This window comes from Microcebus murinus, chromosome 23, assembly GCF_040939455.1.
Source record: "Microcebus murinus isolate Inina chromosome 23, M.murinus_Inina_mat1.0, whole genome shotgun sequence".
NCBI lineage: Eukaryota > Metazoa > Chordata > Mammalia > Primates > Cheirogaleidae > Microcebus > Microcebus murinus.
In genome coordinates, this window is record NC_134126.1 from 27394321 (window position 1) to 27465746 (window position 71426).

Here is a 71426-nt window from a genome sequence, read left to right on the forward strand (position 1 = left end):
TGAATCGGTTAGAGTTCAGCCAGGAGATGGAACCCACTTATTTCAATAGAAAGAGTTTAATGTATGTTAATAGGTACAAAGATCTTAACTAGGTAACTGCATCAGTCAGGAATCTCCAGGGAAACAAAACCAGAATATTTCTCTCTCTATAAACAGATTTATGCCAAGGACTTGACTTGTCCAATCGTGGGGGCTAGCAAGTCTGAAACCTGTAGGGCAGATTGGCAGGCTGGAAACTACTGGGCAAGAGCTAATATGGCAGTCTTGAGGCAGAATTTCTTCTTCCTCCAGGAAACCTCAGTTTTTGCTCTAAAATTCTTCCAACCGACTGGCTGAGGCCCACTTCCGCTATTGAGGATAACTTCCTTCACTTAAAGTCAACTTAGTGTAGACGTTCACCACATCTACAACATACCTTCTCAACGACACCCGATTAGTGTTTGATTAAATAAGCAGCCACTAGAGCCAAACCAAAGTGACACAGAAAACTGTCATAGTAATTAAAGGAGTTAACATTCTTAAATATCATAAAGGTTGCAATGCTGAGATCTGAGGCGGCAAAGGAAAACGGTTGAAAATATTAAAAATTAGAAACTTAGTAGAGAGGCCCAGAGATACTGAAACTCAGTTCTCTTGAGTAGGAGGCACTGCTCAGCCAGTGCTGGTTGTTTAAGTTCCCAGGAGGGGACGCAGGGAACTAGGACCCACATCTCTGCAGAAGGGACATTGGCTAAGATGATGCTGTTGTCCCCAAGAGAAACAAGATGAAGTTGATTGGCCAGGCGCGGTGGCTCACACCTGCAATCCTACCACTCTGGGATGCCAAGGCGGGAGGATCACTTCAGGTCAGGAGTTTAAGACCAGCCTGAGCAAGCGCGAGACCTTGTCTCTAATAAAATTAGAAAAAATTAGCCAGGCAACAAAAATAATTAGCCGGGCATGGTGGTGCATGCCTGTAGTCCCAGCTACTCGGGAGGCTGAGGCAGGAGGATCGCTTGAGCCCAGGAGTTGGAGGGTGCTGTGAGCTAGGCTGATGCCACGGCACTCTAGCCCAGGCAACAAAGTGAAACTCTGTCTCAACAACAACAACAACAACAAAAGTGAAATTGATTCTGAAAGTGTTAGAAGAACTGAGAATTAGATTCAGCTGCTTCCAGAAGAAGACAATGCTCGTGTCATGATGTAGAAGATTTTGTGAGGTAATACAAGAACCGCAGCGCACAGGAAACCCTCAGGATGTGTAAGGAAGGGAGACAACCCCTGGTTCCTCTTCCAGCTTTGAGGTCTCCATCTAGTTTCCCTCTTGGCAGAGCAACTGGAAAAGCAGAAAAGTGGTCTTCAGGACCCCAGCTCCAGGGCCCCACAGCAGACGACAGAAGGGTGGGTTTAGAACCGAGAGGCAATCACTTAGCGGCTAATCTAGTCCACCGCTTCAGCTGTTCAGCATCCCTAACACGGCTCCACAAAAATTTGAACTTTGATATAGCTACCAAAAAAATTGTTTCCTCCTAGCACCATGCAACTATTTCTGCATGTAAACCAAGACAGTGTCACTTCCTCCCCAAATACAGAATTGTAAAGTCCCAAGTCCACCTCTGAGCAGTGTTAATTACTTCTCAAATGGAATCGTAGTTCCATCTGGATATGTTTCCTAAAAAACAAATTGTGAATGAACGTCCAACAAAACTTGTATAAAATAATGTGAGTAAGGGGAAGAGAAGAAAATAGTTAATACATACGTACACACACACACACACACACACGTGCGCATAACAACCAAGTAATTTCACATGAGACGTAATTGCTATTTCTAACTTCCTTCTTCCACTACCCATTTCATGTTTCCTTTGCCTTCATCTAGTGGCTCAGATGGTTGGGGTTTTTTATATAGGGGGTGATCAATCTTGCCTGAAGTATCTGAATCATCGGTGGTTATGCCTTTAGCTAGGGAGTGAGGAAGTTGTTGTCTTCTGTTCATCTTTGCAATTGGACATGAAAATCCTAAAGGGTTCCCCAGAAAAATCTCCCTGGGTTCCAGATATAGTCCTCCCCGCCCCCATGCAGTGGCAGCAACCCCATTTCCCTTTGGTGACCAAGATCAATCATCCTCACCACAGAGCCACCCTCTTCTTTGCCTGCTGGGTCCGTAGCACGAGGAGCTCAGCGTGGCCCAAGGGCAGTCTCATCTTCCAAGTCAATGGGACATTGATGTAGTTCCTGGTAGAGGCATTTGTTCCTTAGGAATCAAGGCTTCAAAACAGCAGAATTCACAGTTGCAGGGATGGAAAGCAAACATTCTGCGAGTGGGTTATGAGATTTAATGGTGAGAAGAGTCAGCCCACCTTCCCCCTCTGTTTCCCAGACCCATGCAGTCTGGCTGTGGGAAACACAGAACCATATAGTTGTTTAGGATTCAGAGTGTAATCTGCACCCTTTGAGGTAGATCCCCATCCTTTCAGAGTGCAATCTCCCAGCTGCCACCGTAACCGATTCTTCAGTAGACGGCTGAATTCTTCTTTTAGGCTGGGTGATGGGGTACACGGTTGTACCAGTTAATTGCATGGGAGTAAACCCTTTGCTGCACTTCTTTTGAAGGGACTTTCTTGATCAGAAGCAATGTTGTGTGGAGTATTTTGTAATCACAGATGGAGGTGCTGCCAGATCTTTTCTTGGCAGGAAAGGAACTCTAAACCCAGAACAACATCTCCCTCAGTGAGGAATACTGCTTGCATTCCTCCATGCTGAGAGGGTTGCAGTGTAATCAACCTGTCTCTGGGGGCTTGCAGGGCCCTTTAGGGGGTGGTGCCATATCAGGGGCTTAGTTTAGTTGGCAAGTTAGGCATTCAGCAGGGTTGTAGTCAAAAAAGCCTGGATTAGGGCAAGTCGTCGGTGAGTCCACGCAGAGTCTCCACCCTGATGTTATACACAGGCCTAGTGAGCAAACACTGGAATAGCTGGAGAAAGATGCTAGCTGCCATCCACAGGGTGGGTCATCTGTCCTCCTTCAATCAAGAGTCTGAAACGGATTTAGGTCTGGAAATTTAGACAAGAGACAATTCAAGTTTTTTGGTCGCCAGACTTTTTATATAGATCAAGCAATATTTTTGTAAATTGTCTATTGTTTCATTCCTAGGTGCACCAGGATTGATTAGTCCCACTGAAAAATCCCTAAGTTTCAAGACAGCTTGATTACCTCTATGTCTCTTCTGGTTTTTATGGCATAGGTAGTTCCATTGGCTCTGGTGGTCAAGTTGTAGCATTTGACCTCTGCTCTATAGGAATCCTATTCTTCCCATTGAAATCAGGTAGTCCAACTCAATGGAGGTGTCCTTCACCATCATACCTGGCTTGCATGAGACAGCTACCACGGAGTTTTTCACAGATGCAAGCGCTACCTTCAGCAATGCATTTCTCAATGTCTTAATGAAGGGATGGTCCTCTGGGCTGCCTGGAAGATGTACCTGGGTAGTAAACGTGCAAATCTCATATGATAAAGTCACCATTATTCTTTTCTCCCTAAGTCTTAGGTACCTTTCCCTATATATAGCTCATCAGAGGTGGTCTGGCATTCCATCATTACTAAACATAAGCCACCATTGAGTCCAAGGTTCGGTTAGCCAGCCAAGAAAGTTTTCCAGTTGCAAGAGCTAACACATTAAACCCAGGACATCCCATAAATACACCCAGTAAATTCAGTCTGATCCAGTGCTATATTCCATCCTCCTTGGTCTGACACTCATAGAATCTACTCCCACACGTTTCCCAGATTTCCGCCAATATTAGTTAGTAAAATCTTGCACTCCTTTTAGCATCTAAGCTATTTCCCCCCAAGTCAGACTTTGGACTTAGCCCCCAACCCCCAGAGAAAGCTGAGACCTGACCCTCATTATGAATCCAGTGACAATAAAGTGAGGTTGGGATGGGTCTTGAGAAGAAAGAACATCCACTCCCTTGACGGCAACTGCCCAGGTGAAGTTGTTTTAAGGTTTTCAAGAATATGAGTGGGATGGTTGATCCTGAGGATTGCTAAGCCACAGCATGCAGCGTACTGATTAAACTTGGGAAGGTCCTGTCAACCTCCTTATAAATGAGGGACACTATCTTGCAAGTCATTTAATGGAAATATGTCCTTCTCATCACCTCCAGCCCCACCTCTAAGCTGCCTATTTCTTGTCTGAAGCAGGTTTCATTAGTTGCCGGGGGACTGTTATGGTGCCATCTAGTGGCAATGGCCAACCAACCTGATGTTCTCACAGGCTGCTTTACTGACAGGTGAAGAGGGCAGATTCACCTTTTCTGGTGATTTTCCCAAAACTAGACAGATGCCCAGAGGTTGGGATGGGTGCATTGCAGGCTTTCTCAGAGACTGGTTGAAAGATAAAAATCATCTTTTCAAGTCCCTACCAGAGCTGCAGGCTGGGCAGAGGAATGTTCTCCTTAGTTAGCCAATAGTCGAGTCTCCCCTTGAGGCTGAGCTCAGGTGAGGACCTGCGGGAGAAGCCAGTGGGAAAACCCACAGACAGCATCTTCTGCCACTTGTGCCCACCCGTGCCCGACACCAAGTATAGCCAAGAGTACAGATTGCAAAGCCTATCACGTATGGGGATCTCACGTGGAGATGTGGGGATTGTGAATTATTATCACTTCCTTTCAGACAAGAGCACCATCTTAAGATACTGGACCAGCTTGGTCACACAGGTGCTAAACGGCAGAGCCCCGCCCAGATCCTCAGCCCAGGGATGCCGCGTCTGCGTCTCATCCCTGTTGATAGGGGACGTCCTTATCAACACAGGGAAAGGTTGCGTTCCACGAATGGAGAGCAGCTTTGCTCACTCCCCATAAGCAAGACCAACCCCTGGGTTCTTGAAAAGTAGTGCAAGTTTATTTCCAGAACTTTCTGCCTTCCTTCTCTGTCATACTCATGATGCCCCACCCAGGTCGTCCCTTCTTGGCCAGCACCTCCAGCCCCTGCAGCCTCTTTGCTACATCTGTCTGTCCCCTTCTTTATCGGGCCACAAGGTGTCCTTGTTGTCCACAGACCGAATGGGCTGGGAGCCTTTTCTTGGGAATTCTGCTAAGACTCGTGTTAGCTGCCAGCGCACGTACGTACCACCAAGCCCCTCCAAGGTGGACGCTTTGTTCCTATGGCAACAGTTTCTGGAGCACCTCTGAATTTGAACCTACTGCCAGTCCTCTGGTCCTGGGAATTCACAGGTTCTCCTAACCCTCCTCCCTCACCCCATCTATTCTGTCTCAGTTCCAGATCTCTGCTCACTTAGTCTTTTCTTACCCCTACACACACACACACACACACACACACACACACACACACACACACACAATGTCCTTCGTACTGCTCCCTCATGCACCAAATTGTATCCTTCCTTCAGGGCCACAGTCTCTCCACAAGCACAGCTGATTCTACTGTAAGAGCTCCTGCATCACCTCAGTCCACATCAATTTTTAAGGCACTAAATCAGGAACAGAATGCATTATATATTGGATTTGCTCGTTTATTTTTTTAAATCTTCCTCTTGCTCCATTTTTTTTTTTTTTTTTTTTTTTTTGGAGACAGTGTCTCACTCTGTTGCCCGGGCTAGAGTGCCATGGCATCAGCCTAGCTCACAGCAACCTCAAACTCCTGGCCTCAAGCAATCTTCCTGCCTCAGCCTCCCAAGTAGCTGGGACTACAGGCATGCGCCACCATGCCCGGCTAATTTTTATATATATATTTTTAGTTGGCCAATTACTTTCTTTCTATTTCTTTAGTAGAGATGGGATCTTGCTCTTGCTCAGGCTGGTCTCGAACTCCTGACCTCAAGCAATCCTCCCGCCTTGGCCTCCCACAGTGCTAGGGTTACAGGCGTGCTTGCTCCATTTTTTTAACATCATAGTTCACCTCTCTAATAGAAGAAAAAGTTTGCCATCACCTTAGAAATTATAGTTAAATCAATCCCCAAGGCTTCTTCCTATACATATGTATTCCCATGTATAGTTACCTCATTTCAATGTTCCTTCTCACCCTCCCCGTGCAAATATAAATTGCATACCATTTCTGTGGCATGCACTGTGCTAAGGCCTAGAATTCAGGGGTGAGCAAAATAAATATGGTCCCTGCTTTCATGGGGCTCACATTTGGGGTGGGGGGGGCAGACAAACCTAACACAAGTAAACACCCATAAATGTATAATTACAAATTGTGATTAGTGGTTTGAGATAAGAGTGCCAAGAAAAATAGAGTGATGATTTACCCAGGTATAGAATTCTTGGGACACAACTTTTTTCCTCTACAGTTTGAAAGACTGTTTCGTCAACACCCCCTGACACTACAGGCCAGATCCTCCAAACCGAAAATAAACAAAGAAACAACAGACTTAAATAGGGCTCTAGAACAGATGGGCCTCACAGACGTTTACAGAACATTCTACCCAAAACCACTGAATAGACATTCTTCTCGTCAGCTCATGGGATATTCTCTAAGACTGATCACATCCTAGGCCACAAAACATGTCTCAAACAAATTTTGAAAAATAGAAATTATACCATGTAGGCCAAGCGTGGTGGCTCATGCCAGTAATCCTGGCACTCTGGGAAGCCAAGGCGGGAGGATCACTTGAGATCAGGAGTTGGAGATGAGCCTAAGCAAGAGCAAGATCCCATCTCTACTAAAAAATAGAAAAAATTAGCTGGGCATGGTGGCATATGCCTGTAGTCCCAGCTACTTGGGAGGCTGAGGCAGGAGGATTGCCTGAGCCCAGGAGTTTGAGGTTGCTGTGAGCTAGGCTGATGGCATGACACTCTAACCCAGGCAACAGAGTGAGACTCTGTCTGAAAAGAAAAGAAAAGAAAAAAAAAGAAAAGAAAAGAAAAGAAAAGAAACGAAGAGAAGAGAAGAGAAGAGAAAAGGAAAGGAAAGAAAAGAAAAAGAAATTATATCATGCATCTTCTCAGACCACAGTGGAATAAAATTAGAAATCAACACCAACAGAAACTCTCATCTGCACACAAGTCATGGAAACTAAACAACCTATTGCTGAATGATTATTGGGTCAAGGAGGAAGTTAAAATGGAAATCAAAAGATTCTTTGAACTAAATGATAAAGGTGACACAAATTATCAAAATCTGTGGGATACAGCTAAAAAAAATGTTTACAACCTATAGTACCCACAAAAAGTAATTTCCTGAAGAGACAAAAGAGCTCATAAATGCCTATTAAAAGTAATAAAATTTTAACAGAAAACAATGGACAAAGTGGCTGAGAAGAATTTACAGAAACACAAGCTGCTATGGACATATTTTAAGAAGCTACTAGATCTAATAAGTTATGAAAAAAACACAAATTCAAATGACTTTTATTCAAATCAGCAAAGAACACTTCAATAATTAGCAATGATGGTTAGAATATGGCAAAAGTCAAAGTCACACCTCATATATAATTAACGGAAATATATGAGCATTCTAGAAAGAAATTTTGTAATGTATAGCCAAGATATTAAAATTTTTTTTTTTTTTTTTTTTTTTTTTGAGACAGAGTCTCGCTTTGTTGCCCAGGCTAGAGTGAGTGCCGTGGCGTCAGCCTAGCTCACAGCAACCTCAAACTCCTGGGCTCGAGTGATCCTTCTGCCTCAGCCTCCCGGGTAGCTGGGACTACAGGCATGCGCCACCATGCCCGGCTAATTTTTTATATATATATCAGTTGGCCAATTAATTTCTTTCTATTTATAGTAGAGACGGGGTCTCGCTCTTGCTCAGGCTGGTTTCGAACTCCTGACCTTGAGCAATCCGCCCGCCTCGGCCTCCCAAGAGCTAGGATTACAGGCGTGAGCCACAGCGCCCGGCCGATATTAAAATTTTTATAGTCTCTGACCAGTAATATACCTCTGTAAATTATTAGAAACTTAGTCAAAGACTATATATGAAAAATTTACTGTGGCGTTATTTATTCCATTGCCATCAAATAGCCAATAATGCAACATAATTTTAAATATACATCTATTTTTCATAGATATATGCAAGAAAGAGAAAGAAAGAAAATATATCTATTTTTGTGCTTGTTTTCTCTCTTGTATGGGATCATAGTTTTTGTTTCTCACACCTTGTGTGAGAGATTGTATTACTTTTACAATCAGGAAAAAAACACAGATTTTAAAAATCAACTTGATTGAGGCATGATTGCCATGCAATAAACTACACACAATCTAAGTATAGAATTTAGTGAGTTATGACAAATATCCTAATGTAACTGTCATGTAACACTTACCACAATCAAAATATAGAATATTTGTAGTCAAATCTCTCCACCATTCTCACCATCCCCAGCCACCAATGGGTAGCATTCTGCCACTACATAGACCAGTTTAGACTTTTCTAAAATGTCAAGTAAATAGACTTATACAATACGTAGTCTTTTGTTTATCAACATAATGTTTTTGAGATTTAAACATGATGATGCATATGTCAATAGCTGAGAAGTATTGATTTTAAAATACATGACAATTTGTTTATCTAATCAACTCATGATAGAGATTTGGGTTTTTTCCGGCTTGGGGTTATTATAAATAAAGCTTCTAATTACATTTGTGTAAAAGCTTTTCTGTGAACTTATGCTTTACGTTTTTTTTGTTTTTTTTTTTTAGGTTATGTACCATGGAGTAAAATTTCTGGGTAGGATTGTAAGTGAATATTTAACTTTATAAAAAATTACCAAACTGTGTTCCAATGTAATTATATCAATTTACTTTCCCAATGGCAATGTATGAGAGTTTCAGATGTTCTACATTCTCGCCGACACTTGATGTCAGTCGTTTCAATTTTAGCCATCCTAGTGGTGAGGGGTGGGATCTCTTAATTTTTATTTTCCCAGTCATGGCTGGTATTAGGCCTCTTTTCATATGCTTATTGACCATCGGTTTATCATTTTGTTTGGAAACAATCTGCTCAAATCTTTTCCTCATTTGTACCTGGTATATTCAAAATCTTATTATTGAATTATAAGCATTCATTATATATTCTAAATAAAAGTCCTCTGTCAGATTAAAAAAAAAAAAAAAGAAAAGGCTGTTTCATTGTCTTTTAGCATTTCATTTTGAGTTATGGGATAGAAATCTGAGACATGCTTGACTTCTTTTTCCTCCCTGAATATTTATTTACAGGGCTTTTGTAATCTTTTAGATGTAAAAGTTCCATCTGGATAGGTCTCTGAGAGTAGTCCTTTTATTAGTCTGCCCAACATAATGTTATTTAGCCTACCCAGCATTCATCCCCCTTTCTTCTGGAATTGGCAGCCCCATTCTCCTCTGGGAAGCTGTGTCCCCCTTACTTGCAATCCATGTGGGCACTGGATAGAGTTAACCCACCCCCGCATTGCAGGCACGTTAAAGATGAGTCAAATGCTCACCACGAGGGGGCTAAGCAACAGAAGACACGTGACTGCTAGCCTATGAAGAATGTCAAATTATCCCTCCGGCGAATGCTTAAGGCCAAATAGCTTTAGTAAATTGCAGATGTCTGTAAGTAGATAGAGATTCTTAAAGCAGTATGTGCTGCCAGTGAAATTCATGCAACCACCCTTCTCAGGCAAACAGATTGATTCAAGGGTGAGCATGTGACCCAAGTCAAGCCCATCCAAGTCAGTGAGGATTAACCCAAGGTTAATGGCATGAGCTTTAGAAAGGAAGAGCTCGTTCTTTCCACTGGAGTTGGTAAACTGGAATAATGTAAGTCTGGGGAAACTGAGCCACCCTGCGTGAACAACCCACCCAAGAACGAAGCCAACCCAAAGGAAAGCAAGAGCTTTCTAAAGAGACGGCGGGTTTCTAGTGAACCCCTGGGCTTCATTATGTGAGCCAACAGATTCCTTTCTCATTTAAGCCAGTTTGAGCCGGGACCCTAACACAACCCAGACTCCTGATTAATGCAGTGAGCACATTCAATTTTTAAAATAAGATTTTGCTTAAAGCTGACACATCTTCTCTAGATGGCTTTTGCTCCAAATGATTCTGTTAATTGTTTTCAGAAACTCCTATTATTTGTGGGTTGGCTCTTTGCTATCTGTCTTTCACGTTGATTCTATTCTTTCATTTTCATTTCTTTATCTCATGCTTTTGTGTTCTAAGAAGTTTATCTTCAGTTTGTCTTTTACTCATTTAGCTTCCTGTGGTGTCCGTTTGCAAACTACGGCTTCCATTTTAGAGTTTAATTCAATAACCATATTTTCCAGCCTAATACAATTTCTCTTCCACTTGGATTGTTTCCTTCTACAACAGCTTGCTCTAGACACACAGATGTAAATTATTTTAGCATATGGTATTTTTTGATAAATAAACCAAAAAAAAATGGAGTTGTCATTCATTTTCCAAATCAATTATATTCCTGATCATATTGTTTAACTCCTCTTAGCTCACTTTGTCTTTATTGCCTCTGTTACCAGATAGATATATAGATATAGATATATGTATATCAAGACCTAGAATAATGCCTGCACAAGTTGGCACTCAAAGACTATTTATTGGGCCTGGTGTGGTGGTTCACGCCTATAATCCTGGCACTCAGGGAAGCCGAGGTAGGAGGATCGCTCAAGGTCAGGAGTTTCGAAACCAGCCTGAGGAAGAGCGAGACCCCCAGTCTCGACTAAAAATAGAAACAAATTAATTGACTAACTAAAAATATATAGAAAAAATTAGCCAGGCACGGTGGTGCATGCCTGTAGTCCCAGCTACTCGGGAGGCTGAGGCAGGAGGATCGCTTGAGCCCAGGAGTTTGAGGTTGCCGTGAGCTAGGCTGACGCCACGGCACTCTGGCCCAGGCAACAGAGTGAGACTCTGTCTCAAAAAACAAAAAACAAAAACAAAAACTATTTATTGGACATGTGAATGGATGAGTTCCATTCTTAATTTGCTCAGAGTCTCCTTGAAAAGGTAAAACTAGCACGAAGATAAATAACAACCCAAGGCAGCGAATGGAGAGCTATCAGAGATACACGCGTGGGCAGGGGGAGAGCGCTTAGTGCTTGAATGATCAGAACAGTGTCCACAGAGGATCCAAAGACTGAGCGGGACTCCGAAGAAGGGCTGTGAGTTAGAAAGGAAGGGATCTGGTGGATCCTTCCTCTAAAGAACAGTCCTCAGCGACCCTTCCGCCCACGCAGTCAGCGCATATTCAATCTCTCAGAGGTACAGCCGCTGCTCCCATATCCTAAGGAAATCTCAGGGTCCAAACAGAGAATATTATTAGATTGAAAAATCCCAGCCCATCTCCTACTACTCTCCGCCCCCCAAAAAAGGCACAAAAGGCAGTTGAGGAAACAGGTTGAGGCAGTTTGCTCTCTTGTGTCCCTGTTTGATCCCTGGGTCACTTAAAGCACCAAATCTCCTCCTTACTGGGTTTTTATTGCGCCTGGAAAGGCAATGACATCAATAAAAGTTTGTTGTTGAAAATAAAAGACGCAGCCTATGACTCACGATCCGTATTTGGGGAGACTTCATACCCCCTGATTTCTTCCGTGTCTAGTCACTTTCAGCCTCTCACTACCCAGATCATTCCAGTGCACCCACCCTGGGGTTATCCCCAGGCAGGGAAACTAAGAAGGTGCAAAAAACAGATGAAAAGCAAGAAAACAACAATTCTAAAAGGTTGACATTGACGCCAGAGGATGTCTGCGTTGGAAAGGACCGAAAGGTCCATTAACCCCACCTCTCCCAGCACGGGAGCCCTCTTTGCCGTGCCTTGGACGGGCATCATCCGACTCTGCTTCATGACTTCCAAGGCCTGGGAGCCACATCCTGCAGTTGTCATCTGCAAACTCGATGGGCCCACAAGCCACACTTCAATGTCCTTGAAGCCCTTCTGGATTTCACACAGCCAGATACATTCCTTGTGGTGTGCTACGAGAAGCGTGAGGGAAAGCTTCCCTGAGCCTCCTCCCGTGCTATGGTGAGAAGAGAAGGCAGGGAAGGAGACCAAGATGGGGCGAAGAGAGAAAGGGTGGCCTGGTATTGCAGTCTTCAGGCCGGAATGATTTTCCCTCTCACCTTAGTGGCGTGGTTTCCAAGTGCTGTTTCCTAGAGCAATGCCACACTGGTGGTTGCAGAATTCCCGGGGAGCTTTGTACAGATTCCCAGACTCCATCCCTGAAAGTTGAATTCAGTACCTCTGGGGTGAGACCTGGGCATCTCTGTTTTGTTTTGTTTTTAAAAGCTGCAGATCATTTTGAAGTGTATCCAGGTTCAAATGCACTTCCTTATAGAGCTCTGGACTAGGTCATCCCATCCCTGGTGATTAAAAACGCTTGTGCAAGCAGATCACTCTTAGGTCCTCTGGCAGTTTTCTGTAAGCATATTTTTGGGCCGTTAAAGGCAGCTCAATTAATCCCTGGGGAAATAACGCTTTCCTGCTGTCCCCAAACCTAGCCATGTCCTAGCAGCGGTCCCCAACCTTTTGGGCACCACAGGGACCGGTTTCACGGAAGACAAGTTTTCCACGACAGGGGTGGGGTGGGGCGGGGTGTTGTGGGGGAGGGGAGGGTGGTGCGGAGCTCAGGCAGTGATGGGCGAGGCCCGTTTCCTAACAGGCCAGGGGCCAACACCAGGCCACCGCCCAGGAGTTGGGGACAGCAGCAGCCCTGGAGGATCACCTGAGGTCTGTGTCTGGGCCTCTCATTCTCAGCACAGCTTCCAGCTCGCTCTCTTTGTTGTGGGCCAGCCGAGATGCTGACAGGAACAAAAATGACTTGTTTTTGAGAGTAAAGATACAAGCTATGACTCAGATGACGCACATGTCCACAGAAGGAGACTCTCACATCCGACCCACCTTCTTCCGTCCACAAAGAGTCACGTTGCTACTCTAACCACATCACTAATTCCGAAAGATGGGGACTCCTACACACGGCCTCCAGGTCAATGCCTCCGATCGGGGAAGGGAGCTGGAAGGCACCCAGCCCCAGACTCCCGGCACCCCAAGTTCTATTGGCAGCGGCAGCCAAAGCCCAGGGCGTACCTGCACCGCGGAAGGCAGTGTTCGCGGTTCTCGGACTCTCTGGCTGCCGACTCTTGGGCCAGGAGATCCGCCTTTTGAGCAAGCAAGCCCAGGTGATTCTGAGCAAGGCTGGGGCTTGCACTCTGCCCATTCGAGACCGAATCTCTAAAAAGAAAAGGGATCTGGCAAAGGGAACGCCTTCCCTCCCAGGGCCATCGCTGCATCTGTTCTTGAGACCTTGGCCAGGTCCCTTGTTGCTTTCACGTTCCCTTCACCTTCCTGTCCCCCTGTCTTCCTTAAGAGACCTTCTCATCTGCCAGAAGATCGGTCCTTTTTATGAGGCTAGCGGTTAACCTTGCTGGGGAATCTAGTCTTGTTTCATGTTTTTTTTGGTATGAAATCTAATTATTTATTTATTTAAGTTCAGAGTATTGCACAGGGACACAAACACTTTGGTGACATGCATTGCCTTTGCACTTCCCGAGTCAGAGCTACAAGCGTGCCCAGCCCCCAGACAGCGTGCACCACCCCTATAAGGTGTGACTTTGCCCGTCCCCTCCGTCCGCTCCCAGAGGACCCAGTTTTATACCTTGGGGCAGAGATGACAGTGAGGAGACAGGACGAGTGGGCAGAACTGCACGGGAAGGGACAAGACAGCGTGGCCATAGGAGTCCAGGCTTGGAACCTCCCTATGGCAGAAGATAAATAAAGAATGAGAAACCCACACCGCTGTTATGTCACTGAGAATTGAATTATTAAGCTGTGACTCACCCGCTCGGCTCTTTCCCAATTCGCTTGGGTTGTGGAATCAGAAGACCTGGATTTACGTCATGGCTCCGTCGCTTATTGGCTGGGTGCTCACGGGCACACCGTTGAACTCTCTGACATTGATTTCCCTTATCTGTGAAATGGGTAGTGACGGGGCCGCTGTCAGTTTTGATGAGGTGACAGGTTAAAGTGCCTAGCGCAGGTTTTGGCACATGGAAGGCATTCAAAAAAAAAAAAAACCCACCCTAGACATGATTAATAATATAACCCCATAACGTATACTTTCCAGGCTCGCCTCCTCTTGCTACACTTTGCTCACTCTAGGCAGCAGGCAACACCGATTACTTACTCTTCTCCACGGCCCCGAAAAGCCACAGGCTTTGGAGTCTAACAGAGCTGATGTAACCTCATCTCCGTCACCAACTCACGGGCTGTGTGACCTTCCCAAGCCTCGGTCCCCTTCTCTGTGAATAACAGCCACCACCCTAACATTTTGCCCAGGCCCAGCACAGCAATGCACAAGAGCCCAGGGCCCTGCTCAGAGCCTAATGGGTTCCAGCCGCCCCTCTCCCTCCTTCCCTGCAGCCCTCTGTGTTTGCCCAAGCCCTGCCCCAAGTGTTTCTTGCTCCTGAAGTGCCCCTTCCCCTTTTTCCGCTTGCTGGAATTCTTCCCGAAGCTGTCTTCACCCTACCCTGACCCCAGCAGAAAAGATGCCCAGATAAACCCTCCCCCCTTCACTAACAAATAGAGTATTTACTGAGAGTCTGCTGTGTGCCAGGCACTGTTGCTGGTGCCCGGGGATACAGAGATGATTAAGGTCTTCTGTCTACCTTAACAAAAGGGCAAATAACCGTCCGCCAAGGAGGGGAGAGTAATAACAGAAGTGACTCAAAAGTGCGGGGACAGCACAGAAGAGGGAGCTCTTGGTTGTGACTCAGGTGGGTTGCAGAGACAGGGACCTTTGACTGGAAGGATGAGTGATGTCTGACAGGCAGAGAAGAGGGCAAAAGCTGCCAGGACTGGCCCAGAGCTGCAAACATTGGAAACAGGCAGGCGGGCCAGCAGGGCTGGAGGCTGGCCAGGAGGGAGAGGGCATGGGGACCCGCCAGACAGGAGGGAGGGGTGCAGGTGTGAACGGTCTTGGCTCTGGCCAGGGAAAGGTCCAGGAAGTTGACTCCATTCGGTCCGGACCCAGGCACATGAGGAGAGCAGACCTGCCATCCCCTAAGGAACATTCTAGAACAGGCGTAATCTCTGGAATCCTTCATCTCCAGTCCCCATCATAACATTGGCCAAAAGGTCATGGGCTACAGGCTTATAATCTGGAAGACTTGGGGATGTGGCAACACACTTCTGCCGGCTTTTTTTTTTTTTTTTTTTTAGCTACAAATGGACAGCTTTTCTTTTGATTTCTTAAATCCAATTGCAAAATTTAGAAAATCCCATGCCCCTCGTGAGGGAGTGAAAGTTAGAAGACCTGGTGCTTTCTGAGGAAGATTGCAATTTGGGAGTGAAAATTTCACCAGCGTCTCACACTCCAGACATTTCTCTCCATGAGCCAGAGGTCAGTAACCACGGGGCAGGAGCAAAGCCTTCTCCTAGGGCCTTCTAGAATGTATTCCTGGCCACAGGCTGTTGCCGGTCTCCAGGCTCTGCCCAGCCGGCATCATTGCCCCAGACCCCGGGCCGCTGGCTGTGGATACTCACCCATTGCTGCTGGGCTTAGCACACAAAACCAGGAAGGGCCACGGCCAACCTTCCCTTCCCTCCCTTTGCCGCCATGTTTCCTGTGCTCTGGACACCCCGAGTGTCTCACCTTCCTCCAGATGCAGCGGACCTTCCACAGGGCCTGAAATCCCCTTCCAGATTAATCGCTCGATCTGGAAGGGTCCGATCACCATCACTCCTATCTCCTTTCCCCTGCTCCCCAACCCCCCCAAACACCGGCACACTCACACACCCAACTCTCCCTGGCAAACTCCTACTCACCCTTCAGGCTCAGTCACATGCCACTCTTCGCAGCAAAACCTCCCCTAGCCATCCCCTTCTCCCGCAGGTGGCAAATGTCTCTCCCTGAGGTCTTACGGCACTTCTCCCCCCCTCCTTACGGACACTGTCCTGTTGCATGGCAACACGCCTGACCCTCCATCGGTGACCTACCCCCAGAGAAACTGAGCTCTTCCAGGCAGCACTGGAGACTCCCACACGTCAATCCTGAGTGCCCGGCGTGCAGTGGATTCCAGCAAACCCTGTCCCCGATGGATGGTCTTCACCACTGAACTGGAAGCTCAGAGAGGTAAGGACTTTCCTTGCCCTGCTTGGCAGCCAGGACTGTTCCTGAGATGCAGAAGGTCCTCGATACAAATCGATTGAATTAATTGAATTTAATCCACTCAGGACAATTCAATGAAATGAAAGACTTGGCCAAGTTCTTGAAAACTGATTTATTTGGAGATTACCTATGACTTTGGGTGTTAAGTACATGTCCAATTTTTTTTTTCTTTGCACAAGCTGTGAGATAAGTGAAGATAAATAAACCAGCTTATAGGTAGGTGGGAGAAGGGATAAGATGTTTACAAAGACAATACTAACACAAGGTAGAAAGTAATGCATGCCAAGAAGAGGGACAGAGACAGGGGACTCAGGAGGAAGGGGACTTCTTCCATAGCATCGATCGGTCAGAGGGTCTTCGTGGAGGACGCACCATTTGACCTGGGGCACCATTTATGATGTGTTCCCACCTTGACTCTCGAAGCCACCTGACCCTGGTCCCCTGATTGCAGGGTGGACACCTGACCTAAGCTGAGCTGTTAGTCCGTCTCCCAGGAATTTGGACTTGGGACTTCAGAGCACGGGTCAGCCTCGGCTGGCCCCTGGAATTAAAGACAGTAGCCTTGAGAGCTGGGTAGCTGTGGTCTCCTGCAAGCTGCCCAGAAGTGCAGAGAGAGCTGGTCCAGGGAGAAAGCAGGATGCAAGGACATCAAGAAAAGTCGGAAAGTAACCAGGCATGTGTCCTGCAGCAGCTTCTGTTCGTGGATATTTTGAGATACCCTGGGCTCCTTACAATACGACCCCCTTTCCGCTTCAGGTAGCTGATTTTATCATTGCAGCTAACAACCTTGGGGAAGACTGAGCAGGTGTGAAGAAATGGGCGTGACCAGGGTGGGAGCTGATGGGGAAAGGGCGTGAGGGCAGGGTTTATTGGTCTTCCTTTCCACCCTACACTCCGCCTCTCACCTTCGATTTCTCCAATCTGAAGACCCCTCCATTCCCCCTCGAGCTGGCCAGCAGCCTAGCAGTGAGGGACCTCCCGACTCAGGCAACGGCAGTCCTGGCAGTCTTCCAGACCCTTGAAATCAACCAGGCATCTCTGGTCCCAGGGAACGGTCCTACATCCGAAGTCCCCAGAACGGAAGCGACTCACCGCAGGGGACAGAGCCCAGGGGTGTTTGCACACACGCATGTGGATGGCGCGGAACACACAGCTCCGCAGGCTTCCTCTGCACATCTTCTTGGAATCACGTCGGGCTTTGCAAGCACTTCTCTGCGGAGGAAAATCATAGACAGTCATCGCCACAGAAAAACTATGCTAAGCTCTCTCCTGCTGGTGGCTTTGAGGTCTGCAAAAGTGCACACATGGCAACCTCTTTACAAAAACTCAGCCCAGCTGCTCTGAATCGAATCACGCCCTCAGTCAAGGCTCGCTCGCAGGAGCCGGACCGGTGGCGTTTCTCAGCGGGGCGTGGGACTCTGACATGTGTCACATCAGGTCAGGGGAGGGGGCAGCCAGATTTTATGGGGCCCCGAGGCATGCACAGGAGGGAGAACTCTCTTTAACAAAAAAACATGTATATAACATTACTAATATAAAATTAGGTTCCGGGGCTTTGGAAAGAGCCAATGCACGTAAGACACCCTGAGGCTTTAGTGTTATTAGCTTCACAGGAAATCGACTTGGGGTGGGGGGATGGGAGCCTGAACTTAAGCTTCACTTTCCTTTTCCCTGTCCTTGTCACTTCTGTACAAATTGAAGCCCCCAAAGACTGTGGTCCCACAACAGGACCATGTCCCCCGCAGAGGGGATGCCTGGGCTGGAGTGGCCCCTGCAGAGCAGAGGGAACAAGCCTGGATGAAACACCAGGCCAGGCAAGGAACATGAGCTCTGCAGCTTGGAAGCAGGAACGTGAGCCACTCCCCTAATCCAGGAGTTGCCCAACTCGATCCCGTTATTTCTACCTCTCATAGATCATCCTCCTTTCTGGACGCCCTCTAAGTCACACAACCCCTTCCTTTGGAGGGGGCAGGAGGGAGACTCAGCCACCCTTCATCCTGATCCTGCAGGACCGCTGCAGGGTCTGAGACATTACGAAATGCAGCTAGGAAGGGGAGCGTGGAGCCAGGCTGCCTGGGTTTGGAGCCCAGCTCTCTTCCCCTTAGCTAGGTGGCCTTGTGCAAGTTATTTCAGCCTTCTCTTTGACTTTCAGTTTCCTCTCTGCAAAATTGAGCAAAAGTGATGAGATGGGTCTCATAGGGTTGTTGTGAACCAACAGGAAAAATGTCTGACACCATAGATAGGGCTTGCGAGATTGACTCTCATAGGCCATAACTTGCCCGAACTTCCGGCCAACAGCTGTTGGTTTTTAAGGCTCTGGTCTCACCACCCTCACGCAGAACAAGCCCTCTCGTTGGAGAAGTCTCTTCCCTCTCCTTGAGGATCTCAAAGCATTTCTGAGATATGCTACCTTGAAGCAGCAGACAAGGAACTTGAGAGGCAATTTCCCCCATTTTACAGCCGGCCAAGGTAAGGCCCAGGGGCTTCTAAGCAGGGGGCCAAAGCTTGAGAGAAAAGCAAAGGCGTGTGTACAAGTGGAGCCCTTTGGTGCTGTTCTCTGGACTGGGAAGAGGTAGAGCTGCCCCTTTGGGACACTTCGACTCTGCCTGGGAACCTGTTAAGAAGGAAGGGCGGGCGACAATTGGTCCAGGGAAAGTCACCTGTCTCCGTGGCCTATACCAGGTATGTTCTGCTTCCTCCTTCAACTTCAGTTTGGCACAACCAGACACAGAAGGTTCTGGTTTCTCTGAGCAAGGACTGGCTGCCAGGAGGGCTGTCGCCTGATCTATTCATAGCTCTGCCACCAGATAGCTCTGAGATTCTTCTTCTCTCTGTAAAATCAAGGACTGGGCTGATTGACTTCTACGGTCCGTAAACTTATTCAGAAATTGGTTCATCTTAGAGTCATTTGGAGAAAGAGCCAGAAGCCAGTGTCCCTGAATGTCGCACTTCCCACCAAGCGTGACGCCTCCTCTAGGCTCCCAGCATGTCCCAGAAAGCCCTGACCCCTGAGGGGACCCAGCGTGAAGTGGCCAGCTGCCAGCACGCTTTGGCCACGGAAGCTCCAGTGTTTGCGGGTGACCCCAGAGGGTCAGGAGGAGACATCGGGAAGCATGGTTGGGTCTTACACAAGAGAAAAAAAAAAAAAATCAGGGAACTGAGCTGCTTCAATTTGGAGAGCAGTTTTTCAAGTAATATTATTTTTTAGGCAAATGAACATAGACGCCTGCCTGTTGCCAATACAGGAATTCACAGACTTTTTCCTGTTTTCCAGGAAAAATAATGAGGGGCTCAGGCTCAAACTACAGTGGCGGAAATTTAGACATCTGCAAGACTACCTGAGCCCTCTGAGGTGGGCGGTGTGGAAATGGGTCAGTGTGGAAACCCCTCGGTCCTCTGACGTCCACGCGTTCTGCTTAGGAGGATGTGTGACAAGACCTCCACCTCACCCCACCCTCCACCATGGAGTCCCTTCCTGCCTGCGAATTCTAGAATTGTGCACGGGTTGAGCAAGAAAGTACAAAGGAGGACTGACTTGGCAAAATCCCACGGGGCCCTGGTGAAAGGAACAGGTTTGGCAATGAATGTGTCACAGCGTGACCCCAGACAAGTGACTTAATTTGATCGTGCAAAATTCGAGGATGTTCACATCCTGTCCAGAACAGAGTCTCCACACTGCCGGGGGGGGGGGGGTAGAGCCCTGACCCCTCGAGGCTGACCACAGCAAAGGAGTCAGGGAAGGTTCTTCTTCCTCCAAGTCATCCTCCAGCCTCACCCTCGGCACAAGGGCTCTGTGCCCTGGGTCGTCAGGCAATGCCACCCGCCTCCTGGGCTCTGAAGAGCCCCGGTTTGTAGCCCGAACTGGACAAAGGGTGAGGGTCCAGACAAAGGTGATGGCAGCATTGTCTTCAGGGCCTCCTAGAGTGATGTTTGAAGTTGCCAGACTAACAGAGATGACGAAGGACACTTTGAAACACAGCCATGCGTTGCTTTAATGATGGGGACACGTTCTGAGAAATGCATCATTAGCTCTCAGCCTTGTACAGACATTACAGAGTGTACCTACACAAATTTAGATGGTACAGGCTACTACACAGCTAGCCGTAGGGTACAGCCTAGTGCTCCTAGGCTACAAACCTGGACAGCATGTTGCTGAATACTAAATACTGAATACTGCAGGCAGCTGTAACACAATAGTAAGTATTTGTGTATCTAAACATATCTAAACATATAAAATGTGCCAGGCATGGTGGCTCACACCTGTAATCCTACCACTCTGGGAGGCCAAGGTGGGAGGATGGCTTGAGCTCAGGAGTTCAAGACCAGCCTGAGCAAGAGCGAGATCCGGTCTCTTCTAAAAATAGAAAAAAATTAGGCAGGCATGATGGCGCGCACCTGTAGTCCCAGCTACTCTGGAGGCTGAGGCAGGAGAATCGCTTGAGCCCAGGAGTATGAGGTTGCTGTGAGCTTTGATGACACCACTACATTCTACCTCGGGTGACAGAGTGAGACTCTGCTAAAAAAAAAAAAAAAAAAAAAAAAGTCATATAAAATGTATAGTAAAAAAAATACAGTATTATAATCTAACAGGACCAACTGTCATATATGCAGTCTATCTAATATACGGAAATGTCATTACACAGTGCATGATTGTAACCCTCCTGGAGCTCACAGAGAAAAACAATAGTAAGTAAAAATAACATAGCACAAGCCACCCACCTAGTAACTATTAACAATTGTAACAATTAACAATTGTGATTGTTAATTCTATGTGTCAACTTGACTGAATCACAGGCTGCCCAGATGTTTCGTTAAGCATTATTTCTGGGTGTGCCTGGGAGAGTGTTTCTGAAAAAGATTAGCATTTGAATCTGTGGACCGAGTAAAGGAAATTGCCCTGCCCAATGTGGGCGGGCACCATCCACTCTTTTGTCTCATAGGACAAAAAAGTGGAGGAAAGGAGAATTCACCCTCTCTGTCTGACTGCTTGAGCTGAAACATTCATCTTCGCCAGCCGGGGCACTCTTGTTCCCAGGCACCAGATCTGAGCTGCAGTCTTTGAACACCATCGACTCTCTGGCTCTCAGGCCTTTGAACACCATCAGCTTTCTGGGGCCACCAGTTTGCAGATAGCAGACTGTGGGACTTCTTGGCCTCCACAATTGCTTGAGCCAATACTTTATAATAAATTATATATGTATATGTATACATATGTAGAGAGATGCATATATACATATATTCTCTTGGCTATGAGTCTCTGGAAAACCCTAATACAAGAATGAGCTGAATTAATCAAAAGTTTCTTGGAGAAGGTGAGTTTTAAGGCTGTAAACAGAAAGAATAAAGAGTTGTCCGGGTGCGCTGGGGCACGCCTGTAATCCTAGCACTATGGGAGGCTGTGGCAGGAGGATTACTTGATGCCAGGAGTTTGAGGTTGTAGAGAGCTATGATGACAATACCGCACTCTAACCTAGGTGACAATAAGACACTGTCTCAAAAAGAGAGAGAGAGAAGGGAGACATTGATTCAAACACAATTGATAGAATGAGAGTGAATTCCATGTGTAGAGGCTGTATAAGCTCACAGCAAGTTACTCCCAAGCCCTGAGTCTCTCTCCCCTTCCAGAGAAGAAGGTAGACTGGTCTAGACCGGTCTAGAAAGGTGCTACAGCTTAGAGATGACACGTCCATCCCCCTTAACAACAGACCGCTGCCAGGCTGAACCATGCCAGCCTTGGCAGTCAGGTGTTACCCTAGTTCTCAGGTTCTTCAGCTGGCCCTCGTGTCTGCCTCTAGACTGGCCCCTACATCTGAGCCTTTTGCACAGAGAGAGAGAAGAAAGCCCCAAGAGATGCCTGGCCCAGAGCAGAACAGCCAGGATTGCTTTAACTGGCCCGGGGAGATGGTGGAGGGGTGTGGGAGACCTTGAGTGATCTGCAGAGCACGATGAAATTTGGGGGCCCCTTCGTCCTGCCCTGAAGGAGGCACTCATGGGCCTTTGCCCCGAGATTTCCATATTTTCCATCCCACAGCACTTTTGCCAATTCAAATGGCTGCGATGGGCAGAAATGGGTCTGGAAAGTGGGGAGTGTGCCAGGATTGCAGCTTGACAAAGCACAGGGCTTGGTACAAGTCATGAAACATGGTCCAGGGAAATCCCCACAGTGAAGTGCCCCATCTGGTTTCCCCATCACTTTGGGTAACTTTCCATTGCCACACACCCACCCCTACCCAAACCCCAGGCCTCTTCTAAAGAAGCTATTGCTCACCTAGTGACCTGTCAGGCATGAGAATCAGAAGCAATAGTGAGCCCAGTTCCTGAACTGGAGAAACTACACTCTGTGTGAGAAGATGGAAAACTTATACCAATGAGACAAGCAGGGAGGACCCAAGAGCGCACACGATGGCCCAGGGACAAACGGCAGTGCAGGAGGGCGAGGGGGTGGGGAGGGGGTCGATGTGAGCTGGAGCCGTGGGAAGAGGCTTCGAGGAGGATAGACAGCCAGTGCACAGCTGCACGGGAATTGGTGAACATGGGGGAGGGGAGGTCGGGGAGCAGGGGACAGACACTGGAGTACAGGATCTGACAGACCCTAGAGAGAAATGGAGTGAAACAAACCGCCACTTATTGAGTGCCTACTGTATGCTGCACACTTTCCATCTGTTGCTTCATTTTATTCTCCCAACAAGAGTAGTACTATCTGCCAGGCTCGGTGGCTCACGCCTGTAATCCTAGCACTCTGGGAGGCAGAGGAAGGAGGATCACTCGAGGTCAGGAGTTTGAGACCAGCCTGAGCAAAAGCGAGACCCCCATCTCTACTAAAAAAAAAAAAAAAAAATAGGAAAGGAATTAGCCAGACAACTAAAAATATATAGAAAAAATCAGCCGGGCATGGTGGTGCGTGCCTGTAGTCCCAGGTACTCAGGAGGCTGAGGCAGAAGGATCACCTGAGCCCAGGAGTTTGAGGTTGTTGTGAGCTAGGCTGACACCATGGCATCTAGCCCAGGCAACAGAGTAAAACTCTGTCTCAAAAAAAAAAAAAAAAAAAAAGTGATACTATCTTTATTTCCATCTTGCCAATGGGGAAACCAAAAGATTTATATGAATTTAGACTTGCCCTGTTGGCCAATGAGAAGTCTCTGCCAGTGGCCAAACTGGGGAATAACTTGATAGTAATGGTGACAGAGTAAGATGGGCCTGGCCATGGTGTCCAGGGTGCTGGAGAACATTGTCCATCAACCACGTGAAGGGCCATGACACAGAAGTCCCTCGATGACTTTGGAGCATTGAATGCTAATTTCTGACGCGGGGGTTCGCCCTCTTGACTCGGGTGCACTAATCCTGGCCTTCGCGCCAAGGGCCGCTGCCCACACCTGCTGCCAGCCCCGTCCCTGCTGTCCTCCCCTCGGTGCTCAGCCTCTGTCTTGTGAACAGCACCCTCCTCCCTAGCCTGCCACGGGGTGCTACAATTAATCACCACCAACTGTTACGGAGGTGTGATCATAACAGCCAACACACTGTGGCTATGACTAACGGAGCAGTGTTAGAGGTTCAGAAAGCATTAATAATTATTACAATTAAGTTTTCCTGCCTTGTGTTCTTTGTTTCTATTTTCTGAGGTTCCGGGCATGCGGTGGAGGGTGAAAGGAAGGCCCAGGCTTTCCGGAACGGAGGGGGCGTGCCGTTCAGTCCCGCCGCCCACCTGGCCTGCGGTGGGCCAGGGGGCTGCCGGCTTGGGGTCCCAGCCGACCCTCCAGGCAGCACCTGGTTGGAGGTCTGAGCAATACGGGGGGTGGCCGGGGGTGAGTCAGGCCAGATGGGGGATCGGAGGCGTCTGCCAGAGCTCGACTGCCGGGGCGTGCTGCCGGGGAATCCCTCAAGGGAACCGAGGACCACGCTGACCCAATCCGGCTTGCAGGAAAGCCCTGTCTTGCTACATGACCCCTGATTCATGGCCTTCCCCTCCTGGGGCCTGCCTCACGTGCCGCCCCTGAAGCAGCCATCACCAGTTGCCTCAGCTATTTTTAAAATAGTCACCCATCAAAGTCCCCCAGAGGACAAACTCCACCTGAGACGAAGAGACTGGTGCCCGAAACCATAAAAGTCATGGGCGCTGGCCTAGGCAGCATCGGCCCCAGGTGGGGACTCCCAAGGACAGGGCTGGGCAGCCCTGCTGATCGGCAGGACCTACTTGGGCAGCCACAAACACAGTCACGCTCACAAACGCAAACCCTAACTCCAGTTGAGCCCGAAAGCCCTTCATTCTACTGCGATTAAAATGCAGACCATTCCTGGGGCAGGGGAACTAAGATTTATTCGGTATTTTCTATGTGCTGGGCACCAGGAAGTACGTCATTTCAGCTAATAGTGTGCCCATCGGTTCCCCTATAATTCTGATAAAGGACAGCAGAGGGTGGCCTCTGCAGGCACAACGCCTGGGGTTCAAATCCTGGTTCTGCCCCTCATTAGCTGTGTGAGATTGGATCGGACACATCCCCTCTCTGAACCCAGATTCCCCCCGGCTACATGATGGGCTTATAAGGAGTCCTTAGAGGTACACAGACAGATACCAGCATTGTTGCGGGGATTACAGGAGCTAATATACAGATAGCATTTAGAATGGAGCCTGATGCATTCCAACGGTTAGCTCTTGTTTTGATTTTATTGTTTATTCTGAAGAATACATGATACTTCTATCAGGCTCAGTCCTAGAAACAGCCCCTGAAAATGGAGGGGACAGGAAGGTGCCAAACCCCAAAGTTGGCAACCAGAGCATCACGATTTCTTCTCTGCCCAATTTGTCCTAGGGCATCCCCGTCTGAGAGCACCGTAACTGCTGAGCAAATGTGGCCTTGGACTCCGGGAGAGGCGCCCACCCAGGTTGGGATTAGGGAAGGAGAAGCTGGTCTAAGGAATTCCGACCTGCTGCCTCGCTCAGGAATACCCAGCCATACTCACTCAGGAAGTGGAGGGGCAGTGGGCTTGCTTGTATATTATTCCCAGGGTAGACTTTTTTTTTGCTGTTCCCCGGGCTTCCTCAAAAGCTTAGAACAAAAAGAAGGCAGCCCACACTCAGCCTTCAGAAGCCACAGATATTATTGCCAGGATGTGGCAATTCTGGAGAAGTGGGCATCTGCCCTTGTGTGGCACCGCTCATCTTTCACGCTGGGCAGATGAGACGATAAATCCAAACAGCTTGGGAAGGCCCGGGGCGCCCCCTCCCCCAACCCACAAATGCACACAGACACACACAAAGACACAGCAGGAATGTTCCAGTTTACTTAGATACCCTGTCTGGGCTATTGCCCGTTAAAATCGTAGGCGTTTTCCTGGGAGGGTGAGAGATTACGGTTGCCACCTGCTTTTAGAAGTGTTCGGTTGGCCAGTTACCTTTCAGAAAACGGGGCTTTTGCGAGGGGAGGCGAAGCTAGCACCTAGTTAGGGCGAAGCTTTTGAGGCTCTTGGCGAAGGAAACCACACTGAGGCTTTGGAAGCCAACGTACTGGTGAGAGGGCACTGGAGACCCCGACGTGGGGCGCAGGAGGGCAAGAGAGCCAAAGTCAACACCGAGGGCCCCTCCCCGGTCTCACCTAGCAGTGGGGTCACTGGGAATTTGCCCAGCCCCATCCTGATAATGAGCAAATTATGTCCATGGGTTAGTCCTCTCTATCCAGTCCTCCAGCAGCCCCCGGAAACACTCTGCTCCTTACCAGGGAGGAAGTGGAAGAGGCCGCTCTGACAGTCTGGTTGGAATCTGAGTATTAGAGAATGTAACAGGCACTGCTCATCTTTCGTGTCTTGATCACCACGTGAAATCGTATTAACCTGACCAGCCCTGGGAAAGGGCCCCCTCCCCCCCCATCCAAAAATGCCTTGCGCACACAAGCACTACCCAAAAGAGAACGACTTAGCAAAAAGGAATGAACAAAGACATCAAATGTCATCTATCAAGTCATCCTCAACCTTCTGGAATCTCCACCAAGAGAAACCCCTACGGAATCAAGGCTCCTGTCTTCTCTCCTGCCAGCACTGCCTTAAGGCCGGGGCACGTGCTAAGGGGATTCTGGAGATGGCAAAACCCCTAACACCTTTCCAGCCCCTCCACCTGCGTCTGCCCCAGCTGACCTTGTCTCGGCAGAAGTGGGTGGGGGGCGGATGGGGCGAGGGGATGAGGTGTCAGAGGCCGGGACAAGCTCGTAAACCCCCAGACACCTGCCAGAGCCCTAAACCTGCGTCAGAGTCTGCCTCCATCGACAGCAAAGAAACCAAGGGTGCTACAACCAAATCACAGTAGCCGGAGTGGAAACTATAGCTCTGACACGGGCTGTCGGCTCTGGGGAAAATTCTGCCGATGAACCATATTGAGACTCAACCTTGTTTATTTTCTACAGTTGCCTAGCTTGGGTTTTTAATTTTTTCCCCCCTTTTCTTTTTCTATCTGCGAGGCAGTGGGTATTTTCCTTGTCCTGCAGTGGAGGGGTCTGCTGTTTCGTGACCTTGGCCACAGCCAGAGAAAGAGGCTGAGAGCCACGGAGCTCAGGTTTTCTTCTGTGATGCTGAGAAGACGGCACAATGAGAGAAGCACACCCTCGTGACATCTTGAAATCTTTAAAAAAATTCCTGGGGGCACATTGATCATCCCAGCAGGGTGATACGGGTAAAGGAATGAACCGATTAGCAACAGACCAAAGTTCTAATTCCTACTCTGTCACTCGGGCAAGTCCTTGAAAGGCTCTAGATGTCAGTTTCCTCATCTGTAAAAAGATGGGGGGTAATGCAGAAATAAACTATAAAATAAATTCCAAAACTCCTTCCGGCTTGAATAACTCTAAGCATTTGACTTGGAGCTGAGTCTTAACTCTACACATCCTGGCTGTCGGACTTTGGGAAGATAACCTCTCCAACCTCGCCGAGCCTCAGTTTCCCCATCTGTAAAAGTGTGACAAGAACCCCCAACTTGCCTACCTCCTCAGGTGGCAAAGAGGATCAATGACACTTTGTCAACCCTGGAGCTCCAAACACATGGAGTGTATGTGCACAATCTCCACCTACCCGGGCAAACGTGGATGGAAGAGAGTGTGGATGATCTGGAACTCCTGGCACGCCAAGAAGTCAGCAACAGGTTTCTAGTGAAGCAGGAGAGGGTTTTATTGGACCAAAGAAAACTTTCTGACCACCAGGACCATGTAACCTTTTTCTGAAAGGCTTTATGAAATGACCTTTAGTCACCTCTTAAAGGCAGGGGGATAGACCAAATGACTCCTAGTGCCCTTCTAGAGCAAGAACTTTTTTTTTTTTTTTTTTAGGTTTCTCATGTAGGGGAAAGAATTGACACAGCTGATAGACCTTTGGATGGAACTGCACCATTCCAATCTCTAAGGCTTACTGGAATCTGGGGGTAGCGTCCTGGCGGCTGTGAGTTCATGGACAATGTTTTCCAAAGCGGCATTTTGGGAGGATGGGTGGAGTAGGGAGCAGACGAGGTAAAAATGCAGAAGAGTAGCTCCGTAGTTTCCCAGGGAAGTTTGTTGAGCAAGTCTAGCTACTCAGAACTCTTACTCCGATAAAAAGTTACTGGTACAGTTACTTTTTTTTTTTTTTGAGACAGAGTCTCACTTTGTTGCCCAGGCTAGAGTGAGTGCCATGGCGTCAGCCTAGCTCACAGCAACCTCAAACTCCTGGCTCAAGCAATCCTCCTGCCTCAGCCTCCCGAGTAGCTGGGACTACAGGCATGCACCACCATGCCTGGCTAATTTTTTCTATGTATATTAATTGGCCAATTAATTTCTTTCTATTTATAGTAGAGATAGGGTCTCGTTCTTGCTCAGGCTGGTTTCAAACTCCTGACCTCGAGCAATCCACCCGCCTTGGCCTCCCAGAGTGCTAGGATTACAGGTGTGAGCCACCGCGCCCGGCCTGGTACAGTTACTTTAAAGGCTTAAGTTTTGGGGTCAAATCTGGGTTCACTTTTCTACCTCAACCTCTAATGGTAAGACGTAGAGTGAGTCATTTGAGCCTTATTTTATTCTTCTGTAAAGTAGAATCAGTAACTGGATAGAATCTTAAGGTTGTTATAAAATCTATAATGAAATGATATAAATAAAGTGTCTGGCACATAGTAAGAGATCAAAGAGTGATGAAGGAAAGCCAGGCAAGACAGGCAGTGGTCTGGCGTCAGCAGAGGGCCCAGGGCTGGGTTCAGGGTGTGTCGGGTCCACGGCACACAGCGGGCACCCAAGAGAGCTGGCATCAGTTAGTCACAGAGGGGCTGAAAAGAGTCACACACACACACATCAGCACACACTCACACTCCCAACAGATAAGATTGCTCAAGTCATCTCTGGGATTGAGAAGATGAATAAGAGGTCTGCAGACCAGTGTGTTTCCCCAGCCATGTCACAAGGAAGGAAGGTCCACAGGGTCCCCGGGAACCCTAGGCGGAGGGGGATTTTAGAAGGAAGCTTGCTGGAAAGCACAGATGCCCCTGGCTGTGGACGTGGCTGGTGGAAAGAAAAGCGAGGTCTGAGGGGCTGCACCCCGGGGCACAGGGCAAAGGAGAATGCAGCCCAGGGAAAGGCTGTGAGGTTTGGTGGCTTGTGGCATGACTGGGCAGAGAAAACCCCGGGACCTACTCCTGCTGCTGGTTCTGGGAAAGCCACCAGGGCCTCTCTCCTTGAGTCAAGGACAAGACCACAGAGGGGCCAGCTCTTTCAAGTGTCTGGCTCTTTTGTGGCCTTGAAGTCTTTCCACCTATTAGCAAGCCTCTTTGATCACCTGCAATGGAGGAGAAAGAACTGAGTAGTGCCCCCACTTCACAGGGACAGAAACCAAAGCTCACCGAAGGTGGAAGGTATCTCCATAGCCACGCAGAAGAAAGACGAAACCCCAAGCAAGCCTCCTTTTCCTGGGCCTGGGTCTTTACCATCTGAGAATCTGAAACCCATACCCTAGCTAAAATAAGCCAAGGAGCCACACCAAGCTAGCTTGTGTCTCCTCTCTATCCCTAGCATGTACAAAACATAGGTTCATGCCTCTAGGACAAAATACACACGAGACACACACACACACGCGCACACACACGCACACACGCACACACCTGTGCACGTGCACCCATGTTGTGCCCTTCACAACTCTAGGTAGTGGGCATGAAGTGCTGCCGGGTGTGGTCATAAGCTCCAGAGGATGCTTTTCTTAATGAAATATCACTGGGGTCAGGTTGGCAAAGGAAGCCTCACGGAGGAAGCGGCGCTGAATTGGTTGGAAGGATTCTGTCGGATGAACAGCGGGGCGGTCACTGCAGCCCAGTGAAGCCACGTGGGAAGGTGAGGAGGGAGGGGAGGACAGGGCCTGTCTGACATCAGGGAGAGCCCTCTTGTTTCAGCCAGAGACCTTGCACAGAGAGTCTATAAAGGGACAGAAGGCTGCAAAGGCATTTGGGGCCCGCCAAGCTGGGCCGGCTGGGCTCTGTTCTGAACACATGGGGCAGCCATCGAAGGTTCGTGAGAATGGCAATCTGGGGAGAAAATTAGTGCGTCGGAAAGTTGACCCTGGCTTGGTGGCCTGGGAAAATCTAAAATGACTTCAAGAGTGCGTTCTGTTCCCCGGGTGACTTGTAGGGTGGAGTGGGCGGTGCATGTTCAGTGTTAACTTGGTTGCCCTCAGAATGTCAAGGGTGGTGACCACCAGCTACAACTGAACCTCCAGGTGACCCTTAGCTGGGCCAGGGCGGGACGTGCAGGGGACCAGAGGTGGGATCACCATGACCAGCTCAGCATCGTTCGCACCATTCCCACAGACCCAGGTCTTGGCGACGGTGGCCCCAGAGCCTCAACCCCAATTTTCCCACCACTGCAGCCCACACAGGAACAAGCTCTGGCCCCAGGAGGTCTGCAGCAACCCAGCTGCTCCTCTCCAGTTTACCCTAAAGCCCGCCGATCTTACATGAAATGAAACAGAAGCCCCAGCTGTGGTCACCGAGGCCAGAAGCTCTTGTGTCCCGCTCCAGCCCATGTGCCCCCCCACCAAGGGCCCCGCAACCCCCACCTACACAGAACCGACCCGGCCTGGTGCTGACTCCTCCTCCACTTGCACCAACTTTTGGATGTTCAGAGTCATTTCAGGAGGCCCAGAAGGGAAAGCGAAATTGTGGTGGCAACAACAGTCATAGCTGTTCTGATAACAGTGGCCCTAGCAGTGGCCGTGGTCACAGTGTAGTTACAACTGCTGCAGTGTAAGCAACAGATCATCAAGTAATAGTCTTTCGCCATGTGCCAGGCGAAAATGACAAGCATTTATCCCACTTTCTTCTCATAAGCAGGAGGTGGATATTATTTATCGTTTCCATCTTATGGATATGATAGGGTTTCCTTGGGGCGGTAGACATGGGGTTCTGGATTCTGATGGCGGAGCTTCAGCGGGGCCAGCTTGCCCATGACAGCCTCTAAGGATGTCTACTGCCCCTCCTCTTCCACTGCCCCAGCCTCTCCCCTGGCACCACCTCTCCCTAACACAGCTGAGATCTTGCAACCCCTTCGATCAGGCACACGCTTATGTGCATCAGTGCTGGGACCCTTTAGCTTCTGCACAGATATCTGTAAGTCACTTTTTTGGAACCTGGAACATCTCTGTAGAAACTGCTCTTGCAAATGCTGATTCATTCCTAGCCTACGATGCAGCTGGGTTGCACCATAAATAGCACCAACCTCAGTGCAGGTTCTTGGGAGTTGGGGTCTATGAGATTTACAAAGGAAAGTTTCCTTCTTCCACTGGACATATGACCAGCCTTAGGCAACATTGGAAATAGACAGAGTTGTCTTGGGTCACCTCCTGTCACACTCTACTCCCTCTCCCTGGGACACTGTTCTGGAGGTCCCTTGCCACTTTCCCTTCTGAGGGGTTCTAGGCCCTCCATCAAAACCCCCACCTTCTGGTTGGGCGCAGTGGCTCACGCTTGTAATCTTAGCACTCTGGGAGGCCGAGGCAGGTGGATTGCTCGAGGTCAGGAATTCGAAACCAGCCTGAGCAAGAGAGAGACCCCGTCTCTACTAAAAATAGAAAGAAATTGATTGGCCAACTAATATATGGAAAAAATTAGCCGGGCATGGTGGCACATGCCTGTAGTCCCAACTACTCGGGAGGCTGAGGCAGGAGGATTGCTTGAGCCCAGGAGTCTGAGGTTTCTGTGAGCTAGGCTGATGCCACGGCACTCACTCTAGCCTGGGCAACAAAGCGAGACTCTGTCTCAAAAAAAAAAAAAAAAATCACCTTTTGTCCTGCTTGCCAGAAAGCTCCTGGATGACTTGCTCTCTGCCCACCTATCCCAGCTTCCTGTCCAGCCCCACATGGAGCTCAGCCTCGGGGCTCAGCATGGCCAAGGGTCTCCTGCTCCTTTGTCACTGCTTCTTTCTCACCTCTCTATTTGACCTCCTGGCTCTCTAAAAGTTACTGGTTCGTTCTTTTCTTTTTCTTTCTTTCCTTCTTTTTCTTTCTTTCCTTCTTTTTCTTTCTTTCTTTCTTTCTTTCTTTCTTTCTTTCTTTCTTTCTTTCTTTCTTTCTTTCTTTCCTTTCTTTCTTTCTTTCCTTTCTTTCTTTCTGTCTTTCTTTTCTTTCCTTCTTTCTTTTGTAAAGCCTAGTCTTAAACCCGTGGCCTCAAGCAATCTTCCCAAAGTGCTGGGATTATAGGCATGAGCCACCACGCCCAGCCATTACTGGCTATTTCATAAAGGCTTTCTCAGAAACAGGGTTAAGGAAGACGCAATCGTTGCCATTCACGTCTATGGGGAGCAGGCAGTTCTGAACCGGGAGTGGCATGTGCATTCCTTTGCACTCTCTCTATGGGTTTGTTCTGAGGGACTCCAGTCTGCCTGCGCTGCCTGGAGCTTCCCTCGCGGGTCCACGGATCTACGGATCCAGAGCACGCGTGCAGCGCGTGTTCGTACACGTGGCTCTCACCACGGTGGCCAGATATCCTGTTTGGGGGGCTGTTCATGCCTCTCTGCCTTCTCTCCTCTCCCCTGCGGGATTCGATGGAGGGGCTGGGGGACTGTGATGTTTCAAAGCCTAGATAGCAGCTGGCACCTCAAACCGGCCCCAAGGGGCTCCCCCCAGGGACTCCAGCAGCCCGTGGGCGCCTCCCCCAAGGGAACCTGAGCCCCGCACCGAGAGCACTTCCTCCTCGGCACAGGCCTGCCTGAGAGCAGACATCAGAACAACACAGACATTTTACTGCTCGGTGCAGATACTCTCTTGAGAACGCAAAGGTCCTTCCGAAAGAGATGCGAAGCACTTTCTAGGGCTTTCCAGTAATATTCTTTCCTCCCTGAGACAGTCAATATGAGAAATCCACTTCCGGAAAGTGATCACCTCCCTTCCACGCCCCCGCCAACCCCGGGCCCATGCTCTTGAGGAAAAGGCAGCATCACGTCCTCCCTGCCGGGCCGAGGCCCCTCTCATTTCCACTGCTCTCAGCAGGCCTGACTCACAACGAAACTGCAACCTCAAAGCGCTGGGGGCCAGGATGGCGAGAAGGAAATACAGGTGAACACACGCAAAAGCTGCCCGAGGGAGAGGTTTTGTTTCGCTTGCAGAATGGCACTTCCAGGCTGGCCAGACGCTGTGTACGCACTGAACGAGGCTGGAGGGGCCTGGTCTTGGGCCGACCTGGTGCATTTGACCACGAGGGAAGCCATGCATCAGAAACACGCGTGCATGCTCCCTCCCGCCAGGTGGAGGAGACAGGGCAGCGTGGGGGAGGGGGCAGGGGGGATTGCAAAATTCTAGGAGGTCGAACTTGGAAATTGTCTTCGAAAAATAACTTAATGATGCAGAAATCAACGCCTAGGGATGAAAAGGAACGTGTTCAGGGTCTCATGAGAGAAAGTCCAGGGCTGGAAACTCTGTGTCTTTAATACCCGAGTCAGAGATGGACTTTTCTGTCCCCCCGGTTATATCGTCAGAATATTGGTGTCGGAAGCCATTCTGCTCCGAGTCTTCGGGTGCATGAAAAGACACGCCCAGCTCTAGCAGCTGAGTGTTCCCATGGGAAACGTCAACCACAGCATCTCACATGTGCCCCATCTAGGGCACCTGAAAGTCACGATTTCTTTCAGTCCTGAAACACCACCAGGGTGCCAATTATCACCCCCCTGTTGTATGTAGAGACTGCAGCACAGAAAAAGCTCAGAAACTTGCTCAAGGTCACACGGATAGGAAGGGGAAGAGCTGGGTTGCAAAACCAGTCTGACTCCTGAGTGCACACTCTTAACTACCAAGCACTGCTGCGAAGACAAGCACAAAGGCAAAACGCACGTTGGACTTCCAGTAGCAGAGCACTTGGACCCAGGGTATGGTAGAGGGTGGGGCATCCAACATGGGGAAGGCAGGTCCCACCTTTCCGTCAGAGGTATAGGCAGTCGGCCACATAAGCGAGGCTCAAGTACACAACCTCAGCCGATCTTCTGGGAGACTCATCAGTTGACTTCTTGACACCAGTTTGTATCCCCCCCACTGCTGGAGGCTCCTGACCGCAAGGTGCCTGCTAGGGACAGTCTCAGATCACCCAAAAGCCAAGGCACAAATGGATTCCCGTCAATCATTGAAAAGAATACTATTTTTTTTAAGTATTACTTTTAAGATTAAAGAGTAATACTCATCAAAAGAAGTATCAGAACCTTGTTGGGCTTCCTTAAACTTTTATAGTTTAGTGGAGTGTTGTTTTGAGCTATATTTGAGGGTTGAAGCATCTTAGGGCCTTGGAAGTTCTTAGACTAACTCTGGGGGGAGGGGGAAGAGTTTCTGTTTCCACTCGCTCAATGGTGGAGACAGCTACAGATGGTCTCCCACAGTTGGATGAGCAACCAGGCATCGAGATTTCACTGGAGCCCACGATGTCTGACTCAGTTTCTGAAAGGTTGCCCGCCTAATACAGCGACTTCTAAATCACCCAGAGCAATGAAACCCCAGCTGCTGCTTGTGCCAGTCAAGTTTGCATGGGGGGAGAAGAGAATGGCAAGCCAATGACATTGATTTGATTGGATAAACGCTGGCCAGGTGGGCTTGAGAAGTGTCTGTTTTTATCTCCAAGGTTCTTCTAAAAACCTGAGAAAGTGGAGTTCTTAAACTGCCCCTTAGAATTGAGGGAGAAAGAGAAAGAGGGGAATAAAAGGTGGAAGCGGAAAGGAGAGCCCAAGATATGCCTGCAATGCGCCCCTCTCAGACCGCACCCAGCCCTAGAACCCGCTCCCAGGCCTGGGGGCCCTTGGAGAACGGGGTTTACAGGCATGGGTAGGGCCCTGGCAAACCGGCCCCTAAGCTCCTGTGGGTTCTGACTTGAAACCACAAGCACTGCGTGTGAAGCACTTCGGCTTCCATGACACACGAGAGGCTCACAGGAGCCCGGCGGACCACACTGGCTATTTGGAAACTGCGAATAGAGAAGACAGCAGTGGGCCTCTCCCTTATCCACCCAGGCCAGGTGCCCCCCGGGGATACCCCCACACCTTTCTCTAAGGCCGCACTTGGACCATTCTCCTCCACTCGACTTCACCTTGACGTTCCTTTGAAACACTTAAGCCATCGGTTCTCAAAGGGTGGTCCGAGGAACCCTGGGAGGTCTTCTCTTTTCCAACCACGTGTCTGTGTGGAGCTGGGTTTTCGTCCCACGCTCCAACCGAAAACACTACGTCCCAGGGGACAGAATGTGGGAGCAAAGGGGAGAACCAGCTTCTTCTATCAAGCCAGATAGTTAAGGAGATCTGAAAAAAATTGTAAAACCGTGTCTCTCTTCTCACTCAATGTGTTTCAGTTTAGAAATTAGTTGCCTTGTTTAAAAATATGTTTTTATGTTAACATGACATGGGTTTAATTATCGCTTATGACTTTAAAATGATGTAATTGGTAGATTTTTAAAACATGTCTCACTCAGTTTTACTTTCTAATGTGATCAATATTGGTTGATGTAACTCACATTAGTAAAAGCTCTTTGGGGGTCCTCAGTGATTTTTAAGAGTCTAAAGGGGTTCGTTTGTGAATGGCTGACTTAGGAAAACTAGAACGCAGTTGCTCATGTGCCCGCTCTCTTTCCCGTCTTCCTTCGTTTGTGACCCAAGATTGGCACGTGCGGATGACACGGTCACAGTAGGAGAAGCGTGAATCCGGGATGGGAGGGGGCCCCCGGATCTTCACGGGTAATGCAGAGGTGCATGCAAAGCACACGAAACACACGCCAGAATCCCGTGGAGTATGGGGGAGGGTTCAGAGTCAGCAGCACAGTTGAGAAAGATCAGAATCGCAGGATGAAAGGAAATCCTCGACTCTCCTGTCTTTAATAAGGTTTCTCGGAGGGGTTGGTGCTTTGGGGGCCTGCCAGACTGTGCTTTTTCAGAGGCACAACACAGCAGAAACACTTTTCTGTCTGAAAATATTCTCAGGCTTGAAATATTTCCCCCAAATATCCAAGCAGCCCTCGCTACCCTCCCCCGTTCCGAGACACAAGTCTAAGCACCCAGCGAGTGCTCACTGGATTGATGGGTGGATGCTCTTCTAGGACTTTCAACTCTGCTCACCACCACGCCCCCACAAGCTGCACACGCCTCAGACAACTGCCCCCAACTGCCGGTGCAGGCCCAGAGACTTCAGAGCGATCTAGTATTTATCTGAGTGAAGGAATCAGGTACTGATTTGAGAAAGAGAATTGGTCCCAGGTTCCACCTATGCCATTAACTATCTCTAGTGCCTGGGAAAGTCACTTTCTTTGTTAAATTTCAGTTTGCCCACCTGTAAAATAAGATGTATGGATTAAGTAATGTCTAAGGCCCCTCCTTTTCTGACATTCTATGCATAGGACATTTTTCCAACAACCGTGGGGGGTTTAGCTAACATCTGCCTGGAAGAGCATTGGTTAGTAATCAGATCATTTCAAAGAAAAATGCTGGAAAAGCTATAAAGGGAATAGGCGTATAGTTTGCGAGGAAAACTGTTTCCTCAAATGAATAGATGATCTGCTGTCTATGAGATAGAAGATCAACAGACATGTAACCCCTTAAGGGCTACAAAGAGTTTAGCAAATACACGCTCAGTCTCTCAGTCAGCCAACAAATGTTTAGCAAGAATCTAACTGGGCAAACACTGATGGTCAAAAATAGGGATGAGCCTTGCCCTTGAGGTGGTTACAGTCTAGCGGGAGGGACAGGGTTCGATCGGATGGTCATACAGCCACATGGATAATTACAAGCTGACACAGGTACTGTACAGGAAAGGAGCAAGGTATTCTGAGAAGGTACTCCCAGACGACCTGACCTAAACTGGGAATCATGAACAGCTCATTTGAAGAAGTAATATCTGAGCCAAGAGCTAGAGGATGAAGAGAAGGGAGAACTACATGTGCAAAGGCCCTGTGGTAGGAGAGAGAGCATGGATCATTAGAAGAAGAAGAAAAGAAGAGGAAGAGGAAGAGGAAGAGGAGGAGGAGGAAGAAGAAGAAGAAGAAGAAGGAGAAGGAGAAGGAGAAGGAGAAGGAGAAGAAGAAGAAGAAGAAGAAGAAGAAGAAGAAGAAGAAGAAGAAGAAGAAGAAGAAGGCCACTGAGGCTGGAGAGCAGAGGGAAGTGGAGAGTGCGAGTTAAAGAGTTAAAGCTGAAGAGACTGGCAGAGTGAGATGACAAAGTGACTTGTAGACAGTATAAAGAATACAGGCCCTTATTTTACCAAGAGAGGGAAAGTGGGAAGCCATTGAAGGATTCAAGCAGCAGGTGGGTCATGATCACACTGGTGTTCGGAAATGGCCGCTCTGGCTGCCGCGTGGAGAACTGTTTAGGGAATGGGTATTAGAACCATTGCCAACCAGCCATTTATTTTGGAGTCCAGAGAAGAAGATGATAGCTGGGATCAGACGGCCGTTGCTGGTGATGACGGAAATGGAAAGAGGTGAGCGGATGAGAGGAATGTTAGTGAAAAAACCCTGGAGGATCTGGTGATAGATTGGACATGGGTTGGCGAGAAAGAGGGAGACACCAACCCATTCTTTCCAGAGTTAAGTGGTGGTTCTGTTCACTGAGTTCGGGTGCACTGCATGGAGGTGAAACCAGAGAGAGAAGACGGTGATTCTAGTCTCAGATATAGAATACGCTACAAAAATTGGGGGTGGGGCAGTGCAAAATGAAAATGTGAGGCCTCCTGCTCCACAATTACTGAGAACCTCAAGACAGGGGCAGCAGAGAAAGGGCAGGACTCTTCTAGTTGTGGGACCCTGTGGGACTGGCGGAGTCGCTCACCTACAAAGCCGGCTCTGCTCAGAGATGCCGGGTTTGAGGTGCCAGCCATGCAGAGGAGACTTGAGTAAAACTCAGTCCCATCAAAGGGACAGTTCTGGAGCTGAGAGAATCCACCTGTGCCCCACTCTCCGGAGCCCACTGGTTCCCCTAGGGGACCATGCAGACGGAATAGAACCAGCTCTCTCTGCTATATACCCTGGGCGGCCAGGTCTCCGACACCTGGCAGCCTGGTCCCTGATAAGCCAGCTTCTCAAATGAGAAGTACCAGACCACAGTGCTCATCCTCTAAGGAAAATCCAAACTGCTTGCTTGGTGCTGCAGTTGCACAAAGGGGAATTCCACGCTGGCCGATCCCCTTCCGCCGCTGACTGTGGTTTGCAATGTCTGCGGGCCACGGTCCTCGGGAGGGCACCCGATGCAGTTTGCATAACCCCGGCTCGAGTGAACCTAAGGACCAGCCCCACCTCCCGCTCCTCCTCAGCCTCTGACCCACCAGGCCTTTATTCTGGAGCACCCCAGTCGCAAGGTCAATGTCAAGAGACCCCAGACAAGGACAGCGCCCACAGACCCCCGTCCCCCCGGACCCCCACCCGGCCATGCTTTGGGTGTGTGCTGCACGTGGCTCTATTGCAGCACAGCACTGAGGAAGCCTCTGTCCAGGGAGCTGGGGAGGGTTATTCAAGGGAATGCTAGAAATTTCAAGCTGGGGAAGCTACTTTGCACACTAGATGTCCTAGATAAGAAGAAATGAAACTCCCGCTATCAGCCTCAAAACAATTGCTACGAATGGCAAGTGGGAGCCAAGCCCCATGGGGATTCTTCACCAGGATAGTTGCCAAGCTTTCGCCACCTTCCCTGCCTGTGTCACCGACCTGCCCGCTCCCTCCCGCCAGACCCGATTGCCAGGCAGGCTGGCTGGACCCGAGTCTGAGTCTCCGAAGCCCAGATTTCTGAGCCTTCCCTTGCAGCTCCAGAGCAGCCCCCAGGACTCCCAGCCCATCCCCACGCTTGGGTCCAAGCTGCTAAGTGGCAGCAAGGCACAGGGCCGCTCTGCCAAGGAGGCTGCCATCTTGCCGAGCGCAAGAGTGGCTGGGAGGTGGATTTCTTACAAGATCTTGTACACTGTAGCTAGGACCCTCCAGCTCTCTCCGTGTGCATGCACACCCACGCCTCTCCCCGCACGCCGGGAGATCTTGTCTCTGCAGCTGAAGTGATGAAACTTACTGGGTGAAACTTTCCTTAAAGATTATTAGGATCTCCTGACCCAGGGTGCCTTCAGGCCTTTGGACTTTACCACCTCCCTTCTCTCTGATGCCTGGCAATGAAGTCCAAGAGAACAGGACGGCAGAAAAAGCAGGTCCCAGAGGACATATGAGATTTCATATCAGCCCTGCAACTGCCTGCCTCTGGACTTCTTGTCGGGTGAGACAAAATATATGTGTATATATACATAATCCCCCCCTACTTTTTTTTTTTTTGAGACAGAGTCTCGCTTTGTCGCCCAGGCTAGAGTGAGTGCCGTGGCGTCAGTCTAGCTCACAGCAACCTCAAACTCCTGGGCTCAAGCGATCCTCCTGCCTCAGCCTCCCGAGTAGCTGTATAATCCCCCTTTTTAAGAGATATGTTTAGTCAGGTTTTTTTTTTTCTATTTATAGCTGAATATAGAAATTAGGGAATATTTTGGAGCAGGGGCAAAGGAGGAGAGGTATTTCCCCTCCCAAAACCATCCTCTGACTTCCCAGTGAAAAGTAATTTGAATTCAATTTAATAAGCATTTATTAGATGCCTGCTATGCATTTGGACTTGAGGGCAAACTGGACTCAGGCCATTTGCCCCCAAGAAGCTGAGAGTCTCATGAGGGGCATCTGTGTCCTCTTGAAATTCACACGACACCCCACCCATTCATAGGAGCTGGCTTCCTCACTTCCTTCCCTGCACGGGCTCTTCCCTTGCACCGAAACCCAAACTCAAATCTACTAACATGTGACGTCTGGCATTTATGTCTCAGATGTGGCCTGTCGGTTTGGGACTTTTCCCAGTGGAACTTAATGAGTGTTCAGGTGAACAAATGTCCTTCAGACCTTGAGACACGGGAGCCTTCTTTGTTGCTCTTGTTGTTTTGTCAGTCTGAGGGCACAGGCTCTTCACCTCGCCCAAATGTTCAGATGTGCCCCTTGACGTCAATACTACTCAATATGTTGATAGACATGATCTCCAAGCCAGGACTTGTGTCAAGGAACTTGTGTATGGTTCTCTCTGACTATTTAGATTCTGAAATTTTGACATTAGAGTGGACAGTGATTTCAAATCAATGGGGAAAGGGTCAACTATTCCACAAATGGCTTGAGAAAAAATTGGCTATACATGTCAAAACAAAGAAGTCAGATCCTGATTCTAACCTTAACTCTATTTAATGGGTTATGGAATAGAGAATGACATAATAGCTTCTACAGGCCTCCCTTCTTCCTGCCACTGTATGTATATTTACATACGTATATCAAATTATAAGAAGAAAATGTAAGCGATGCTGCCTGCTTCCCTAAGTTACTCTCTCTCTCCTTCTTTTTTTTTTGAGGCAGAGTCTCACTCTGTTGCCCAGGCTAGAGTGAGTGCCGTGGCATCAGCCTAGCTCACAGCAACCTCCAACTCCAGGGCTCAAGCGATCCTCCTGCCTCAGCCTCCTGAGTAGCTGGGACTACAGGCATGCGCCACCATGCCTGGCTAATTTTTTCTATGTATATTAGTTGGCCAATTAATTTCTTTCTATTTTTAGTAGAGATGGGATCTCACTCTTGCTCAGGCTGGTTTCGAACTCCTGACCTCGAGCAATCTGCCCGCCTGGGCCTCCCAGAGTGCTAGGATTACAGGTGTGAGCCACCACGCCCAGCCCTCTCTCTCCTTCTGAGTGTTTACCTGTGCCCAGACCAGCCTCCTTAGTGTGGCCCCTCCAGGCTCACATGGCACTCCGCTGTGCCCATCCCAATATAGCTGGCACCTTCCCTGGGCGGGACTCAGTGCTAGGTACCAGGGACAGAAAGATTAGTAGAGCCCATGGCTCCCTAGGCAAGACAAGGTGTGTACATGGATGGCAGCAAGGTAGGGCTGTAGATTTCCTAGTGAGGCAAGCATAGGGCAGGGTGGGACACAAAGACAGGAGAGGTTCATGCTGCCTGGGTCAGGAAGGACCTCACAGCCTCATGTGGGGTTCAGACACCCCGGCTGCCTGGTCTGCCATGCTGAGTCTACACCTGGAACACCCCACTCAGACAGGGGGTCAGCCCAGAGGACTAAAATAGTCACAGCCAACAAAACCCCAAGAGCCAAGAAGCCAGGAGAAGGGTAAAAGGAATAAGGAAACTCAGTTCCTGGTCCCTTTCTCTCTGCTTCCTGGTGGCAGAACTCAGAAAAATACTCCTGAGCCCAGCATAAATCTGGTAGGAAGGCCAAGCGTGGTGGCTCGTGCTTGTAATCCCAGCACTTTGGGAGGCTGAGGTGGGAGGATCACTTGAGGCCAGGAGTTTAAGACCAGCCTGAGCAATATAGTGAAACCCCATCTCTACTAAAAATAGAAAAATTAGCCAGGCATGGTGGCATGTGCCTATAGTCCCAGCTACTTGGGAAGCTGAGGCAGGAGGATCGCCTGAGCCCAGGAGGTTGAAGTTGCAGCGAGCTATGATGATGCTGCTGCACTCTAGCCTGGGTGACAGAGTGAGACCCTGTCTCAAAACATAAATAAATAAAAAATTTAAAGATTTAAATTTTTTTTAAAAATGTGTTTGAAATCTGTCAGGCGCAGAAATTCCTGAGTTAGCTCCCTTCCAGTTTCTAGAAAGCTCTTTCTCCCTTCATGATTCTTAGCTTTCTGCATTGACACTCCCCAAAGGGCTGGGAGGAGAGGCCACGGTCCCCTGATCCTGACCCACAAGTCACCGAAGCAGAGACATCACCCTTCCCTCCCACTCACTCCAGACTGGCTGGGCTCTGGGGCATTTGCCCCACCTGCCCCGGCTCAGTGACCTTCCCCACTGGGACAGGCTTGGGACCCAGTGCCATCGGCAATGACCCAGTGCTGATGCTGGAAGGTGAGGAAGTAGCAGAAATATTGGGGCTGCCCTCTACCTGGGTCCACTTGTCACTTAAACCCAAAGCCCCCCGGCAAGGAGGAGGGCAGGTGCTGCTGCCCCCTCGGACAGATGGAGCACAGACACAGGGAGGGTGAGTGACTCGCCCTGGGTACAGAGGGACAGTGCTCCTCCCAGGTACTGTCTGGACTGGGGCAGTGGGAGGAGCCCCTGAGGAAGGGGGAGGCTGAAGCACAATCAAAGGACCCCAGAGACTTTCTAGATGCCTGAAGAAGTCCTGACATCACTGCCCTCATGCTCCCCCAACCAAAGGTACGGCAACACTCCTCATCCCAGCCACACCTGGCCACCTTGCACAGACACACACACACACACACACACACGTGCAAATCCACAACAGGACTACGGAGGCCGCGTTGGGAAAGGGGAGCAGGGATGGGTAAGAGGAAAGAAAGGGACCTGCTGTCCAGCCCTAGTGGAATCCTGACTTATGCTCCTTGATATTTCTACTTGTGCCTCCCCACCTTTTAGACTTTAGACTCCAGCTACAGAAGCTTATAACTAAAAGAACCCCAAGGACTATTCATTCCATCTTTCAATCCACACACTCCGGACAGTGCAGAGTAGGGTAAGGGAACCAAACTGGCACCCAGGCAGCCTTGTGCGGGTTCCTGGACATCTCCGAGCCTCAGTGTGCCCGCTATAAAGTGGAGGTGATGAGGGTCACAGTAAGGACGCCCTTCCTAGCCTGTGACAAGCTTTCGGAAGGTGTGGATGATTCCTACTAACTTACCCCAAGTTCTGGGACGTGGGCAAGTCTCTGGTTTCTCAGCAAAACCAGAGAAGGAACCTGGAGCACAGCCCGGAACCCTGCCTGTCTCCTAGGAAGCCAGTCTCATCAAGGGTCAGCCTTTGAGCATAAAATGTGAGAACCATTAGTAGAGGGGAGTTTTGAAGATATTTAGCCCACCCCCTCATTTTTACTTGGGGAAACTGAGGCCCAGAGAACTAAGGTGACTTCCTAAGTTAGCAGGGAGAAGTCTTAGGTATCCAACCCAGGTTGGGGGGATCCCAATTATTTCTCAATCCCAGTGTATTCTGGAATGGCCAGTTTGTCCACGTCACTGTGACCTAGGAATACGTGAATGGAACCCACAGCTGTAGGCCTCCACGCACAGAACAGCTGTTCTCCCCAGGAAATCACTTTTTTTTTTATTGAGAGGCTTAAATTAATTTTAGAAAAAAGAGAGGTGCCGTGTGCTAAAAATAGCCTAATGCAGAGTTCATCTTCTAGTCCTTTTGCTTACAATGCAAAAATTAAAAACTTTAGATTCAACAAATGAAAATTGGACGTCTAAGGAAGGGAGGAGGAGCTTTGATCAGAAAAAACCTTTTCCAGGAAATCTGTTAACTCTGTGGCTTTTTATGAATGGAGCCCACAATATAAAAGGGGGCAGAGAAGGTGAAGGTCTATACTTCAGGGGCTTGCTCTTGCAAAACCAAACCACAGGACAGACTTGCAGAAGAAGGCAGAGTGCCGCCATGCCCAGCTCAGCACTGCTATGTTGCCTGGTCTTCTTGGCTGGGGTGGGGGCCAGCCGAGGCCAGAGTACCCAGTCTGAGAACAGCTGCACCCACTTCCCAGCCAGCCTGCCTCACATGCTCCGGGAGCTCCGAGCTGCCTTCGGCAGGGTGAAGACTTTCTTTGTGAGTATGATTCCCTCCTCTGCTTTCTCTCCTCCTGGGACTGCCTGAACCCAGCCTCCTGCTGGAGCTATAGGAAGAACCCTCCCCCTGCTCCTCCACCTCCATCTCCAGCACCCATTCCCCCCACATTTTGATTCTTAAGAGAGTCCTAGATTAAGCTATATGGGTCCAGTGAGTTAAGCTAAGCCCAGATGATGGGGCATAGATGCAGGAAAACCTGCCTAAAAAGGTAAATGCCACTCCCTGCTATGCTCAGGGACTTCCTACAAGATTCCACTGGAGTTCTATACTTAATCGGCTTAGAGAAATCAAGAAGGGTCTGATCGGAGGTGAAGATGTCCTCTACATGCTGTGGCAGGGAAGCAAACACTGCCTCTGCTTAGAGAGTTTCCAGACCCGAAAGACCGGTGGCTCGGGGAAGCCCCGTACCTGGGGAACCTGCGTCAGGGGAGGCTTCCCATCCCCAGACGTTTTCCAGGGTGGAGCTGGGTGTCCACAGTATGGAGAAAGAAGAGCAAAGAGCAGGCCGTGAGAGGGGGTATCAAAGGCACTGCAGGGTTGACATAGGTGTCCCTTAGGACCCGAAGTAACTCTGCAGAAAGACCAGCACTGAGTCAAGCTTTTTGCCTTTGCTTCAAAGTGGGCCAGATTTTTAAAATAACTTGATTCCAACGGGGAGGAACTGATTTCACTAACGGTTCCGACACCGTCAAATCCTCTGTAAAACTCTCCTACATTGATGAAAAATGAAAAAAATTCTAGAAATAAAAGTGCATCAGAAGAACATGCATTTTAGGTGTTTTCCCCAACCTCAAGTTCATTCGCCTTTCGTTCTTCTCGCAGCAAACGAAGGATCAGCTGGACAGCATGTTGCTGAACGAGTCCTTGCTGGAGGACTTTAAGGTGAGAGCAGGGCTGGGTGGGTGGGCGGAGTGGACAGTGCGATTAAGGGAAGGGAGGCTCTGCTTCCTCACTGCAGGGAGCTGGGGCTGCTTCCTTCACTTTGAAAAGGAGAAGTGGGAAGGTCTTAACTCAGCACATAGCCAGCCGCCAGGGCTATAAGGGGCTCAGGGCTGGGGGAGGCAGCCGGTGAAGGAGGGTCCCAGGGCACAAAGTTGTCCTCTCCAGCTAGTTGTGGCAGCCCTTCCTCCCAGTCACCACCAACCCCCCCCCCCTTGGCTCCTGCCCTTAGGGTTACCTGGGTTGCCAAGCCTTGTCTGAGATGATCCAGTTCTACCTGGAGGAGGTGATGCCGCAGGCTGAGAACCACGGCCCGGACATCAAAGAGCACGTGAACTCCCTGGGGGAGAAGCTGAAAACGCTGAGGCTGCGGCTGCGGCGCTGTGTGAGTAGCCGGCCGCTCCTTGTCTTTGCGGCTGTCCCCAAAATGCCATCTCCTACAGGCCAGCTCACGTCCAAAGCCACCCCAAAGACACAGACTGGCAGGACTAGCTGAGAATTTAGAAAGGTGCCCAGAGTGAGCTCTCGCTCGCTGCTCTCTGAGCAGGGGTGGGGGTGGCTGCCAGGCATTTACATGTGAAGATTTGCAAACAGCTTTCCTGTTATTTGTGAGTCATTTGTGGCTTATTAACTACTCCCCCCTCTCTCTCTTCGTGAAAGGGACCCAGAGCTTCAGCCAGGGCTCCCTCGTCCCTTTGGACCGAGCCCCCGGGCTGGGAGCTGAGACTTCCAAGCAGAGGAGACATCCCTCACCTCTTATTTTCCACCTTGGGGGTACCCAACCTTGTCTGACAGGGTTTCCCCTGGTGTTTTACAAGGGCCAGCGGGGCTCCTCGTCCCCAAGCTAGTGTCTATGAATAATTGCCCCAGATAATTTATTTCTCCAACTGAAACGATGCCCTCACTACTAATGGTTTCTTTCGTTCCCTTACTGATATACTGGAAAATCAGTTGGTCTCTATTTGCACGACAGGGCTATGCAAAGGGTTTGGTCTCTGTAGCTGTGACTGTGTTTCCACTCCCCAGCTGCTTAGAAATGGTCGTTGGTGGCTGCAATGGGACAGGGACAGGAGAGAGAGGCAAACAAGGGCAGGCTGAAGAATGCCTAGCTCGGCACTCCAGGAGACCCTGTGGAGTCCTGGGGGAGGAAAGCCAACACCTGGGTTGTCATCGGAGCCTTGCAAACATCTGAGTGGCTTCCAGGGAAATGCATCGCATCTCCTGGGCTGTGGTTAAGTGGTTAGTTAAGGGGGTTAGTTTATTCCTCAGAAATAAATGATCTGGGGGAATTATTCATAGTGTAGTGGGTAAGGATGAGGCAGGACTCCGTTCTCCCTATTGGGAGCTATAAGGGGGGACATTTGGGATGAACCTGGTCCCCTCTGCACCCCACCAGCTCGTCCCCCAAGTGCCACGGACATGGGAGCTGGGAGCCAGGGTCATGAACACTTTCTCTTTTCTTCCACAGCACCGATTTCTTCCCTGTGAAAATAAGAGCAAGGCAGTGGAGAAGATGAAGAACGCCTTCAGCAAGGTGAGCTTGGGTGCCAGAAGCCAGAAGCCAGAAGCAGGTGCCAGCAGCCCTCCCCACCCCCCTTCAATTGGAGGGGTGTGGGAACCTGACAAATGGTGTGACCTCCTCAGCCAGTGAGGAGCTGCCACCTCGGTTATATTTATCTTCTGTTAAGTGTCTTTGGGGTTTCTAAATGACTGCTCCCCGCCTTTGCAGGCTTGCGGGTTGAGCTGGCCCACCAGCCTAAGAACACCATGAACCGGGTGCTGGGGAGAGTGACAAAGGAAACAGAAAGTACAGAAAGTAGCTTGTTGGGAATCTAGGCTGAACCCACACGTGCAGGAAGATGACACGTGAATGTGAAGATGCAAACACGCCTGGGGGTTCAGCCTGAGCTCCTCAAAGCTCAGAATGGGCCGCGCGCAGTAGCTCACACCTGTGATCCTAGCGCTCTGGGAGGCCGGGGCGGGAGGATTGCTCAAGGTCAGGAGTTTGAGAACAGCCTGAGCAAGAGTGAGACCCCGTCTCTACTAAAAATAGAAACAAATTGATTGGCCAACTAAAAATACATAGAAAAAAATTAGCCAGGCATGGTGGCGCGTGCCTATAGTCCCAGCTACTCGGAAGGCTGAGGCAGGAGGATCGCTTGAGCCCAGGAGTTTGAGGTTGCTGTGAGCTAGGCTGATGCCACCCACCACACTCTAGCCAGGGCAACAGATTGAGACTTGGTCTCAAAAAAAAAGAAAAAACAAAAAAAACTGCAAAGTGCTTCCTGTAATGTGTCTTCATCAAATTCTGCATAAGCATCATGTGAGCACATGACCTTTAAAATTCTTGAAAAGGCAGCATTTTGAAGACTGTGCTTTGCAAAGTGAATGCTCCCCTTTCTACCGGATAGCCACGCTCAGGCGGGGAGGAGATAAAAGGTCCATGCACTGCCCCTCCCAAGGCAGCAGCTGGGCATGTCCTCGGGTCCATCTCCTGACATCAGGGAGTCATACCCATCCCAGTGGAGGGGAACCCATTTAGTCCTTAGATGGGGTTTTAACTGTTTCTTATCTCCCTACCCAGCTCCAAGAGAAAGGTGTCTACAAAGCCATGAGTGAGTTTGACATCTTCATCAACTACATAGAATCCTACATGACAATGAAGATGAAAGACTGAAACCTCCAGCATGGCAACTCTTTAGACTCGAGGACATAAATTGGAGATCTCCAAAATCTCAGCCCATGCTCTTGGGACAGCCAGCCTGGTTCCTTGGAACAACCTTGCCATACCTCTCTCCTAGAATATTTATTACCTCTGATACCTCAACTCCTATTTCTATTTATTTACTGAGCTTCTCTGTGAACTATATAGAAAGAAGCCCGATTTTATAATTTTTTTTTCAATATTTATTATTTCCACCTGTGTTTAAGCTGTTTCCATAGGGAGACACCCTGTGGTGTGTGAGTGTTTTAGGAGAAATTTTAAGTTATATAAGGTAAAAAAAAAAAAGTGTTCCTTTTGGAGCCAACCGAACCTTCCATTCCAAGCCTGACCACCCTTCATAGCTGTTGGGCTATTTTCCCTGACCTCCCTCTAATTTCTCTTGTCTCTGGGCCTGGGGCTCCTGGGATGTTATAGACTCTGACCCTCTTAGGAAGAGAAACCAGGGAGCCTTTTTGATGATTAACCCTCCAGTGGCTGAGAGGGATTCACCTGACCCCCCCCCCACTGACCCCAACCACTTCAGTCTTGAAAGCTGTGGTCAGCTTATTATTTATAACAACTTAAAGTCGGTTCTAATAGAACTCAGTTTTAACTAGAAATTACTCGATTCCTCTGGGAATGTTACGTTGTCTGTCTTCATAGCAGATTTTAATTTTGAATAAATAAATGGATCTTGTTCAAAGCATGTGGCGGTGTCCATTGACTCCTTTCTGACTAAAATTGTTGCCTCAAAGCTTCCAAGATGAATGAGAATGAGTGAATGAATTGTGCAGGCCAGAGAAAGGAAGCCAGCTACCTTCTCCCTGGAGACGGGGGAGACTCCAAACGAGATCAGGAGAAAAAGCTATTTCTGCTTCAAAAGCCAACAGCAAAAACCACCACTGTCTTCCCATAACTCGAGCCTTTAATGCACCTTTAAGGAGCTATCCCTAAATCCTTAAAGATCATGCTGATTTTCAAGGCTACAGGTCCCCGGCACTAGGAGAAGGTCTCAGTGCACATTTCATAACTGAAAACTCCTACCCAATCCTCTTTGAGCTGGGATCAGAGACAAACAGGGTTGTAGCCAAGAGAGTTGGATATAAGCAAATTAGCCCAACGGATAGGATGCCCAAGGCTCAAGCTGCTGCTCTTCCTGCCCCCTCCCTGAGCCACCAGACAAATGGCTTCTAGCTGCGGTCTGTTGGGAGGGGCGAGTGGCTGGGGAAGCCCTACTCAGATACTCAAAGCCCCGTGACTTGGAGGAGATGGGGGAAAGGATGGGCTGAGTAAACTGATCCCCCTCCCGCTCTGGCTCTGCCGGGGCAGCCCTGGCCCAGGGCCCGGGTGGGAGCCGGCTGGCTGTGGGCAGTTTTTCAGTAAGACCTGACTCACTTCGGTTAAAGTAACCATAGGAAGGAAGTGGGAAACATCAAAGCTGAAATTCTGAGATGAAAGGTTAGGAGTAAGAATGGAGGCTAGCAGAGGAGGAGGGGAGAGGGACTCACGCTCCACTCTTGAGGTTCTCTGTACTGAACTGGAGAAGTCATGGGTCCCTGGCTAGGGAGGTTTGGGCACAGAGGACTCATGGCCAGGCCAGGCATGCTGACTCAAATTGGAGGGTGGCACCTCACTCAAGGGAAGTGGGCATCTGGAACAAGTAGAAACTCACCTGAAGGAATCCACACTGCTGATAAAATGTTAACAATAACTATAATGTATTAAGCACTTATTTTGAGCTAGTGTACTAGGTATATATATATATATATATAATATCAGGTACATAAGGTATATATGATATTATTATTTTATATTAGAGGAAAGGACACTCAAATTTTTTTTCAGTATTATCTTTGCTTTATTGTGGTTCAATAATCTAATATTTGGCCGGGCACGGTGGCTCACAGCTGTAATCCTAGCTCTCTGGAAGGCCGAGGCGGACAGATTGCTCAAGATCAGGAGTTTGAAACCAGCCTGAGCAAGAGCAAGACCCCGTCTCTACTATAAATAGAAAGAAATTAATTGGCCAAATAATATATAGAGAAAAAAAATTAGCCGGGCATGGTGGCGCATGCCTGTAGTCCCAGCTACTCAGGAGGCTGAGGCAGGAGGATCGCTTGAGCCCAGGAGTTTGAGGTTGCTGTGAGCTAGGCTGATGCCACGGCACTCACTCTAGCCTGGGCAACAAAGTGAGACTCCGTCTCAAAATAAATAAATAAATAAATAATCTAACATTCTGTAGATTATATTTGAAGTTCAAATTTTTTGAACTTCATTTATTCATATATTCATACCACATTAATCCAGCTCTTTAAACCATGACTTTGATCATAGATTAACCTGAGAGAATACATAGGCTCTGTGCTTCCAATTTACCATCTATGTGTATCACCCTTCCAGTATACCTAATATTTATGTTCATAATACTATGAACATTGACTAAAATCAATTGCCAGCCACTTTGCTAAGTACTTAATATTGTATTAGCTCATCAATGATCATGTGAAACTATGTGATATTAACAATTAATGAAAATGAGACCCAGAGAAGTTATATAATTCACCTTTGGTCATCCAGCTATTAAATGACAGACCTCATAGGGTCTTAATGATTATTCTATACTGCTATATGTCATGTTCTCAAAACACTGTTAGGAGTGGATGTCACTGTGGAATGTGTTAGCAGCTTAGGCCTGGGGCGATTTAGGGAAAGGCAAACATAACACTCCAAGGAAATAGGATCTGTATCATAAGAGCAAAAACCCAGAATTTAAAATGATGGGAGGATCTTTGAATTTTTATAAGCTGCAGAAACTGGCTACAGAATGAAGCAGACGCCTCTGTATCTCTCAGGGGCTAGAGACATCCAGGTGACATAAGGGTGTCATTATTCAATACCCCTTTTAGGCACTAATTCATTTGGTGACTTCAGAAATTTTATTTAGCCTGCCTGGGACTCAATTTCCTCAATAAAATAAGGAAATGGATCTGAATCAATGGTTTCCAACCCCTGGGGCCACAGGAGTGATGGCATTCATGGCAGGATCGGGGTTGTTTTTGAGCAATTCCCAAAATTTGAGAGGGCCTAATGGAAACTGTGTGTTTGCCACCACTCCTGAATACGTCTGCACGTCTCATTCAAACGCACTTCTCCCTGTCTGGCTGGAGTCCCGGCCACTATGAGTGGCCAAGACAGGGTGCCTCAGGCTCATCAGAAGTTCTATTTGGGCCGGGCACGGAGGCTCACGCCTGTAATCGTAGCACTCTGGGAGGCTGAGGCGGGTGGATTGCTCGAGGTCAGGAGTTAGAAACCAGCCTGAGCAAGAGCGAGACCCCGTCTCTACTATAAATAGAAAGAAATCAATTGGCCAACTAATATATATAGAAAAAATTAGCTGGGCATGGTGGCACATGCCTGTAGTCCCAGCTACTCGGGAGGCTGAGGCAGGAGGATTGCTTGAGCCTGGGAGATTGAAGTTGCTGTGAGCTAGGCTGACGCCACAGCACTCACTCTAGCCTGGGCAACAAAGTGAGACTCTGTCTCAAAAAAAAAAAAAAAGAGAAGTTCTATTTGGTAGTCACCTATTATATCTTTGATTACGGAAATCAGAAAATGGAATTATCTCTTTAAAACATTTTTAAGCAGACAAAATATTTTAAAATAGAGAGTCTCTGGGGAAAATTAATGGCAACAGTCCTTTGTGGTAAAAACCTTCGAAACCACTAGATTAGGTGACCTCTAAGTCCTGTTCAAGCCCATAGGTCTTTTTTTTTTTTTTTTTTTTTTTTGAGACAGAGTCTCGCTTTGTTGCCCAGGCTAGAGTGAGTGCCGTGGCGTCAGCCTAGCTCACAGCAACCTCAAACTCCTGGGCTCGAGCGATCCTTCTGCCTCAGCCTCCCGAGTAGCTGGGACTACAGGCATGCGCCACCATGCCCGGCTAATTTTTTATATATATATCAGTTGGCCAATTAATTTCTTTTCTATTTATAGTAGAGACGGGGTCTCGCTCTTGCTCAGGCTGGTTTTGAACTCCTGACCTTGAGCAATCCGCCCGCCTCGGCCTCCCAAGAGCTAGGATTACAGGCGTGAGCCACAGCGCCCGGCCAAGCCCATAGGTCTTAATGCCAGTCTCTGCTTCCTTCCTTTCCACTTGACCCCTCCTCCAGGACTCACTCCTCCAGGGTCTGCACTGGTAACTTTCCAGACAGCTCCCAGCCACCTGTATATCGTCAACAGCTCTCCTCTCCAGCAGGGGTGAGCAGCCATAGAGCCTTGAACTTCCAGAAGCCTCCTTGGCACCCCTGCTGGAGGCGGGGGGGGGGGGGGGGGGGGGACATGGGGAGATAAAAGACCTAAGGACAAGTGACACAGCTTACCTCTGACTCCACAGCACAGGGCTGACGGGCACTGCCTCTGGAGTCTGATGAACCTTGGCTGCAGGACGTCAAGACGTCACCTGCCTCAGTATTCTCCTCCGTAACATGGAAAGAGGAGCCGGGCACGGTGGCTCACGCCTGTGATCCTAGCAATCTGGGAGGCCGAGGTGGGAGGATCGCTCAAGGTCAGGAGTTCGAAACCAGCCTGAGCAAGAGCAAGACCCCGTCTCTACTAAAAATAGAAAGAAATTAATTGGCCAACTAAAAATATAGAGAAAAAATTAGCCGGGCATGGAGAAGGATCACTTGAGCCCAGGAGTTTGAGGTTGCTGAGAGCTAGGCTGACGCCACGGCACTGTAGCCAGGGCAAGAGAGTGAGACTCTGTCTCAAAAAGAAAAGAAAAAGAAAAAACAACAACATGGAAAGAAGAATGATTCCTTCAAGGTGTTGCTGTCATAAAAAATAAAGGCATGAATGCATGTCAAGCTCCTCACACACAGTAAATAATAACAGCAGCTCTGTGCCTTATACATTTGGGACAATGCTCACATCAGACCGGATAGAAGGCTAAGTGCTAACACCTTGACAAACAGCTGGACGTGTGCTGCACCTGCGCCATGCTCTGGACCTGGACTTTTCCTGATAGTGCTTTCCACCTCCTTTCCCACCGTTTCTGCATTGGAAGAGAAAAATGATTTGCTCCTGCATTTGGAAGGGAAAAAAAGGAAATAACCTCTTTTTTTCTGTTTGTTTGAGTATTTACTTTCGATTCCCTAAAGTTAGTCTCAGAAATGCTTGGCTTGATGAAGTAAAAACATATATATGAATTACAGCCCTGGAGTTGCACAAATCCAGTGAACCGTTTAACATAGATGCTTGTCATCCACAGCGCTAATAGTTATGGGCGCCGTCAAGTGGAGATTAGATTAGAGCGCTTTGTTTGATTGCAACACTGGGCTTTGTTCATATATGTTCGTTCTCAGTCATTGTTGCTTATCTGCTTAGCAATCTGAAATATGAAAATTCAGCCTATTACTCTGCCTTTTTTTCTTGCCATTATTAGAGGAACAAAAATGTTTTCCAAGGTCACGAAGCCGTTGTATAACAGAGCCCATGGCTTATCCAATATATAGTCCAGAATCTTGTGCCAATTTGAAGTCTTCCTGGGTCACTTAGAGAAGAAAGATGTCATTTCCCCAAACAGACCCTATCATACCCCCTCCACCAGGGCTGAATTAGTAACTTTGGCTACTACTGCAGCATTAAATAACTAATCTAATCTCCTTATATAATAAACTCTACACTCATGTCTGACAAAGATGAGACCCAAATCAAAACAGAGGCAAACTGGCTTCTCCATGACATTGGCCCCAAATCAGAGTGTTTACAAAGACACACATTTATTCACTCTGAACTTACTATGCTCTAGGTCAGGGGTCCTCAAACTTTTTAAACAGGGGGCCAGTTCACTGTCCCTCAGACCGTTGGAGAGCCGGACTATAGTTTAAGAAAAACTATGAACAAATTCCTATGCACACTGCACATATCTTATTTTGAAGTAAAAAAACAAACGGGCAAAAACACCTGCATGTGGCCCTCGGGCCGTAGTTTGAGGACCCCTGCTCTAGGTACTAGTTGTATGCTGAAGAAAAAGCAGTGAATAAGACAGACATGATCCCTGCCCTCACATATTTAATAGCTAGTGGAGGAAACAGACATTATAAAATTAACTATACAATTTTATTATAATCGTGGCAATTTCTATGAATGAGAAGTGGGAGAGTTAACAAGGCAGTTGACCGAGATTCAGGGTTGGGAGAGGCTTCCATGGGCAGGTGACCTTCAACTGGACAGGAGGTATGAGCAGGAGGTAGCCACAGGAAGAGAGAGGTGACAGGAAGCAGAATGAGATGTGGTTTTAAAGACCCCTTAGAACTGCAAAGAATAGGGGGAGGGGGTGGTCTCTAAAGCAAGAGTAGATTTGTACTGATGTGCAACGTGGCTAGAACCTGGACCCTCTTCGGGGCCCTCTGACTTCTCCATCCCATCTCACGTTCTGGGCCCTGTGGTAGGAAGAAACTTAAACTGTTCAAGAAACTAAATGATGAATCCCAGAAAATGAGGGACATTACGCATGAGAGGGAGAGGGTTAGGATGAGCTTGATGAATTGGGCAGGGGTCTGATCATTCAGGGATGGTCTAGACTTTAATCAAGAGCAAAGGAAAGCCATCTAAGAGTATTAAGTAAAGAAGAGAATATATCTTCTGTATGGGACCATTTAGGGGCCATTCGCTTCCAATCCAGACAAGAGAAAATTGTGGTCTGGACTAAGGTGTTAATAAATAGGAATTGAAAGAAGTGCAGAAGTTCAAATATTCAGCAATGATTTAGGTCAGAGTGGGTGACAGCCAAGATGAACCCCCAACCTCTGGCCTGAACAGTGGGGCAGAGAAGAAGCAGGTTTGAAGGGGAAGGTGATGTATTCTACATTGGCCCTGCTGAGTTGGAGGTGCCTCTGAGACTTTGCATGAAAACATCAGCATGGTCAGATGGATATTGGGATTCAGTCTGGAGATAAACATGTGGGTGTCATTGATATATCGATGATGAGTGAAATCATGGTAGTGGATGAGACTACCAAGGGACAGAGTGTAGAGTGAGAAGAGAAAAGAGCCAAAAACCAAGCTCTGGAGAACCCAGAATTCATTAAAGAGTGGCCTGAGGGATCACAAGAAACACTAGGAGAGAGTGCTATCCCTGAGGACAGGCAAAGAAGCTATTTCGAGAAAGACAGAGTGGTCAGCCAGATCAGACGCTATAGGGAAGCCAAGTAAGATCAAGACAAAAGAGCCCCTACTGCCTGTAGCAAATAGGGGCTACTGTTGACTGCGTCAAGAAGACTGCAGGAGTGGTGGGGATGGGAGATGGCTGGTTGCACGTGAAATGGTAAGTGGAAAGGCAGGGACGACAAGTGAGGACCACTCTTTCAAGACACTGGGCCAAGGGAGGAGAAGAAGAAGTTGAACATAGAGGAGTGAGATGGGAGAACTGATGAAGGCAGCTTCCTCAGAAAGCAAGATGCAGGTAGAGGAAAGAATTACCTGTGAAACGAGGAGGACACCTGCACTGAAAAATAACAGGAAGTAAGCAGAGACACCTCCCTTGAAAAGAAACAGGAAGGAAGTGGGGACACCTCCATTGAAAAATAACAGGAAGGAAGTGGGGACACCTCCATTGAAAAATAATAGGAAGGAAGTGGGGATACCTCCATTGAAAAATAATAGGAAGGAAATAGGGACACCTCCACTGAAAAATAACAGGAAGGAAGTGGGGACACCTCCATTGAAAAATAACAGGAAGGAAGTGGGGACACCTCCATTGAAAAATAACAGGAAGGAAGTGGGGACACCTCCATTGAAAAATAATAGGAAAGAAGTGGGGACACCTCCACTGAAAAATAACAGGAAGGAAGTGGGGACACCTCTATTGAAAAATAACACGAAGGAAGCAGAGATGATGGACACAGAAACAGGTTGTTTTGAAGAATGGTTGGCAGGAAGTTGAGGGTGAGTCCAACATATGGTTTCTGTTTACTCTTAAAAGAGTAAATAAGAAGGTGAGAATGCAAGATAGTTTGGAAAAAAAAAAAAACAAAGATTTGAAATAAATATTTCAGAGATGTGGAAAACAAACAACTCTAGAGAAACGTGGTAAACCCCCAGGCCCCAGGTGAGGTTTGCAACCATGAATTGACGTGGTCTACTAGAATGTAACATATTTCGTGGGATTCTTTTGGCAGCCTGAGGCCAAACACATAGAAGGCAGAATTGTTTTGCCCCATGATTATATGAAAAGGATAAGGAGGAAGAGAAATGGAGACTACAGACATAGCTCTTTTTTATTGCATTTCACTTTATTGTGCTTTGCAGACACTAAGTTTTCACAAAGTTAATGTTTATGGCAGCCCTGCATCAAGCAAATCTATCGGCACCATTTTTCCAACAGCCTGTGCCCACTTCATGTCCGTGAGTCACATTTTGGTCATTCTCACAATATTTCAAACCGTTTCATTATTAGTATATCTGTTATGGTGGTCTGTGATCAGTGACGTTTTATGTTAATACTATAATTGTTTTGGGAAAGCCATGAACCATGCCCACATAAGATGGCAAATTTAATTGATAAATGTGTGTGTTCTGACTGTTCAATTAACCAGCCATTCCTCCGTCTCTCTCCTTCTCCTCTGGCCTATCCTATCCTATCCCCTGAGACACAACAATATTGAAATATTAGGCAAATAACCCTAAAATGGCCTCTAAATGTTCAAGTGAAAGGAACAATCACACACTTAAATCAAAAGCTATAAATGATTAAGCTTATTAAAAGGAAGGCCTATCAAAAGCTGAGATAGGCTGAAAGCTAGGCCTCTTATGCCAAACAGTTAGCCAAGTTGTGAATGCAAAAGAAAATTCTTGAAGGAAATTAAAAATACTCCTCTAGTGAACACATGGATGATAATAAAGTCGAACAGCTTTATTGCAGTTGTAGAGAAATTTTTAATGGTCTGAATAAAAGATCAAACCAGGCATGGTGGCACACAGTATAACCTATAACACCTATAACCCCAGCACTTTGAGAGGCCGAGGCAGGAGGATCACTTGAGGCCAGGAGTTCGAAACCAGCCTGAGCAATGTAGCAAGACCCATCTCTACAAAAAATAAAAAATTAGCCAGGTGTGTTGGCATGCATTTTTGTACTCCTAGCTACTTGGGAGGCTGAGACAGGAGGATCACTTGAGCCCAGGAGTTCAAGGTTCCAGTGAGCTACAATTGTGCCACTGTCTCAAAAAAAAAAAAAAAAAGGATCAAACTAGCCACAATATTCTCTTAAGCCAAAGCCTAATTCAAAGCAAAGCACTAACTCTCTCTAGGAAGGCTGAAAGAAGTGAGGAAGCTGCAGAAGGAAAGTTGGCAGCTAGCAGAGGTTGGTTCATGAGGTTTGAGGAAAACAGCTGATTGCATAACACAAAAGTGCAAGGTGAAGCAGCAAGTGCTAATGTTAGAAGCTGCCCCCAGTTATCCAGAAGATCTGGCTAAGATCGCTGATGAAGGCGGCCACATTAAACAATAGATTTTCAATGTAGATGAAACATACGTACCTTGGAAGATGCCACCTACGACTTTCATAGCTAGAGAGGAAAAGTCAATGTCTGACTTCAAAGCTTCAAATGACAGGCTAGCTTTCTCCCTAGGGACTAACGCAGCTGGTGACTTTAAGTTGAAGCCAATGCTCATTTACCATCATAAAAAATGATAACCTTGAAACCATAAGAACCCTTAAGAAGCATACTAAGTCCACTCTGCCTGTGCTCTATAAATGGAACAACAAAGCCTGGATGACAGCACATCTGTTCACAGAATGGTTTACTGCATATTTTAAGCCCACTGCTGAGGCCTACTGCTCAGAAAAAAAGATTCCTTTTAAAATATGACTGCTCGGCCGGGCGCGGTGGCTCACGCCTGTAATCCTAGCACTCTGGGAGGCCGAGGCGGGAGGACTGCTCTAGGTCGGGAGTTCAAAACCAGCCTGAGCAAGACCTAGTCTCTACTAAAAATAGAAAATTAATTGACCAACTAAAAATATATATAGAAAAAATTAGCTGGGCATGGTGGCGCATGCCTGTAGTCCCAGCTACTCGGGAGGCTGAGGCAGGAGGATCGCTTGAGCCCAGGAGTTTGAGGTTGCTGTGAGCTAGGCTGATGCCATGGCACTCACTCTAGCCTGGGCAACAAAGTGAGACTCTGTCTAAAAAATAAAAAACAAAACAAAATAAAAAAATGAAAAAATAATAAAATATGACTGCTCATTGACAAGGCAGCTGGCCACCCAAGAGCTCTGATAGAGATGCACAAGGAAACGAATGTTGTTCTCCTGCCTGCTAACACAACATCCACTCTGCAGCCCATGGATCAAGAAATAACTTCAACTTTCAAGTCTTATTATTTAAGAAACACATTTTGCTATGCTATATAGCTGCCCTAGATGGTGATTCATCCGATGGATCTGGACAAAGTCCATTGAAAACCTTCTTGAAAGGATTCACTATTCTAGAGGCCATTAAGAACATTCATGATTCATGGAAGGATTTCAAAATATCAACATTAATAAGAGTTTGAAAGAAGTTGACTCGAACCCTCATGGATGACTTCAAAGGAGTTCAAGACTCCAGCGGGGGAAGTAACTGCAGATGTGGCAGAAACAGGAAGAGAATTAGAATTAGAAGTGGACCCTGAGCATGGGACTGAACTGCTTGCAATCTCATGAATCTCATGATCAAACTTGAACAGATGAGGAGTTGCTTGTTATGGATGAGCAGGGAAAGTAGTTTCTTGAGAAGAAATCTTCTACTCCTGGTGAAGATGTTACAAACATTGTTGAAATGACAACAAAAGATTTAGAATACTACATAAAGTTAGTTGATAAAGTAGTGGCAGGATTTGAGAGGACTGACTCCAATTATGGAAGAAGCTCTGCTGTGGGTAAAATGCTATCAAACAGCATTGCATGCTACAGAGAAATATTCATGGAAGGAAGAGTTCATCAGAGCAGCAGACTTCCTTGTTGTCTTAGGTTAAGAATTGCCACAGCCACTTCAATCTTTACCAATCACCACCCTGATCAGTCAGCAGCCATCAACATTGAAGCTAGACTCCCCACCAGCAAAATAAAAAAATATATATATATATTACTATTTACTGAATGAAGGTTCAGACGATCAACAGCATTTTTTAGCAATGAAGTATTTTTTAATTAACGTGTGTGCACTTTCAAAATATACTGCTATTGCACACCTGATAGACTGCTATTGTGTGAACATAACTTTGATATGCACTGGGAAACCAAAAAATATGTGTGACTCACTTTACTGCAATATTCGCTTTATTGCCGTGTCTACAGCCCGCAATGTCCACGATGTACGCCTGTATAGGTAAAATCCTGATTGGAAAGATGGAACAAGGAGTCAGAGTTGAATAATGAGGGAAACAAAGGCAGGACAGAGCTGACAAGATGGGATGATGTAGTTGAGCCCACAGACTGGGGCTCAGTTGTAGTGGGAAGATCTGAGTCACCGGGGAGAGGAGGTGGCGGCCAGAGACTGGAATGCCCGCATGAAGAGACTTTTGGAGGTGGTGCAGTCTTGACAAATGACAAAATCCAGGCTGTAACCATTAGAGCAAATGGCTTAGTAGAGGCAAGGAAAAGGTTATGCACACACGGAATCCATGGAATTGAAAAGCCACATTCTGGATGAGTCATCTATAAAGGCACTGAAATACATCGGACTCCTGGCTGTAGAAGGAAGAATATAAGTGCTCAAATCGTCTGCGAATGAAGGGGGAGGGAGGAGGTACTTCAGGACCCTGGAGCTCCTGGTGGATTCTAATCTCCACACGTGTAGAATTCTCGGAGTTTCATATACTGGACAAATGATCCTTCTAGATTTCCTAAATCTCAGAGGAGAACAGATCTAGATTTCTTGGGAAGACTCCCTAGTGTAATTGGAATTTCCAAATAAATGACTTATATATTTGTAAATATTTCTTACCACGGTGATTTTTTTATACATCAGAGAAATAACCTTTGTCTAAGCATTAACCACACGCAAACTTAGAGTCACTCAAAACAAGAAGTTTATATTTTTCGTCAGGATGAATCATCATGCAATGATGCAGCCAATAGGGAACTTCCAGCAAATCTCCAAATACAGACCTCTCCTCTTGTGTGCAGGGTTTTGTTTTGTTTTGTTTTTGTTTTTACAAAGCCTCGCTCTGTCACTCTGGCTGAAGTGCTGTGGCGTCATCATAGCTCACTGCAACCTCAAACTCCTGGGCTCAAGGGATCCTCCTGCCCCAGCCTCCAGAGTAGCTGGGACTACAGGCGCATGCCACGACACCTGGCTAAATTTCTGTTTTTAGTAGAGACAGGGTCTCACTCTTGCTCAGGCTGGTCTCGAACTCCTGAGATCAAATGATCCGCCTGCCTCGGCCTCCCAGAGTGCCAGCATTATAGGGGTGAGCCACCGTGCCTGGCCGATCATAATCCTTGACTTGCAGACTTGAGGTGAAGATTGCATGAGATACTGTGCTACAGGCCTAGCACAATCCCAGGCCCATAGTAAGGATTTTGAGTTGCCTGAAAGAACACCTGGCTGAACTCACAACCTGCTGTTCCAGTGAGAATCTCAGGCGCCACAGACCCAGCCACAGGTACCCTAACACAGTCGCATGTCCTGACGAGGCCCCCCAGCTCAGGCAAGGCAAGCAGCATTGGCCGGGTCCTCTCTACCCTGGCCTTCGTTATACCTAAAGAACTGGGCATCCTAACTAAGAAGGAAACACAGCGTGAGTTCTATCTCATGGTAAAGAACCCGGATGGATTTTGTTCAGGTGTCGGCCATCCATGTGCTTCATGGGAGCTGGGCCTCTCCCGTGGTGATACACTGGCCTGTCCAGTGGGCTTGTGAGATAACCAAGCCGTGGCCATGAGGACACATCTGAGTCTCTCCAGGACGGAAGGACTACCAGGAAATATTTTCTTACTCTTAAAAGCCAGGACACTGGCCGGGCACAGTGGTTCACACCTGTAATCCTAGCACTCTGGGAGGCCGAGGCGAGAGGATCGCTCAAGGTCAGGAGTTCGAAACCAGCCTGAGCAAGAGTGAGATCTTGTCTCTACTAAAAATAGAAAGAAATTAATTGGCCAACTAAAAATATATAGAAAAAAATTAGCCGGGCATGGTGGCGCATGCCTGTAGTCCCAGCTACTCGGGAGGCTGAGGCAGGAGGATCGCTTGAGCCCAGGAGTTTGAGGTTGCTGTGAGCTAGGCTGACGCCACAGCGCTCTAGCCTGGGCAATAGAGTGGGACTCTGTCTCAAAAAAAAAAAAAAAAAAAAAGCCAGGAAACTAGGCTTTTTTTCTGCTTCTCAATGTTCACATTTGCAACATTGCTGAAGCTTTCCAGGGACCATGAGGGGACTCAGCCCAAGAGGACAAATCGACACACAGAAAACAGCAAACATAATGATGGAAAGAAGTAGGACATGGGTGATTTTGTTAAACCCATGGATTAACCAATTCTGGATCAGAACTGCCTCAGCATTTTCAATACGTGAGATAATTTTCCTTTTGATTAAGTCATTGTTAATGAGGCTTTCGGTTACTTGCAGCGCAAATTATATAAAAAAAAAGACTTGTGAACGCTTGGGCTCTAAAGACTCGGGCAACTTCAACCCTGGGGCTTCCCCTGCCCTTCCTTCTGAGCAGCTGAGTCACCTCTGACTCATCCAGTGAGCCCCAAATATCTAAAGGAGCTCAGGATAGGCGAGGAGCTAACTCCCTTTCACCAGACGACGCAGCTCGTGCGTTTTAGCCAATTCTCAGGCCGGCTTCGTCCTGTCTTCCTTCTTAGTTTCAGCCGAGGAAAGCCGAGTGCTACCGAGCTCCGTGCAAACTCTGAGGCTGTGAATGAAGGTGTGAGGAGCACCTGCTTGGACCCTTCTCTCCAGCTCTTTCCCATCTGCTGAGGCCTTTTGCACGCCCCTCCTCTCCCGAGAAGCCTTCCACCCTAATGCGAGACTATACTCTGTACCGCACGGTTAGATGCTTGGCGATGTTCTGCAAGGTCCTGCCTTCTTTCTGATTGCTCCCCATGAGCTTGACATCGCCCCTCCAAACTGCCCTGTGCACCTGCGAGTGCAGGGATGAGTGCAGCCCTACGTCCCCAGCAGTGCCAAGCACAGAGGGGCGTTCAATAAACGCCCAAGTTCAAGTCAAAAGTAGACTCTCCCCACTGTCATCAAATCACAGACATTTGGAGTTCGCCCCTCGAAGGCTCTCTCATCCGGTGGCCGCCCACAGTGACCCTGCAGACGGACATCCAGCTCGTACTTCAATATCAGAACTTCAATGAAGCAGAACTCGTCACTTCGTGTGCCACCCGTTTGATTTCTGGACAGCTCTCGATATTGGCGAGTTCTTATAATTTTATTATCAGGCCCCAATTTGCTTCCTTGTAACTTGCCTTCAGTTGTTTTAATTATCTTTCTAAGATAAAAAAAAAAGCATGAATGCATTTTCACATGGAAACATTGATCGCAGCTATTATATCTGTTCTAAATCTTTGCTTCTCCAAACTAAATATCTTCAATGACTTATTCTGTAAAAGGTGTGGTTGCCAGATTTTCCCCCCCACATTTCTTGCATGCACTCCCATTAGCCATTTCTCTTTTAAGACTTCATTTATTTTTTTTAACTTACAGATATTTAAATAGTCAAAAAAACCTCATTTATTCATTCAACAAATATTGAGCTTTTAATTTGCGCTAGGCTTACAGCAGAGAACCAGATGTGGGGCTTGCAGTCAAGAAGGAAGACAATTAAGCAGGGACAGTGAGGAACAACGTGTCCTTTCCCAGGTCATTGCACCGTTTCAGGGGCACCATTCACACATAATACGACACAAATTTCACCCCTTGAAGTTGTGCAACTTGGCAGAACGGTCGCTGATGCCAGCAAGCAGGCTGTGGATCAGGAAAGAGAGAGAGGGGACATTTAAGCTGAGACCTGAAATATGAGTATCAGTTTATTAGGTAAAGCGAGAGAGGAACAGTGTGCTGGGCAGAGGGAACAGCATGTAAGGAAACACGGAGGAGAAAGGGGAGGGAGCGAGAGAAAGCAGAAGGAATAAGGAGAAATGAAGCTCGAGAAGGAAGCAGGAGTCGGCCCGTGCAGTCTCTCTCGGGCCTTATTAGGGAGGTTGACTCATATCCTAAAGAGGGCGGGAATGCTTTGGAGGGTTTTAAGCTGCAAAGTAACATGATCATATTTGCATTCTGGCTTCTGTGTGGAAAGTGGATTAGAGAACAATAAAGCCAGAAGCTGGGAGAACAATTCAAAATCTAAGCCAAAAAAAAAAAAGTCAGTGGCCTGAACCAAGGTAGCAGCAGTAGAAATAAAAAGTAAATTATTAATTATTATTATTAATTATTACAGACATACTTGTGAGCTAGTTTGAATGTGGAGTCAATTAGATTTGGCGGCTGGATGGATGGGAAAAGCGGAGGAAGGTAGGAGTTAAGGACACCTTAATCAGTAGGCAAGTGGTGGTACCATCTTTTGAGACTGGAAACCTTGGAGGAGGCCCAGGTTTTGAAAAATTTAGGGATGATAAAGATCCCAATTTTGGATATATTCAGTTAAGAAACTCCAAGATACCTAAGCAGAGATGTCTAAATTGGATTTCAGGAGATGTCTCCACAAGATGCTGAAGTCATCAGTGTAAATGATAACTAAAGCCATGGGAGAGGACCTCAATTCAGAAAAAAAATATGTAGAAGGAGAAGAAAAGGCTTAAAGCACTGAGGAATACGATCCGTTCATGGCTCAGTTGAGGAAGACGTATAGGCAATGGTGGAGACCAAGGAGGAACAGCCAGAAAGATAAAAGGGAAAGTGGGAGTATGTCGCCATGGAAGCCAAGGGAAGCAGGGGGATGTGGGTGGTGATGACAGCCCCGTAGCTGTGCCTGGGCTAGGTACAGTAGGGTGATCTTCCTCCTCTTCCATGGTTGGCTGTTGGGATGGGGACTCACCACTAAAATGCAGATCCCTTCGTGGCAGCTGCTCCAAGTTGTTGGCCATCCTGGGTATTGGGTGTTGAACTGCGTCTGCCCAGAGTTATATTTGGTCTGAACCCCCCAGTACCTCTGCATGGGACCTTATTTGGAAATAGTGTCTTTGCAGTCGTAATCAAGTTAAAGTGAGGTCATACTAGATTAGGGTGGATCCTAATCCAATGACTGGTGTCCCTATAACAAGATAGAAATTTGGATGCAGAGACACATGCACACAGGAAAGATGGCCATGTGAAGACAGAGGCAGAGATTGGAATGATGCTGCCACAAACCAAGGAATGCCAAGGACTGCCGGCAACAATTGGAAACTAGAAGCAGGGGAGGATTCTTCTCCAGAGCTTCCAAGGCAACACGGCCCTGCTGGTGCCTTGATTTTGGACTTCTAGCCTCCAAATCTGTGAGAGAATACATTTCTGTTGCTTTATTTATTTATGAGGGAGAGTCTCACTCTGTTGCCTGGGCTAGAGGGCCCTGGCATCAGCCTAGCTCACAGCAACCTCAAACTCCAGGGCTCAAGCAATCCTTCTTCCTCAGCCTCCCAAGTAGCTGGGACTATAGGCATGCGCCACCATGCCCGGCTAATTTTTTCTATGTATTTTTAGTTGGCTAATTAATTTCTTTCTATTTTTAGTAGAGACAAGATCTCACTCTTGTTCAGGCTGGTTTTGAACTCCTGACCTTGAACAATCCACCCGCCTCAGCCTCCCAGAGGCTGGGATTACTGGACTGAACCACCACGCCCAGCCTATTTCTGTTCCCTTTAAACCACTGAAGTTATGGTACATTGTTACAGAAGCCCTAGGAAACAAATACCCTAGGAAATAAATTAAAAAATCCCAAGTCTTTTTTATTTGAACTATGATCAAGTTACTGCATCTTCATTCTATGTTGTACAGTGAAGCTTTTTAAATTAAATTTATGACTTATGCTCATCCATCTCTACTTTGCTCTTGGATATTTGGGGCATTTGCTCCATCTTTTGATACGCTTGGCTTTTACACCTTTGCCCAAGTTGATAGAACATTAAACATGGTGGGCCAAGGCCACAGCATATCAGATATCAATCAAGCTCCTTCCAGTTAGAATTACTAGACAGCTATATCTTATCCACAAATTGATCACATAAGACATTCTCAGATGCCTTGATGAAATCCAGAAACACCAAGCCTACCAGAAATCCAAATCTACCAGTCCAGTGACCACATAAAACAATTGAATGACCACATAAAACAGAATGACCTCAAATACACCCTCTCCACACAAGCCGGGTATGGTGCACTAGGGTTCATTTTCAGCAAACCTTAATTTCTCTACCCTGGGCAATGTGCCCACTTGATAAGCTATTTATTCTATTCTTGCCTTGGCCTTCACATTGGAGGTGCTTTGTGTCCCCAAGCATGACTCTGCAGCTCCTCGGATACCTGAGTCCACGTCCATGTCTATAGACTGTTTGCTCAGGTGTATCTGTCAGCACGATCCCAGCAAGAGGCATACACAGTCTTAAAGGTCGGGCCTAAACAGTGAGCCCTTGCTGGAAACTAACAACTGTTGTCTTTTCCTCTACCTGCTTGCACACCATTGCCTTACCATGTTTCCCTGAAAATAAGACCTATCCGTAAAATACGCCCTAGCAGGATTTCTAACCATTTGCGCAATATAAGCCCCACCCCGAAAATAAGACCTAGTGACGGGCGTGGCTACGCAGCGCATCTGCACAACCCATGCATGTTGCCGCAGAGCGGGAAAGAAGATGAGCAGCCCTTCCCCAGGAGAGCTCTATTGCTCGACATGAGAGACTGGGGCCAATGGTTCTAAAGGAAATAGAGTCGCAAGAAATGCAGGATGGAATTTGGGGTTTGGAGAGTGATGATGATGTTCCAGAAGAAGACGACTTAACTATATTTGAATAACTGTAGATTGTTATACTGTACTTAAAAAAAAAAATCCCCTGAAAATAAGCCCTAGGGTGTCTTCTTGAGGAAAAATAAATATAAGAGCCTGTCTTATTTTTGGGGAAACACGGTAGCGATCTAGCCTTCCACTCCTCTCCCAAGGCAGAGGGAAGCAGCAGGGAACTTTGCACTGCAGGAGAGAGCAGGAGGCTGAGAGAGGAAAGGGGTGTGCAAGTCTGAACTCTTCTGTCGACGTGACAAATGGGCCACAGGTGCTGAGGCTTGTTAAACAGAAGGTGGTGCAAATGTATGCCCATGTTTCTCGCCAGAAACCAAAGCTTTGTGTAAAATGTTGAGATAGAGAGGAGGGAGGGAGGGGAGGTATATACCGTCCTTATCCATCCCTTCCCTTCCTTCCTGACCTGCAGCCCCTTGGGCCTGGTGACTCCATCGCTGGGGCATGTTTATGTGATGGGTGACTTTGCTGGGCTTTGCTCTTCCCTTCACTTCCTCCCCCCTGTTGCTTCATAATGCATGCTCACCCTGCCCGCCCTCCTCTCTGGTCTCCACGGGAAAACACTATGAGTGAATAAAGACAGATTAGTACTGTAAAACAAAGAAATGATTCATCGTTCCAGAATCACAGCATCTTTGTTCCTGTATCTCGAATCAAAAGGCTTCGTTATCCACAATCTGTTTGCTACACACAGAGTCAGCACCTGCTTTGTAGCCACAAAGGAAAATACCCATTTGATTTTGTTTTTTCAGATTTCCCAAAAGCTACTTAGGATATTGGGGTTAATTAGACAGAAAATGATTAGAACTAGAGAGCCAGCTTTATCATTGGGTATGTTAGTTAAGGTAACACTGGATGCTAACAGATAAACCCTAAAATCTCAGTGGCTTAACACAACAGGAGTTTATTTCTTTTTTTTTCTTTTCTTTTTTTTTTTTTTTTTTTTGAGACAGAGTCTCACTTTGTTGCCCGGGCTAGAGTGCCGTGGTGTCAGCCTAGCTCACAGCAACCTCCAACTCCTGGGTTCAAGCGATCCTCCTGCCTCAGCCTCCTGAGTAGCTGGGACTACAGGCATGCACCACCACACCTGGCTAATTTTTTCTATATATTTTTAGTTGGCCGATTAATTTATTTCTATTTTTAGTAGAGGCGGGGTCTCACTCTTGCTCAGGCTGGTTTCGAACTCCTGACCTTGAGTGATCCTCCCACCTCAGCCTCCCAGAGAGATAGGATTACAGGCGTGAGCCACGGCACCTGGCCAAGGAATTTATTTTTATTCCTTACTCTCAGAAAGAATGCACGTGGAGGGGGAGGCAGGGAGGGAGGCAGGGAGAGGTAGAGAAGAGCTCTGTTCCACATTGTCATTCATGCTGAGAGAGGCTCTGTGTTAGGGTCACTCCTCAAAAACAGATGGACCACACACACCCAAAATTTGGTTTGAATGTCCAGGCTGACGATGCCACACGTGTTTACTCGCATAACGGGGCTTCCATAACACTCTTCCATGATGGGAGAGCGCGGCGGGATCCCAAGCAGGTCCAAAAATGGCTTGAGAGAGAGAAGGGAGGGGCAACTGCCTTAGATTTTATGATAGTGAAGGGGATGGGCGGGGTCCAGGAGCCCCAGAAACAGACTTGGACTTGCATGGTTTGAACTTCCTGCCAAAGCCAAAGGAGGAAGTGCCCAGGCCTTCCCACCTCCCTGTGGGGCAGATGAGGTCAGAGAAGCAGTGGGCTTGAGAGCTGCCAACAGATGCCAAAAATGGGGTCGGACTCTGCCACACTTTGCTGTCATCAGTGCATGGCTTCCAAGGTTGCCCCGGATGTCAGCCCGCATCCAGAAGGCAAGAAAAGAGGGACGGTTTGCAGAGGACCACGTACACGAGAGGTTCCAACAAGTCTGGCCAGCGAAAGGCGGGCATGTTCCTTCCGCCCACATCCCACTGGCTAGAACTGAGTCCCCTACATGCAAGAGGGGCTGGGAAATGCAACCCGCTGGGCAGTCGCTTTCCACTGACAACCACGGGAGGGGGCAGGAATCTTTAGTGTGTGCTCAGCCTTTTATTGCGCGATGGAATACAAGCAGCAACGGATCCAGGTGTTGTGGGGTCCAAAGCTTGTCTTTAAGAAAAAAATAAATAAAAGTCACAGACAGCAAATTGGAAAAGGCTCTGCAGTCAAGGTTCATCAGCTTCACTGCGGAGGCTCCTGCTGTAACTTATCACAGGCGATTCTACGCAGCCCAGCACCACCCACTCTCACCTCCACTAGGACAAATCAAGAAGAAAGGGCCGTAGTTCCCAATGTGGGGCTACAGCACTCCTTCCTGGGAGGGGGTAAACTCTGGGATTGGCGACTTCCTGAAACCCTAGTCTAGATCCTATGAAAACAATTGCAAATGTGCTGTGAGAACTGGAAAACATTACATTGTTACATGTTTTCTGTTAGTAAAGACAGATACAATGTTACCTCATTGCAACCACAAAACCTAAAGAAATTACATCCCCTTGGCTTTTTCCCTTGCATGTAGCTATTCAGAGGTTTGGAGTAGGAATGCTTGTTAAGTAAAAGGTTTGCAGGGGGGAAGCCTGGCAAATATGATTTGGTGGCCTATGATTTCAGAAAGTTTGAGAAGCACCAGTGTATCCCCTTGGGGGCCCCCAGCCCCAAGATTCTGTGACTCAAGAGATGCTCCAGAATGTCCATCCTTTAACCTACTCTTTGATATGCCTGATGAGGGGCATGTGACATAAACCCAGAGTGGAGCTAGGACTCCATAAGAATTGTGACACTCCACTGCCCCTCCAGCCTCCAGGAGCAAGGGACATGCCCCTCCCCCCCCACACACACACAATAGGGTTGTGGCCCAGGGTCATCCTCAGAATGGCTCGTTGGAGGAGCAGGGGCAGGAGGCCCCAGACAACAGCAGGGCTTCCTTCACTACCTGGGTTTCAGCTCCACCAGGCTCTGTTGGGGAAGAGCTTTTGGTACATACCCTTCTCTCCTTATGTTCCCATTTTCATTTTCCTATCGCCTTGATTTTCTTATGTATTTCTATTCAGCTGTATTGCACCACATTGAATGCGATTTTGCAAGCTTCCATTCGGGGGAAAGTGGCATAAAATAAAATGCTAAATGTAAATACATAATCAAGTGGAAAACACACCAGAAACTTTGTTTAAATGATGCCGCTGTTGTCACCAGACAGAGGCTGGGTAATGAAAATGACTCCTTGGGGCATCTTTTAACCTTCAGCTTCCATCCGTCCACTCATCCAGTATTTCCCAGCACCGTCTAGGTGCCGGGCTTCCTGGCAGGTGCTGGGGATCCGGCCTCTCCGAGGTCAACCCTGTCCCCAAGGGCGGATTGCCTTCTGCCTGTCCCTCCCGGCCACACAGCCTGTGGGCGAGACGTGTCTGCAGCCGCCCCTGCTCAGCGGGCTGGGACAGCAGGTTGGGACAGAGGGTTGGGACAGTGGGCTGAGGAATGAGGCACGTGGGATCGGTTAGTGTGGTCACCGCCACAGGACCCACTGAGGGCAGAGCGAGAGGAAATGGGCAGAGAGAGCAGCAGGAGGTACGGGCTTTGACAGAGAGGGACAAGACTCCCTCTGTCCGGATGGGAGGAGCTGTCTCGGCTGGCGGGACAGGTACAGAAATCGGTGTGAAAGTCTTCCCCGGATCTCCCAGGGATCTGGAACCTGCTCCTGACCCCGAACCCACATGACCCACGACCGTCCCTACCACACACTTGGCACTTACTCGTACGGCGCTTTGTGCTGTTCTCCACGAAACTGTCATGCCGGGGAGGAACATCTTCACTCCCTGCAAAGAGTACGGGACGCCAGCTGCTTCCCACCCACCTTCAACAAGTATTTGGGGGCCTGCTACATGTGACGTCCCATGCACTGGGGACGCCCCCGTGGAGAGAGCAGACACAAGCGTCTGCCCCCGGGGAGCTCACGTCCCAGCCATTCTAAGTGAGTTTTAGGCTTTTAGAAAGCGATCAGATCTACGGGGAAAAATTAAGCAGGGTAACTGCATGTACATTATACTTCAATAAAAAATGATTTTTATTGAATAAATAAAAATAGATATAAATATAAAAAATAGATATAAATAAAAATAAAATAGAGCCATGAAGGGATATAGTGCCCAGAGTGAGGAGTCAAAGGTGAGAGGGAAGACTGCAGTTTTAAGTAGGGCAATAAGGGTAGGTGTCACTGAAAAAAATGACATGTGAACAAAACTTAAAGGAAATGAGTTGTGTTGACATCTGAAGGCGTGTTCCATCCTGGGGACCTAGGGGTGGACAAAGTGGCTTACACTGTCCCCTTCCAGCCCTTGAGGTCCATGAACACTGGAGGCCCCTAAACTGTGGGTTGGCCTTCACAAGGACAAGGGACCTTGAACCTCTCTGGGCTTTAGATGCTTTCGCTGCCTCCTCTCTGCCTTTGGGAAGCGTTCCAAGCAGGCTACAAACCTCTGCTGAGCCTCAGGGTCCTGTGCTATTAACACAAAGGATTGTTTCCTAGGTCCTTAATCAAGCTGAGCCTCAGTTTACATATCTATAAAATGGGGATAATAATACTTCTTCCTCATAGGATTGGTGGAGATCAAAACTCCAAGAGGAAAGAAAAGGTCACGGAGGGGAACTGGGGTCTCTGAACGGAACCGGGAGGCCCCTCACTGGGCTCTTTCACTCACAGTGTGCCGGGAACCGGGCTAAACGTCCACACTGATGAGCTATTTCATCTCACAAAGGTGCTATGATGATGCTCTTAAATCGCCATCTTCACTAATTGGGAAACTGAGGCATACAGACTTCGAGGGGTCTGAGCTGGCAAGTAGTAGAGCCAGACCACGAACCCAGACCTGTAGGAGCCCAGGGCTCCAGGCTACAGCACACCACACCTCCTCTCTTGAATTCTCTCGAGCCAGATTTCCTTCGGTGGCGTGAGCAGGAAGGACCAGGCTCTAGAAGCTCCGCTACACACCGCCATGCTCACACTTCCTCCCCATCAGCCCTGATCTCTGCGGCCTCCTTTGCTGGGATACAGCCCAGTGGTTTTCTTTGCCAAATTCTTATGAGAAGAGAGCAGTACCCCCACCCCCCCGAACCTGGGGGCCTGATTAATTTTGGCAACTGTGGGAGGGAGGGAAGCGGAGGCCTTCTTAGAACTGGGGCCGGCGGGCTCCACTTTCAGCAGTTCTAGAGACCATGGCATGGGGGTTTCAAGAGAAAGCCTGTGACTCACCCTCACCTCTCATGCACGGTCTGTTTCACCCGAAGGCACGTCGCCTTCCCATCATCCTCCCTGGGCCCCCGCGCCGCCAACTCTGCCCAGCCGCCAACGCCCCGCAGGGACCCGTCACCTCCCCACACTGCCTCCTGGCGAGTCCACACCTCAGCAAATCCGGTGGGACCGCAGCCCCCTGCCCCAGACCCTCGAGGCAGCTTCCTTTCCCAGCCAAGCTGCACGGTGTTAACCACTTTACACCCCGAAGAGGAGTTGGGGCCGGCCCAGGGCATCTGGAGGGACAACTGCCATGTCATCTACCACTGTCACCAAGGCACGTGAGAGGGGGGTGGGTCCGCAGGGCGCAGGGGACTCGGGAGATGGTGGAGCAGGGCCAGGAAAACATGATTCTAGATGCCCAAACCCACATTCCCCTTTAGGTTAACTCCCGCCCACACTGGTATGACAATAACGACTACAGTACTTGCTACTGAATATATGGCAATGATGAGCACCATGGGCCAGTCTTTCACGTAATTTCTGCACAATCTAACTATGCTGAGGCTTTCACATTTTTTTTTTTTTTTACATATTTCATTTGTTCTCCTCGACCACCCTATGACACAGGTGATGATGTTTAGTCTGGGTTCTCCAGGAAGCAGCTGCCCAAACAGGATTAAACATGCAAGGGTTTTATTAGGGAAGATTTCTTTAGGAGAGAAAACAAAGTGAGAAGTGAGCCTTAGACCACATCTGACCCCAACAGGAAAGAGGGACAGGAGGCTGAGTGCAAGCATACCAGGCAAAAGGTGCCAGGGTCTTCTCAAGCCAAGGTTGGCATCTGTAGAGTCCTGGTTCCCCCAGGTATGGACGGGCCTTAGTATCCCTGTGCTCTCTCGGTCACTGGGAGCAGTGGAGGGACATGTGACGTCCGCACAAACGTGACAATGAATGTCAGAGCACAGTAGCTGGGACCCTTGGACAATGAAGCTCCCTGCAATAGGAGGTCTGTGAGGCGCATTCTTGTGGGTGCCTCAATATTGATCCCCATTTTACTGCAAACTGAGGCTCAGAGAGGTCAAGTGACCAGCTCATAGTTTGAACCCGGTTTAATATAACTCCAGAGATTTCTACTGCGCGGTGCACATCTGACCACTACATCGCAAGCCTGATTGCTCACATTCAGTAACCAGCAGAAGCACACAGCTGGTGTCCCATAAAGGCTTTTTGGGAGGCAATGTGGCTAGGCTCCCGTAAAGCAAGAAAAAATATTTGTATGTGTCCTGTGTTCCCCACAACACTTAAGACGCTGAGCAAAAGCCACCTCCCCCACCACCACCACGTGGCTTTCTCTGATATCCCTAACCAGAGGGGATCCCTCCTCAGTAGCCTTCCAGGCCACCCTGGGCCTCTCCTACA

The 71426-nt window shown here is 48.2% G+C and overlaps 1 protein-coding gene and 1 long non-coding RNA gene across 2 annotated transcripts; one reads left to right on the plus strand and one right to left on the minus strand.

Annotated features, from left to right (window-relative positions):
• Positions 1–16178: 16178 nt before the first annotated feature.
• On the minus strand, positions 16179–44416 carry LOC105869025 (uncharacterized). The gene is made up of 4 exons (XR_012914476.1): positions 44327–44416; positions 27126–27199; positions 20469–20589; positions 16179–17285 (listed from the first exon to the last, which is right to left on the minus strand). It is a non-coding gene; the product is annotated as an uncharacterized LOC105869025 (long non-coding RNA).
• Positions 42870–47498, plus strand: IL10 (interleukin 10). Its single transcript, XM_012760505.2, has 5 exons — positions 42870–43128; positions 43972–44031; positions 44321–44473; positions 45557–45622; positions 46673–47498. Exons 1-5 carry the CDS (start codon positions 42964–42966, stop codon positions 46763–46765), a joined length of 537 nt encoding a protein of 178 aa, XP_012615959.2. The 5' UTR covers positions 42870–42963; the 3' UTR covers positions 46766–47498.
• Positions 47499–71426: the final 23928 nt, after the last annotated feature.

Coding starts and splice junctions, on each gene's coding strand:
- IL10 (XM_012760505.2), top strand. CDS start 42,964: ATGCCCAGCTCAGCACTGCTATGTTGCCTGGTCTTCTTGGCTGGGGTG. Junction 44,032..44,320: donor CCTTGCTGGAGGACTTTAAG/GTGAGAGCAGGG, acceptor TCCTGCCCTTAG/GGTTACCTGGGTTGCCAAGC. Junction 44,474..45,556: donor GGCTGCGGCTGCGGCGCTGT/GTGAGTAGCCGG, acceptor TTTCTTCCACAG/CACCGATTTCTTCCCTGTGA.